Genomic DNA, 72089 nt, shown 5'->3' with positions numbered 1-72089 from the left:
CGTGCTGGAGGGATAGATTCCTGTCCCAGAGACTTCCCATGCCTTGGAACAAGATTCCAGTCTACATTAGGCAGAGCTCCTTGCTAACACTCTTCAAGAGAAACCTTGATGAGTGGATGGGAAACAGAAAGTTTAACCCGGGGATCACTTCAGTGGCTCTGCTGGACAGAGGCACAGGGAACTAATCTAAGGGGGCGGCAAAAGCCAACACATTCTGGCTAGGCTTATAAATGCCTTCGGGCAGATAGCATAGTACCTACCTATGAACCTATGTAGTACACCAGCAATTCTTCATTATAGTATTCATGAGTGTACCTGGGAGAGAAAAAGTAGAAAGAACAGTGTAGGATACATGAAACAGTGTCCAGAGTGAGAAAGGAGGATTACTGAAGGAACTGTTACGAAAAACTTCTAGATAAGGGGACATTCTATTTCAACTGTTTATAGACATTCACACCTTGACTGTCTGACAGGGACATTATATTTCAAAACAGCCCCATACCAACAACGCCCAAACTATAAAACCAAAAAAAAAAACACAAAAAACAAAACTCAGATAAAATCACAAGAGCTTTAATGGAAAATTGAGCACTTTTGTATCCCTCATGTTACGGAACTTTATCAGAACTCAGTAAAACTGCTTAAACAAAGAAAAACACGCTGTAATTACTGCAGAAGATCAACTTTATGTAGAATTTATAAAACAATAAAACTACTTTTAATAAAAAATATAACATGTCCACCTTTCTTAAGAGGAAATATTTTAAACTGTATTTATATGCCACCATTTTATATTTTCTCTGTGTTTGCAAACTGTCAACTATTAAGTGGAGAAAGCAACTATGAGCATAACAAAACTAAGAATAACTATCATGTTCAGTGTAATAATAATGCAAACTGAGCTGAACTGAATTCATTTACTGATTTCCTGAGTCACAGTTCAGTACCTTAACCAGTAAATTATACTGACACATAAAAGTTATCTGTGTCTTGCAGTGAACATTATAACACTTGCAGAAATGTTTAGTGTTTTTCAGAAGTTTAAAATATATACACACCAGACTGTAATACACTACAGCACATCCCAGAAATACAGACTATTGATGCAGTATGCTCCAGGTATACATAATCAAGTACTTTCATCTTAGTGTTGTACAAATCGGAAAGGTAACCTACTGGTGGGTGAAGCTTGAATTCTCAAGATTCAACTGCCCAAGGTTTGACTCACTGACAATAGGAATTCCTCCATAAGAAATCAGTGTTGTTGAGATGTGCCAGAAGTTATTCCCTTTTTGGAGGAATCTCCCTTTTTTAGAGTTGGTGCAACTATGGAGCTGGAATATATAAGGTCAAGGGGTGTGGAGGGCTTGCCTTTCACATCAGGGGGAGTGCAGGGCTTTCACCCCCCCCCCCCAGAAAAAGCACTTAAAGTGTTTTTTGGCAAGACATTTGCAGTGAATACAGTTCAGTGATTCCTATTCTCAGGGCATTTATTTTCATCTACTCATAGTGGAAGCAAATTGGTAACCTACCTTCCTATAAAAGCAGGTAATATCAACCCACTTATATCACACAAAGTGTGTTATACATTCAAATTGATGACTCTCTTAAAAAACAGAAAAACAAACTAGAGAGTCGCACCACCCTCCCTCTGGGTAACTAAATCTGTGACTGCTCAAAGCCATGACTGCATGAGTGAAAGATATAAACAAATAAGGTACACTTGGAGTCAATAAATCCCAAGGCATACACCTGAAGAAAGGAAATATAGACATATGCAAGAAACACAGCAATGCATTATGTAGGAAACATAACACTAAATAATTCAAATAATTTTCAGTCATGTTATTGACCAAAACCACAGGGGTATAATAGTGTTAAAGTGTTACAATTGTGGGTAGGATCAAATCAGCAACCATAGTTGTCACAGGCAGATTGTAGTAGCTGGTGTCAAACTGCCTCACTTTTATACATATATATATATATATATATATATATATATATATATATAGGTCCCCTTCAGTCGATCGAACGTTTACAAGTTCGAACCACACATGGCCGAGACCATATGTTCGAACTTGTAAATGTTTGATTGGACTGAATGGAGATCTCCGTACAGAGTGGAAAGGGAAGATTTCCCATTTCCGCAATGTTGTGCGATCTCGGAGTTGGTATATTTAAGTAAGGGGGTGCAGGGTGGCCATAGCCCCCCTGCTATAGACATTTAGTTTTGTGGTTTTTTGTTTTATGTGTTTTTATTTCAGTGTTCAAACTTTTACGAGTTCGAACATATGGTCACGGCCATATGTGGTTCGAACTTGTAAAAGTTTGATCTACTGAAGTAGATCCATATATATATATTTATATATATATATATATATATATATATATATATATATATATATATATCACCTGTAGTGCTGCTCACACATTAGGGTGCAGCTGTATGGCTTGCAGTCATTCTCTCAGTGTTGTTTCTGCATTATTTTACAGAGTTGTCAACACGGTTGTCTGACGTACTCTGCATAATGGAAAGAAGATCGAAGTTAAATGCTTCAAGTCTAAACTTAGGAAACCATAAGAACAATCACATTCAGAAAACATAGCTTTATTTTGCATGACTCTTTTTTTGCACAGCTCCATCTTACTCCGAGTTTTATTTGTTTGTCTGCTTGTTTATTAAGCAGGTGAACCCCACTACACAGAATCACCTTTTTCATGTGCAACCAGGAAGCAAAGTCTGGTTTAAGTGATTTGCCAGATTCTCACTGTTTACAAGTTTTAACTTAAGGAGTCAAATGCAGTACTGTGAGGTGAGGGTGGTTTGCTTAAAACTTCTTAGATAACCTGACAGAAATGTTCATTAGATAAATGAGAAATATAAAGACAGTGAGTACAAATCTTTAAATGGCATTTCATAATAGAAATAAAATTGTTTCTGTTTTTAATAGTACATCCGGAAAACAGCACTTTTTTGGAAAATACACATTATATTGTAACCCACTGAGAGTACAAATTTCAGTCTGCATGCCTTAATGGAGTCACTAGATGACAAAATGAAGGCATACTACTACATTTTACAGTTTATATCATTCACACTATTGGTTTTGAGTCTGGAACTTCTAAGCAATACTAGATACATGTTTTTCTTCAAAACACTGAGAAGTATTCTAAAACTCCCAGCTTGCTTTGTTGACTAGTTGTAAACAAGATTACTTACTGTGGGCAGTCTTAGAAGTATACATCACTGCAATTGGCTTGGTGTGTGTGTACGTGCACATGGGGTATGGGAAATGTGTGATTTTTGAGAAATAACTTAACCAAATAGAGCTTCTGGGTCTCCCCTGAAATGAGGCAGAGTTAGTCAGTTAAGAAATAAATAAAATAAAACAAAAATTAACATGGAGTAACTGTGTTAGTTATACCTTATGGTCAGGTAAAACCCATGCAAAATAGGTATATTTTGTAAAGTCAGTGTTTCTAAATCAGTGTACTTGGTTTACTTATCACACCTATTTTTGAATCCAGTCAATGGCACTTAGAAAGGCATTCATTTTATTTATTTATTTGTTAATGAGGTAGATGAATAGGTCCTTCAAAAACTGGGGTGCCCAGAAAACTTTCTACTTATGGTTGCACAGTAATGTGTTACCTTCTGCATGATTTACAAAGAAGTTGCATGGTGACACTGAAATGGTTACCGAACAACCATTTAACTTGTCTGCAAAAACTACTAAAAACAATACTTGGTTACTGCAGCACATTATGTAGCTTGGTTTTATGTGATCAGACCATTTTTGATCTACAATAAACGTGTGTACTTTACTCACTTGCAGACACAGTATACATCTGTAATGGTCATGTTTGATTAGTTCAAGGCCTGAGAGCATCGCCATCATTTGAGGGTAGCTGCATGTTGTAGTTGGGAGCCTTGTACATTCTGACACTCTTATGATGCCTCATGCAGCATCTAGCATAATGGTTTCACAACACACTGTGACCTAAAATGTTAACTAAGTGAAAGCGTTAGCAATTCCTGTAATTTTTCTAAAAGTGATTTTGCAAACCCAAATGACTCTCACATAAACAAAAATCCAAGAACGTTTTTACAGTAATAACAAAGTGTGCCGCTACTGCAACTACTACATATGCACCGCCGACCTCAGTGTAACAAACAAACATTATTTCCAGTGTTGTGGGCTTCTATTGACAAGTATATCACCCATTAAGTTAAGGAGTCAAATTATCTGATTGTTCTAGTGAAAGATATGTGGGCGAGGGACTGTGTTACATAAATCTGTAATCTTACAAATCTTCAGTTTAAGAATGCTTCTTCCTTTGTTTTAAAAATCATGTCTTCACTTCCACTTTCCCAATAAATTAAACCACATTATGCTGTCAGTTACAAGTATCTAACTTCCTGATATTATTTGTCGAGCCTTTAGAGAGATTTCCTGAAGAATGTGTTACTACTCAGACTTCTTTCTGACACTTTTCATGTTGTTTGAGTAATCCTCTCCAGGAAAACAAAAATATTCAAATATTCTGCCCTGCTGGAGAATAAGACAGCTCCTCAAATTATTATTATAATTTATTTTCAAAGCATGAACTCCCTGATCTGAAAAACTAAAGCATGTGACCATCGCATAGCTTGGAATCTAGTATTTTTTTTAATATGTTTCTTTGCCAGAATGTGTTTCCTGCAACTGGGCAGAGTTAAACAGAGAGTGACCTTCACCTTCCTCTGTATGGCTGAAAGCGTTGGCTGCCACGAGTCCTGCAGCCACGCCTTGGGCAAGCCATGGTCTCCTGCTGCCTGCACATTGCCAGGGTCAGGACCGTCTGTCAGCAGTTTCCTGAGAACTGCAGCCAACAAAGACCACACCTGAGGGAATCACTGTAGGAACAGACTGCTAGCAGTTTCATGAAAGCAGACTTTTTATTTTCCTTGCATGATGCTCATTTTTGTAAAGTGCATTAAAAAGATGTTGTGTTTTCTGCTTATATGTCCTTTTTAGTTTGCTATTAGCTTACAGAAACCTGCTTAATAGTTATAAACAGAAATTACTTGTTTGCTTGTTACATACTCGCATGATGATATGTACATTAAATATTTTCTGTTATTTGCAGCCAAGAAAATAAAAAAAAATCATCTTAGTTATTGAAATTTACTAAAGACTGCATTTTGCAGATAACACCATGAATTATTTGTCATCTGCAATTTTATAATTAAGTAAATATACCTTACAATAAGAAATACAACACAATGATTTACTAACTAAAATATTCTAAACTAATGATTACAATGTAAACAAATATTCTGAGCAGTAAGATAGGTGAAAACTCAAGGTACTGATAACTTAAAGTAACTGAACCCGCAACTTAATAGTGTATAAGCAGGTTTACAAGTAAATACAGATGGAATGAATGTTAAACTCATGAATATTGCTTCTGCAAAGTTATCATATCAGTCCCACAATTAATTTTTCTTCAAAGCTGCCATTTTTGATACTTATGGCTGGGTTTTTAAAGTGCAAATTTACAAATCTTACAGATGTGCCTTTGGCTCCAGGTTAGACTCTGATATTTTTCCCATTATAATTGCCATTATATTTTGCAGATATTTGTGCAGTGTGTTTGCTGCTGATCCATTAAATAATTGTTAAACCTCTTTGTATATAGAAATCACTAGATACAGATAACACACATCCATATCTTTATAGATATTTGTGTGTCTCCATATAAAATAATAAAATTATTAGAAGTTTCACTGCTCCTTATCCTTAAACATTAACACATTATAGTTTTTTACAACCATATTTTCTTGCCCAGCTTTGCACAGGATTGAGCATCCCCTATATTATCAGCAATGTTGCAGAGGAAGCATGTACCAACGAATGTGGTCCATACTGGGAGATTACTAGCGTTACCTGATTTTGTAGGCCAGAAGCACATGGTGGACTTGGACATCTTCATTGTGGTAGAAAATCACTTGGTTATGACAGCAGCCAAAGCCATGGTGCATTGCCTGCTAGGGTGTGTTACAGCCTTTTGCTCTGTGCCTGGCACAGTCACCTTACACTAGAACATAAAGGGCATCTCTAAACAGTGAAGCCCTCAGTATTCAGTATTTAGCTCACTTTGGAATTGCATTGGTGAAGATTATTTAATGCTGGTGCAAATTCTTTGTCATTCTCAATGCATTGTTATTTTCAGTACACATCTGCAAAGGTAGTAAAGTGCAGGTGTGACAAGTTATAAACAGGAAGTTTATAAACCATGTTTTACCGTGCATATGAAGCATGCCAGGAAGGGTTATACAGAGACTATTTCTGTGTGATAGGTGGCTAGTGATTGAGTGTGAACAGGGACAGTTAGCTGTCATGGACTTAAGAAAGCTACTTTTTAAACTTCTGACATATATAGCTTGTGATTGAGCACAGTAAGGTAATTAAATATACTGCCTAGCCAATGGGTCAGCCCTAGGAGGAAGTGCATAATGCCTAAAGCTTTCTGCCCAAGTGGAGGGTGTTAGTGCAGCCAGTAGTAGAGACTGTGTAGCACTAGCAGATGCATCACATTCATGAGCATAAGTGGCATTGTAACATATGGAAACATAGGAGCTAATGTCCATCATTCCTGTGTTTCCAGTAAGAAGCAGAGAACTTTAAAATCCCTGGCAGCTCCATGCATATAATGGACTCAGCTTCTGCTGTCTATGCCTTTCTATTTCTCCACATCATCCAGCAAAGGTCCCAACTGTTGAAATTTTAATGTTTGTATATATGGAGCATCTAGCCAGTAAGAAGTTATTCAATCTATCTTCTGGTAAGCGGAGAGATGAATGGTGAACATGATAGTATAACCTGAGGTTAGTGAGTTAGCCAAAAAAGCATTGCTACCACATTAGTCCCCAAAAAGGGTTGGAGAGTGGTATGCAATCAGTCAAATGGAAAACCCATTATTTCAGACAAATTACAAAAGAAGGATCAGATGCAAGCCTGAAGAATTCAACTGTATATTGGAAAAATGAGCAGCTTAGGGATGTTGCACTATAAGAAACAAAGTTAAGGAAAAAAGACAATGAACATTGCAGATGAAGATGTTATGCTCTGTAGGAAATAGCAACTCAGTCTGTGAACTTACATATTTTTATAAGGTATTTTTGTGTTTTAGACAATCTGCAAAGTACAAAAGAGTCACCAAACTGAGTAAATAATTGCAACTTATGATTGTGTACAATTTGAAGGTAGTGTGAGTACATGTGAGTGAATGTAAAAAAAATACATGGCAGCATTACATTTATGTCACCATATTAAGTAAATTAAAAAGAACTCAGAAATCATTGTGACTTCTCCAGGTATGAATGCAAGATGTGCCTAGAGTTTAATTACTACCTAGATAGTGGCTCACTTATATTATTTAAAGCAAGTGTGAACTCGCATTAGCAGTTATTTTTCTCCTGTCCTGAAACAGAAATAGAATTCTGACTCTTGAGGAAAATAGAAACCTGAACCAAAAGCCAGCATACTGCACTGATGCAAATGATATCAGAAATTTCATACAAGCTATTTATTATTCATTTATTTCTTTGCTTGTTTGTTTTCTTGCAGATAAGCAGCATTTTTCATATTATAGTGAGTATACAGTAACTGGAAAGCATTTGAATTTTTGATTTTCTGTCATACATGCTAAAAATTATGCATTCTATACAAAATATGGGGTGGTGTTTTAAGATTCTATGTATCAGAATGGGTCCCCATCAGATCATCGAAACCCCACATCACCAAAGACCACATTGTTAACATGAAAATAAAAACCCATTTCAGCAAAAGATACGAGTAATGAACATCTTTAAAGGGTAAGTAACCTGTTGGTCAACAAGATGAACTTTGCCCTGTTCCCAACTGTAGTGCGATCTCAGTGGTGGTATATTTAGTTAGGTAGTGTGGGGGGTGCAGCCCTCCACATTTGGGGGCTGTGGGGGTCAAAGCCCCCCACTGGGTGGGTTAGGGATGGTGTAGTTTAGATTTTGAGACTTTCTGAATGAGTGATTACTTACCCTGGGAAGATCCTCATTGTTCCGGTCTTTCACTGAAATGGATTTTTGTTATTTTCATCTGAACGATGTGGTCTTCGATGATCTAGGGTTTCGATGATCTGAAGTAGACCCATTAGAACAGATTGGATAATATTGCTTAGCATCTCAGCTGTCCTGGATCCCTGCTGTATATGATATTAATCTATCAATAAAATAAAAATAAAAATCCCTTTTTGAGCTAGTGTCAACCCACCATTTGGATGTATCTGGCCAGATTGCATTTTAGGTTGAGAAAAGATAAGCATGAAAACATTTTTTCTAAAGAAGAATAAATAGCACGTGCACAAGATTATGTACATAATTCAGCATCTATTATAATTTCACGTGGCAGCATGCATAGGTGACAGTAAGTATAAAATGCAAGCAACTCCAGCAGTGCTACTTTATTCACATTTACTGCCGCTATACTGCCTTTCTTCTTAGAAGTGTCACACATAGGTTAAGGCTTTATGAGCAGTCTGAGCAGATTCAGAGATGGGTTAATGATAGACAGAAATGATTATACTACGACTGTTGAATTAATAGTAATTTAATAATCATGTTCTTCCATGTGTGTTTTAATAATGGTGTGAATTCAGTGGCAAAATTAACAATGAATAAAGCTAGTGTGTAGAAAAACACATAGAAAACACTTACTCAAAGACTCATGAGCTACCATCCCAATTACATGTAGGTTTACACACACACTCCCACACACACACACACACACACACACACACTCTGCTGTTATGGGTAGTATATAAACATAGATCCGGGAAAAGGGCAGGTTATTTTTTAATACCAAATTGGGTAAATGGCTAGCCTTAAAATGGCCCACAGGTCAGATAGCCTAGAACTCACATATGAACTATGACACAACTGTACAGTAGGTTTGCAGAAGTGATATGCAAACTAGGTACAGAGGTACACTACCAGGAAAAAAAGTGTGCTTCAGTGAAAGCACAGCTATGAAGGTCATCAGCATACAATGATAACAAGACGAGCATAAACTTCCATTCTAATTACATGTAGACTTGGAAACATACACATACACATGCATATGTACTATATGAAACAAGCAAAAGTGCAGTCATATATTAAATTATTAATCAAAAGTACAGTCCATGATCAAGTCATGTTGACAGGAAAATATGGCAAGGTGTAACAAAATGTACAACTATATCGAAATGATGACACAGAACCATCCATATACAGAGTATAACCACCAAGAACAGATTATAGCTTGATGTCTAAACCACGTTTGGTGGATCTGTAAGTAACTAATATGTGGACTTCTCTGATATTTGAACTTACATCAATGTTCACTGTGATAGGCACTTTTACCTGAAACTGATTAGTCTGGGTACATATATATATATATATATATATATATATATCGTTCTGAAAAAAGTAAAGAGGCTAAGAGCACAGTAAACAATAAATTGAAGATGAGAATTACATGTATATGTGGACTACATGCTGCTATTAATCTGGAGCATATTCAAAGTGACAAAAAGGGTTAATAATTTAAGTTATCAATATAAATGATATGAGTCAGAAAAAGGAAAGAAAAAAATCTACACTCTGAACTAAACCAAATATTTAAGTGGAAGAATCCAAAGAGAATAATGATTGTAAAGCAGTAACTACAAAAAAGATGACATAAAATAGTATTATTTAAACTGTCTAAAGCTGCTATAGACTAAACTGCATTAAGGGACTTTGTTAAGCAATGTTAAATTATGTATATGTGTTTTATACCTAATACAGAGATAACTTTGGTAATGTAAACCACAGGATAGTTATGATTTTGTCAGAAAAATGACAAATAAAAAAACACAACACCAGTCAGCAGAGCACAGAATTAAAAAAAAAAAAACGTTTAAACATCCCTACCTACCAAGACTGCAAGAAACAGAAAAAGCAGATGTTATATGAGCATTGGTAGGTCCTTCCAATAATGTGACTGATAAGATCTAGGGCTTTATGAGATCTGTGGGGCAGGTGTCAAACTATGCAATGCTTGTTAGGAAGGCAGATTCTCAAAGAGTCTGGGTTGAACCCTATTACATGAACCTACAAAGAACATTTAATACCAACATCTTATATTTTAGTCATGTTTTTAAAATTACATTATAAAATATATATTAAATGAATTTTACTTAGACTAGGAAATATAATTTGACAATTAACGTACTGAAATCAGATTGGATTTATCCGAGGTAGTCAAGAATCTGAAATGACTTGCAGTATTTTAATTAATTATGGACCTCTCAAAAATGTCGACAGCTGTTGGCTCTCTTCAGTCTCATCATGCAAGAGCTATTAAATTACGTTAAATGGATTTATCACAGTATTGTGTTAAACTGGTTGTAGCATTATAGATAAACATATAGCTGTCATTCAGAAATGTTACACCACCTCAAGTTTTAAAATCAGTGTTAGCTCAAGTGCCATAAAAATGTGTGGTCATTTCTAAAGACTCAAGGAAAGACTGGCCACTTTCCAGTGGGTGCTTACCTTTTGCACTGGAACCCGTGTACAAATAATTAGAGCATCCAGTGAAATAAATTGGCAAAGATGTAACACTTTTCAAAGAAAAATGCTTTTAGTACTTTTGCAACTACAGGAATTCATTTCCTTCATTTGATCAGTTCTGTGGAAGACTCGTATAAATGTGGTTATACATTAAAATTTTTCAAAACAGAAGTTTCAGAATTAAATATTAAACAAAGGGAAACCTCATAAAATCATGCCATTTAAAATCAAATGTTAGTCCGAATACCTGAGAATAATAATACCATTTGGCATTATTGTCATAGAAAATGTTAGAGTAATTCACTTGCCATTGGAAACATGATACCAGAAGGAAGAGTGCTGACACAGTATAAGGAAAGTAATCTAGCACATGAAACAATAAATACTTTTAGTGTATTAATATTCAGTATAAATTCTAATTATCAAACAGACTTACATTAACACACAGGAGACAGCAGAATCAGTGAATTTTCCTTTTTATACAAAAAAAATAAATAAATAAGTTACTCCTCCTCCTCCTCCTCCATTACTCACATTACTCACATAGTTCAGCTGTACCCCAGGTAAAGTAAAACTTCAGTTGCTGTTTAGCAACTCATAAAACATTAAAAATATACTAAACTACATAAAACGTAAAAGTCACATAAGCTGACCCACAGTTTCACGCCATGCAGCATTTGGTTAACTGGAAAACTTAATCGCAAATATAGATTCAACCCTTACTTTAAATTTAAAAAATGAACTGTGCATTTTAAAATGAAACAAATAAGTAAAGCACCATTAATAAGCACTGCTGTCATTGTCACACGCTCATATACAAAATAGAAAATAAGAATAAATTACATAGTTTGATTTCAGCAGTTTCTTTAGATGCAGTTGGAGAACTTCCCCATAACTTTACTTTATCCTTAAAGACAGATATCTGGCATATAAAAGGAAATTAAATACATGCATTGTTATCCCAAAGGAAACCAGCACAATATATTTTCAAGCATTCCCCATAATAGCCAATCGGATGTTTGCTTCTATGACCTTAAATTAATAGAACCAATAAATAGTATTTCAATGGATGAGGAATGTGTTGGTGAAAGTTCATTCTGTGATTATCGACTGCATAAAAATTCAGTTTACTTCAATCTGGAGAAATTTCTCCCTGGATCTTTTCTATAAATGAGTTCTGCCCATTCAGAAATCCTGGTAAATTTAACATAAATATGATACAAATAAACATAAAAACATTCCGCAATTTAAGTACTCATATCAACATTAGCTGAGGAAAGGAAATCACCACATAAAACATTTTACAAGGGGTACAAACCTTACCCCAACCACTGTATTTTAACTAACTGAATTCACTGCATTTTGGGGAATTGGCAAATGTACAATATGGTTTGTGTGAACAGTGTGTGTTTGTGTGAGGTCTACTTCTAATGAACAAAAACTCACTTATCTGAATCTCTGAAGACCCAGATGACTTTGCTAAAACTTTATTTGAACAAACCCTTTGATAACAAGTGAAAACTCCAGGTAAGTAACCACTTGTACGCACCACAAAAAAAAAAAAAGCAACTTAAACCCACCCACACCTGAACCAACCATAGCGCTTTGCCAAGCTGGTGTTATCCAGTCCACTCCCCTCCCTCATCCTCTGACAGCAGTTCATGACCTGAAATGATTGTTGATTTTAGGATATTTTGGGCAGAGTCAGGGCTTTATCCCTGTGTGTCATGGAGGTGATCACCCAGTTGTCAGGTCTGATAATAAGAATGTGTACTCAGTGAGCCAACAAATTATTCAATCACTACAAGGACATGAAGCTAAAGAGCAGGAGATGGAATGAAGAACATCTCAGGAATGCACTTCCAAGCCACATTATGATGCCTATCAAGTTAGCTATATGACCATAGACATGTATGCTGTGAAGAAATCCAAGGCAAGGGGTGGACAGTGGATGTACACAGGAGCCACTTGGAGAGTTTCTTCTGCAAATTATCACCAGCCCCTGGCCATCTGGTGAGAAACAATCAGAAGATGAGAAAAGGAACTATCACAGACAAGATAGTGAGACCAGGGCTTTAAATAGCTCCCTTGAATCTGAGTCTGTCTTAAAGCAGTGATCACCATAGAAACAGAAACAAAAGAAAACAATGTTTAGGAACAATTGTAAGCACAGGAGCACAAGAAAGTCTCCTAACAACAACAATAAAAAGCATTGTGATACTACAACGTTGGCTGCACCTAGCACTCAATTGCATTTCACCAACTAGGGCAGGTATAATCCAGCACACAAAGGGGAGTTAAATAGAGAAAAGTGTAACTGTTGCATGCAAGGGGATGCATGAGATACTTAACATTCAGTGAAGCAAGCCTTCAAGGTCAGAGAGAGACAAACCTTGTAGAAAGCCAAAGGACAAACTGGTAGAAAGTCGAGAAAAGTGTCTCTTAGAGACGACAACAGGCAGAGTGTTAGCCCAAGAAAGATACAAAATAGAGTGTAGGATGAAGGACTATGGTGACTGCATAGCAGGCAGCCACAGAGTGTGTAAAATGGCTGGGACCACTACAGAGGAAGAATGAGGCCTGTGAGCCTAAATAACTAGTAGGGCCTGTAGTTGTAGGATGAAGGGCTACGGTGACTGCATAGCAGGCAGCCACAGAGTGTGTAAAATGGCTGGGACCACTACAGAGGAAGAATGAGGGCTGTGAGCCTAAATAACTAGTAGGAGTAGAGCGAGAGAGAGAGAGACAGATGAGGTAAGCAAGAACACAGAGATAGTAAAATGAAATTTGAAAGAGAAGACAGATGATTAAAGTGCAGGAAATAATAATCAGATTGGGAAAATGATTACAGACTCAGGCAGAAGGAGGACAAGGTTAGGAGAGAGGCTGAAAGCATAGGCAACACAAACAGAGTTAAGGAGATGGAGAGGTGAGGCAGAACTCTACAAGCTGGAAGACATGACGACGGAAAAATTAAAAGCAGTAGGACAGACCAAGGAAGACAGAAGAGGTAGGTAAGGATAGAGAAGGTTCAGCAGGATTGGCACACATTGTCAAGATCATTAGTTAAGAAGGGCATGAAAATTAACATAGTAACAGTAGAAAAGACAAACATGAGAAGTCAAGCAGACAGGAGCAGTCTAGAAACAGTAGGAAAGATGATCACAGGTACCACAGCACATTGTCAAGGGAAAAGGATTAGTCATTGGAAGGTGGGGGGTGATTCACATCTGAAACTCAGTTCTATGAGTAGTTAACTGAGGAGGCTAGATGGAGAAGAAAAGTCTAATGGTGGTGGAAACACCTCTAAGATTGACATTTTAAAGTACAAGCTGAATATTTTATCATGGTGGTTAGCAAAAGAGAATAAGTACCCACATCTGGAGGTCCATATGGGTACAGTAATTTGATTGAAGAATCCAATGTGCAGGCTATCAAGAGAACCAAAGTGGAAGTTGCGAGGGCTGAGGACACAGTACAGGCATTTCGGAAATTCTTCTGATACCCAAATCTACCAGATCAAGAAACAACAAGATAGGAGAGAGCAGTTTAACTGACTGCTGAGAAAACAGGGAAGGCAGCATTAACAAAGAATATTGTGATACTGGGATAGGGAGTGAGATGAGCCAGAGTTGTTTGGTAGAAATAATTTCCATGTTAGCCCAAAGGTGCAACAGTGCTAAAAGCTAGGATAGATGTGGTATAGTTATGTACTGGTTCTCTTGCTAATGTCCATTTGGTTGAGACAACCAACCCAAATGGGCATTGATAAAAAAAAAAAAATGCTTACATGTGGACAAATCATCCCATGACAAATACCTAATCCAGAAGGCAACATCTGTGCACTTCTCTGACTATTATAAATATGGTTGAAGTTGCCAAACCTCCAACATAAGTTATAAATCCTTTGAAAGATGAAAGTTTGATCTGCTGGTCTCAGCCATATCTGCATTAATGAGATATTTGTTAGTTAATCAGTTTGAATATCTGAAACTTATTTTACATTAAAATTATGTGGAAGAAGAGGTGGGCACAACAACAACAGCATTTTTAAGGAGAATGAGTTAAGCCGTATGGAAGAGAAACATGAGTGAAAGTTAAACCAAAGGAATATATAACTGAACAAGAAAGCAGAAAGTGTGTGGGAGGAGATAAACTGAGTGAACTGCAAGTACTGATAGCAACAGGGGAAGCAGAATTAAGACTAAAAGCAACTTGGACAAGCAAAAAGATGAAATGGAACATGGTCATCATAGTCTTTATGGTATGCAAGATATAGGAAAGGCAAGACTGAGACAGAAGCTGTGCATGTAAGGAACAGGAATAAATGTTAGCTGCTACAAGAAGTGGATGAAAAGGAACCATGCAAACAAGGTCAGGGCAAATAAGAGCCAATGCAAATTAGTGGCTTAGCCATCAGAGTAAAGGAGGAAGCTGATAATACTAGTGGCAATACATTGCCTACAGTTGACTAGATTCTTTCGGGAACAATGACTGGTGATGAGGTGGTGAATGATAGAATAAAGGCATAAGGATAAGAAAAGGTAATGCAGATGCAGTATTTCAATATCTCCTGAAATAGGGTGAATCCTTCTGGGACTCAGGGAAGGAGGATACAATAATTACAATGATGGATGAGAGGGTTTTCATACCTAGTACAGGAAATATCAGGAAACATAGATGACTTGACAAAGTGCTGTGCAAAGCAAATGAGGCATGAGGGATGTGGAGGAAAAACACCATTAGCTGACACTGATCATGCTATAGTGGGCTTCTCTTTCAGTATAAGAAAGAAAAGACCAGATGCCAAAAGACTTGTGTGTTAGTAAAGGTATGAAACTATAGAAAGATTAAGAAGAGAGTGGCTGATTTCATGAGAGACCACAAATCAACAAACAGAGAAAATAAACTTATTAAGAGTTGCCCATGAAAAGCAATAGAAAAAATATCAAGGCTGGGGAAAAAAAGCCAAATGAAGGAGAAAATCAATTGGCTGAAGAGAGATGTCAGGGAACAGCTGGAGAAGAAGACAGGGTTAGAATATGGCTACAGAGAAAATATGAAAAAGCTAGAAAGGGGACATCCAGGGAGGTTAGCACTTGGACGAGAATGGAAAGTAATAAGGATTTGATCAAATTAGTGAATGAAGGTGAAGAATTCAAGGAGAAAGGAGAGAGTTGTGGTTCTCAGTAGAGTCTTTGCTTCGGCCTTCTTTAATGAGAAGAGGGCAGAGTTTCTCCTTGGCAAGAGAGGATGGAGAAGAAGATGAGAGGTACATTGACTGGGTTGACTAACTAGATGACAGCTGAAAAAAGAGCTATTTTTAATCAGGGATACAAAGTCACACAGGCTGATAGAATACCTTCCAGGATATTTCTGAAGATAATCAGGCAACTGACAGAGCCTTTCACAAAACTGTTCAACAGATCCTTGGCCAGTGTATAAATCTATGATAAATAGAGGTGCATAAGCATACTGCCATGTCATATGGGAAGATGCCAAGACCAGGCCAGGAAGTTATCAACCTTTGAGTATGACCTTACTAGTAGAGATGATCACTGAAAATATAAAGAGGAAAACACAACACAGGTTCACTGCCAACATTTCCTGACAAGAAAACACAGTGCAGTTTTATGACTGGGTTACAGCTGATGCTGACATGAAACAAACACATTATGTGATATTAAAATACATATACTTCCATGAGTCCTTTGATTCTGTGCCAAAAAGAAAGCCAATAAGTAAGATGAAGTGGTTAAAAGTGGGAGATAAGTAGAAAAAAGTAGTGAGATGGTAGGGTGCTTTCAAAAAGAAGGGCGGTAGATACTGTATTACTGCAGATGCTTGGAATTGTACATTTTGGCTTTCTCTCCTTCTTCAATCATTGGTTGGTAAGCAATCACATGCTTAATCAAGTTAGATTGAACAGAGTAATTTCCTAGACCGCTATGCACTGTTTCAGGAAGTTTCATCCTTCCCCAATCTTGAGTCATCATGGAATTGGTGTGTATATATAATTTCAGCAGGAGTGCCCCAAGAATTAATGTCATTTCAGGGTTTTAATGAGTTTTAGAGAATGGGCAAACTGTACATCAGCACCTTGATTGGCGAACATATGTTCTCAGGGTATTAATGTACAAGTAATGTCTGCTGAAAAATGAGTCAGCCACTTCATGGCAGCATATCAAGCTGCCTTGGAGCTCAGACAGAAAGAAAATAATGGTTGCCATTATTTTATGCTCACTAAGCAGAGCTTCTGCTGTTTGACAAGTGTAAAGTAAAAAATAAAACAAACTTAAAATAACAAAGTGTGTGTGTGTGTGTGTGTGTGTGTGTGTGTGTGTGTGTGTGTGTGTGTGTGTGTGTGTGTGTGTGTGTGTGTGTGTGTGTGTGTGTGTGCGTGTGTGTGTGAGTGTATGCATGTGTAAAAGCAGAAGAGACTGCGTGCGTGAGAGAGAGAGAGAGGGTGAAGAGTGACAACGATCCCTGGAAGCAGCATACATTTCAACCTCTTAGAGCAAGAAATCTGGACATACCATGGTGGTAGCTAGTGCCTCAGACTTCCAAGCAAAGAAACACTTGCATTATTGTTTGCAGAAGTACTGTCAGAGGCAAATCGGGGAGCATGCGGCTTAGCAGAGCGGAGTGCCTCAATCCCACTTCTTACAACCACATTATTCGTCTTCTTCTGAAGGAGTTTATCAGATTATTGTGGCTCATTAACACCTTTGCAAAGGAAGAAAAAAGAGTGTTGCTGCTGTTTTAGGTTGTTAAAAAAAGACAAATACTGTGGGACTAACATGGACTGGATGTAAAACAGCTGCTTTTTTTATTTAAGGGTGAATAGAAAATAAAAGATATGGGCGGCCATGATGGTGCAGTGGATAGCGTTGTCACCTCACAGCAAGAGGTTCTCCGGTTCAATCCTCGGCTGGGGTGCCTTCTGTGTGGAGTCTGTATGTCCTCCCTGTGGTTGCGTGAGTTTTCTCCGGGTGCCCCGGTTTCCTCCCACATCCCAAAGACATGCTGTAGGTGGATTGGACACTCTAAATTGGCCCTAGGTGTGAGTGTATGCCTTCCATGGAAGGTTGGGCACCAGGCTGGCAACTCTACACTGTAAAAACTCTACTGCCAATCATGAGTGGACAGGGGATCCGCTGTGTGACCCCTAACTGGGAAAAGCCGAAAGAAGAAGAAAATAAAAGATATATAGATGTTTATATTTTTCTGCACCTGGGAAAAAAATCCAGGGTTTACACTTAACTCTTTATTTTACTGCTCTTCCCTATAGAAAAAAAGTTTACAAATGAAACAGGCAAATATATATTCATCCACCCCCCCTAAAAGTGAAGCATTTGCCAAGTGTTTGAGGACTCTGCATGGAAAGAAAAGATGAAGTTACCGCATTGCAACAGGGGAAGAAGTGAATAAATCAAACAGTCTATGGGTGATTTACTACTATTGTTGCATACTTTGCAAGAATGAAAAGAAAATCTGAAACTCAAATCTATGTCACTATTTAGAGACATCAATCTCTATTAAATGACAGCAAGCCAAACATTTTAAGAGAAAGGAACAACAACAAAACAAAATAAAGTAAATACCTGGATATTTTTAAAAGTTTTATATTTTGGATGTAAAATGCTTCCTCCAACACCACTGACATACTACATCAAGTTTGAAACATTAGGTGGAGGAACTATTTTACATCAAAAATATATAAAAAAAATAATATAGTACTTTAGAAAAAAGTAAATAAAACAATTTTACATAGAGCCCATTCTCTAAGTGCAATAATGCCCTCCAGGGTGTGTGTTAATGTGTAATTAATGCCCTTCCAGGGGTGTCATAACACCCCTGGGTGGGCGTTAATTACACATTAACATACACACTGTCAGCATTATTGCATGCGTGATCATCTAAGTGAAGTCATTGTGATCACGTTCCAGCCTTCCACAACATACATTTTACTGTTTTTGTGTCTGACATCATACAAGGTACAGAAAACATGATCAACCTCTTTGCTGATTACATAAAAATGGCATCAGAAGTAAAGTCAGAAGGGTACTTACTTAAGAGAGGTTTGAATGTGCTTTCCCTATGAAAGACAGATGCAAGCTCGATCAAAAATACAGTTTCAAAAGATCAAAAATGCTGTTCTCTGAAAGTCCAACCATAAATTTCCAAATCAGCATTTTGCAGGGGATTGTGCCCCCACACACACACACACACACACACACATATCCAAACTTACATATGATAACTCTACACTCACACAGTGATTGGGAAAGGAAAACTTCCCATTAAAGTGGGCAGCAGTCTCACACACAGCTCCCATTGTGCCAAAATCGCTATGCTTCAACCCATAGTGAAATGAGATTTTTAGCCAGTTGAGTTTGATTGATTAAAACTCACTTAACTAATTCTCTGTTACTTGCAGAGAAACTTTGAAAATAGTGAAAACTGAAGTTAAGGTTCAATGCTGAGATAAGCAAAACTCAATAACCCTAGAATGATATGTGCACAAGGTGAGTCATGAAACATAAAGACCTTAACCTGGAAAAAGACTTGGGGTATTACAGGTACAAAGGTATGTTACAAGAAACAGAAAAAAATGCAGCTAAGGCCAAAATATGTTGCTCCATCCTAAGTTCCAAAGCAGTACATGCCCAATATACCCTGAAACTATTGTCAGAATTGTGATTACACATAACAATTCATACTGCATTTCCAAATTAACAGCAAAGTCAGGCAGCCAGAAAAAGACAATTTGAATGATAAATCATCTTTTTATGGCTGTCCAAGCTCACTGTTACCATGGAAATGCCTATGAGAGTGTTTCTGAGGCATACCAATCAACTTCTTTCCTCAAGAATTTTGGGCAAAGCCAAAAATAACAGAGAAGTGAAGGCTCGAAACCTGGGACAATAAATATCTGAGTATAAGGGAGTGATTACCTCTTTAGACCATGGATGCATTCCTTTGGCATTAGATGGGCTAAATAAATGTATTTACCAGCAAAAGTTATCACATGGTGGTCAAAAGAATGGAAGCTATCAGCCCACATATCAAGGTCCTCTGACAAATTTTGAATTTTGTAGTTGTGTGTTGGCTGCACAGTAAGATAAGGCATGGTGTTGTCTACCAAAAGTGATGCTGCACTTTTTTAGCATTTAGTTTGAGCTCATTTTTAGTATACCAAGGATTTACTAGGGAGAATTAATTCAGGAAAGTATGTATGTCATACTGTGACTTAACAACAACCTCCACTTTGCAGTCAAGAGGTTTTGGCTCTCCACTTGGAGAGTGGAGGAGCAAATACCAAAAAGGAGATGCTCCAGCACTGAGCACCAAGGGCATGCCACTGATCACATTCATACTCACTGATGAGCCACCTGCAAATTGTGCTGTGTGGACTCTGTCTTTCAGTCACTTTGTTATCCATCTTACCACATATGGTGGCATTGTTTAAAGCAATTAGCTTTTGCATGATGCCAGCAAGGGTATGGTGTTGAAGTCCTTCACCAGGTCAAGATACACCACATGCACTGCATGGCCACCATCTATAACCTCTGTAACCCTTTTGAAGAAGTTTACCAGGTTAAATAGGCAAGATCTACTCTTCACAAAACCAAACTGTTGGGGTCAATTATAATACATCCCATAGTTTTGCAGATGATGCTTGTAAGGTGGATAGAACTTTAACTAGCTGGGTCACACATAAGGCTAAAGCTATGGAGGAGCATCACTATTGCAGTGCACCACTCATCAGGGGCAAAACCAATAACTAAGCTTAAGTTAAATAGTATAATGAGTGTATCTGCAAGGATATGTTTAACACTGTTATACAAGCAGCCCTATGATATGTAGTAATAAATGAAGATAGTGTCAAACGGATAGCTGTATACTATGAATTTGTTGAAACCAAGTATATTGCATGTTTTTTTCTCTTATCCAGATGTTGCAGTGTTATAAAATGTTTTATGGAGAGTAACAAAACTTACTGATAACCTGTGTGATGAAGTTAAATGTGGTAGTCCATGGCAGTGCTGAATAGATTGACTCTGCCCTTTGGTGGACTGAAATCCTAGTAAAAGGACCCCATGCCCCCTGCTGTCCACTGTCCCCCTTGCATGCTCCATTGTACACCCACTTTTCTCCCATCTTGGTCGTGCAAGACCATTTAGATTACTTTTTTTCCCCTTGTTTTACCATACTTTGTGAACTGTTCAGATTTTTCCTGAATTGTTTCAGTATATCCTAAATGCCTAAGATTGTACCCGTGAAGCCACTGGGTTCAAGATGCTCTGATACTGTGAGATGCATTGTAGAGCATCGTTTCAAACCTTCTGAGATAAAGATGGCCTGAACATAAATTGTGGATAAAGAAGGAAATTCATCCTTGGTCTTCATTTTCTTCCTGCGTCCTTTTACCACTCCCTTAATGGCCAAGACTGTAGTGCAATAACTGTGGAGGAAATAAAAGAATTCAGTTGATAGTCTGGAGGCTGCTTGGGCCTCAGAAGCCGTGGGATTCTAGACAATGTGAGGTACATTTTAGAGCTTCATCCTCAGCCTTTTCTTACAGTTATGGCCTGGACAAACATCATAACTAATTACAGAAATCCAGTCTTATTTTTTTATTCTTTCAAGGAAAAAATGAGTTGTGCTCAAGGTTTAATGATAAAAGTTGACAAAAAATAGAACTCAAACTGAAAAGATAAATGCTTGCAAAGATACGTGGATCAGATCTTAAAAGATTGTCTGTCACCCTATCAAAAAAAAAAAAGACGTCACCTAGTGTATATCCCTTTGTTATTAGACTGGGATGAAAGTGAATGAATAAGTGGCCTCATTTATATATTTTATGTTATTGGTGTCACACATCAGACCGCTTGCCTTTTCATCCCACCTCTAAAACACAGCCACCACCATATGTGCATCCATCTGACAACCAGACTACAGTAACATATTTTAACTTGATCACAGATGGAGATTTGCAATATGCCTCCTTATCCCTACTTTCCAAAGTTAGTCACCTGTATACAATTCTGATACGTGTTTGTGAGAAAGAGAAGAAAAATCATCACACTTGTGTATTCCAACCTGTTGCTTCTAGACAGTACACTGCCCCTACACAAGCTATAGTGATGTTATGTACATACCTGTGAGGCATGATTGTGTGAAAAGTTAAAGAAATAATGATTACGCTGTCAAAGCTCCACAAAAGTCACAGTGACCTCCTATGCGTACTACCTCTGATTTTTAATTGTGGGAAATAAATTAGAGAGATAATGACCACACTTTCCCCAGTCTCAAACAAGTTACAGTGTCTTTTCTGCACATGTTTGTAGTTTGATTGTGGAGAACATTTAATAAATAATATCACTGTTCCTAAGACACACACACAGATACACACACACACACACACACACACACACACACACACACACACACACACACACACACACACACACACACACACACACACACACACACACACACACACACACACACACACACACACACACACACACACACACACACACACTAGAAACCTTCTGTACATCTGTACATATGTCTGAGCAGGGCCAGTTGGGTCCAGGGCAGAAGGCCTCAATAAGCCTGTCTTGAAGGGCCAGTTGGGTCCAGGGCAGAAGGCCTCAATAAGCCTGTGCCAAATTCCACTTCTACAATGTGAGTTGTGGATGCTGCCAAATCTGGATGTTCTGTGATGCATTTTAGGTCTTATTTTTGAAAGATAATAACATGTAGTTTATGGATCGCTATAATTATGATCCGACTTTGGGAAAAAAAGCATGTTTGTTAAACACCTTTCTGAAATCAGAAAGTTGCTTAACAAGCAATCAGCAATCACAAATAAAGAGCCATGGGAAGCTGTTAAATTCTTCTTTTGGACTTTTTTCTAAAGTCTAAATGAAGTATTTAACAGTATGAATAAAGTGTTTAATGGCTTCCCACCCCTCTTCTGTGCTGGTTTCTCACTGTTGTGTGTGTTACAACACTACTGCACTTTTCTCTCTAACTTTGGAATATATGGCTCCTGGTGCAACATTAGTTTCATTTGTATGCATCTATAACATTTCTGTGCGGTAATTCCAAAAGCAACACATTCCTACACTATATAATTATTGTGTCACATGTATGATTCTGTTATGGCAGCAGACAGCTAAAAAATGGCCCTTTTAGATCACAAAGTGTCCCTTTGGCTTTCCACCCCTCTCCAGAGCCTCGAGCATCTTTAGGCAGCCCTGGGACGTTTACACTTAATTAACTTGAAGCAAACATCATATTTGAATTGGAACATGTTGTATGCTACATGTTTAAATTTGAATTCAGGGTGGTAATATTTAATGTATCCTGTACTCTTATTATTTTTTGAGTTTATATTATCAAATGTTATTTTATATTCACAAAAACTCCAGAAAACAATGACTAATTAAAACAGATAGACACTTGTTGAAAATTCATAATTATTTGCAATTTAATTTTATTGGTTTGTTATTTTTCCTATGTAGATAATTGGTTGTTGTATTAAATAAGGATGCTGTTTAAAAGGTTTGACTGCATTGTTCATATTCCCTTGAAGGTATTTTTGAGGTGCCAGAGTTTCATGCATGATTATTTTATTTGCTCATATGCCCAGCTTTTACTTTTTTTTCGGGGGAGGGGGGGCAAGAAGGAAGTTTTCTTGTTTTTTAGTTTATTGATAAGCTGAATATAAAATGATGCATCTAATACTAGAAACTCTGCAACAAGAAGAAACAAAGATGCAATAGAAGTCACTAAGGGAACAAGAATGGTAACATTAAAAGGATGGAAGAGAAACTGTACAAGGAAATGATATAGAAATTGTGTCTGTTCAACCTATAGAATAAAAGAGAGAGAAGCGATTTGCATCTGCAATATTATTACAGGGCAAAGGAACCGAAGTGAAAAGGAGGCATCCACAACACCTTCCTGAGCTGCAACTGTCTAAAGCTTAAATGGGCAATGATTTAACCTTATAAAAGAACTATAAAAAGACAGGCTGTCCTGTAGTGGTGGAAGGGGGGGGGGGGCTTCACTTCCACTGCCCTTAGTTACACTGGCTCCACAGAGGCAACCCATGAAGAAAAGATCATACAGCTTATCACTGCTTGTGCACAAACAGAAACTTCACAATAAGTGCTTGGAGAATGACTAAATACAAACTGCTGTGCACCAGCAGGGATTTTCCATGGTAAACACTGGTTGCCAAATAGAACATTGGTGAGTTAAATTGAACTAGTTAAACCATCATCTTTTTAAGTTTCACTGACTAGTAAAGTAATTAAAAAAGATGGAGGAAGAACCTGAGATGTTATGAGCTCCCACTTGAAAGTTCAGGCTTCAGTGGGGTCCTGAACTGTGTGGTTCAAAAAAAAAAAAAATGCTATGAAAAGACATGTGATAAATGAAAAATAAAAGCTGGGTGGGATAGTGTGGGAGAGGCAATTTTATCTGCATTTGTTAAATAATACGGGATGAATCTGATCCTTGAGAATATTTCTGGCTGGCATTTATCTGGTCTCACTAAAAGAGTCCTTTATCTGTAGACTATCTTAGAGCACATGAAGATAACTGACAAATGCATAAAACCAAGATCATGAAACTGTTCACAACATGGTAAAAGAAAAATGGAAAAGGCTTACTAGGGCACAATGTATGCAAGCATGAAAGTATATACACATGATGGTTCAAACTACCATTAGATGACAGATAAGTACAGAGATCCTGAAAAAAACATGAAAAAATACGTAATGATGAAAATGCAGAGGCCGTATCTCCCTTCCCATGTAAATTCCTGTGGACTTTACACATTAAATATTTCCAAGTATCACTAAATACTGTTTGGTCACACTAGATGACCACTATTGGAGAAATGTGAGAAACTAAATACATTGTTTGCATATTTTGGTAATCTTAATCCTTAGTAGCTGTTGACAGGCTGTGTATAACACTTTAATTCATAGTGAGATAATGCAAGCACTATACTCATATGAATAATTGCCAATAGTACAAAATTATATCAAAACTTGACACAGAAGGAAATAAAGGTAAAATAACAGAGATTTAACATGTAACATATAAGAATATAATGAGGTAGTAGTTAAAGAGAAATCCTTAATAGTTCAGAATAAAGGAAATGACCAGGATCTTCCACTCAGATGAAATAATACTTATGAGGTATTCAGAAACATCTCTGAAATTATTTCTGCTGAATAGCTGCATACTTGAGCTGTTTGGACAGCTATTACATATCTACATCAACTTACAAGCTGAGAGAAGCACAAACGTGCAGTGTTATAACATAGTACTGCATTTTATTTTTTTCTGTTTTATTGTTTCATTGAATATTGTGTTAAAATAGTACTGCATTTATCTGCTTATTTACTTGTTTCACTGAAAATTGTGAGTTCTCTCTCTGTCTGCAGTTAGTGGGGTTATTCTTCTCACTTCATTGCTATTCAGTGTTGAAGTCTTAGCCTAGAGGGTTTCTCTGTGCCTTTAAGTCTTAGTCCCTTATCTATAAAATTATTTATGCTGAATAGCTGCATACTTGAGCTGTTTAGTTAGCTGTTACATACCTACATCAAATTTATTGCAAACTGAGATAAGCACATACTTGCAGTGTTATAAGATAGTACTGTATTTTATTTTTTCTGTTTTGTTTCATTGAATATTGTGTTAAAAATAGTACTGCATGTATCTGCTTATTTGTTTCACTGAAAATTGAGAGCTCCCTCTCTCTGTTTGCAGTTAGTGGGTTTATTATTTTCACTTCCTTGATATTCAGTGTTAAAGTCTTAGCCTAGAGGGTTTCTCTGTACCTTTAAGTCTTAGTCCCTTATCTCTGAAATTATTTCTGCTGAATAGCTGCATACTTGAGCTGTTTGGTTAGCTGTTACATACCTACATCAACTTTATTACAAGCTGAGATAAGTACAAACTTGCTGTATTATAAGATAGTACTGCATTTTATTTTTTCTGTTTTATTGTTTCATTGAATATTGTGTTAAAAATAGTACTGTATTTATCTGCTTATTTATTTGTTTCACTGAAAATTGTGAGCTCTCTCTCTCTCTCTCTCTCTGTCTGCAGTTAGTGGGTTTATTCTTTTCACTTCATTGATATTTGGTGTTGAAGTCTTAGCCTAGAGGGTTTCTCTGTGCCTTTAAGTCTTAGTCCCTTATCTCTGAAATTATTTCTGCTGAATAGCTGCATACCTGAGCTGTTTGGTTAGCTGTTACATACCTACATCAACTTTATTACAAGCTGAGATAAGTACAAACTTGCAGTGTTATAAGATAGTACTGCATTTTATTTTTTCTGTTTTATTGTTTCATTGAATATTATGTTAAAAATAGTACTGCATTTATCTGCTTATTTACTTGTTTCACTGAAAATTGTGAGCTCTCTCTCTCTCTCTCTGTCTGCAGTTAGTGGGTTTATTCTTCTCACTTCATTGATATTCAGTGTTGAAGTCTTAGCCTAGAGGGTTTCTCTGTGCCTTTAAGTCTTAGTCCCTTATCTCTGAAATTATTTCTGCTGAATAGCTGCATACATGAGCTGTTTGGTTTGCTGTTACATACCTACATCAACTTTATTACAAGCTGAGATAAGTACAAACTTGCTGTATTATAAGATAGTACTGCATTTTATTTTTTCTGTTTTATTGTTTCATTGAATATTGTGTTAAAATAGTACTGCATTTATCTGTTTATTTGTTTCATTGAAAACTGTGAGTTCTCTCTCTGTCTGCAGTTAGTGGGTTTATTCTTCTCACTTCATTGATATTCGGTGTTGAAGTCTTAGCCTAGTGGGTTTCTCTGTGCCTTTAAGTCTTAGTCCCATATCTCTGAAATTATTTCTGCTGAATAGCTGCATACTTGAGCTGTTTGGTTAGCTGTTACATACCTGCATCAACTTTATTACAAGCTGAGATAAGTACAAACTTGCAGTGTTATAAAATAGTACTGCATTTTTTTTTCTGTTTTATTGTTTCATTGAATATTGTGTTAAAAATAGTACTGCATTTATCTGCGTATTTATTTCTTTTACTGAAAATTGTGAGCTCTATCTCTGTCTGCAGTTAGTGGGTTTATTCTTCTCACTTCATTGATATTCAATGTTGAAGTCTTAGCCCAGAAGGTTTCTCTGCGCCTTTAAGTCTTAGTCCCTTATCTCTGAAATTATTTCTGCTGAATAGCTGCATACTTGAACTGTTTGGTTAGCTGTTACATACCTACATCAACTTTATTACAAGCTGAGATAAGTACAAACTTGCAGTGTTATAAGACAGTACTGCATTTTATTTTTTTTGTTTTGCTTCATTGAATATTGTGTTGAAAATAGTACTACATTTATCTGCTTATTTATTTGTTTCACTGGAAAATTGTGAGCTCTCTCTCTGTTTGTAGTTAGTTTTCCCACACACCCTCCCTGATTTTTTGTGGTATTAATCTTGGTGGCTTTGGAAATGACCACCCCTCCTGTAAGTTTGTGTTTGAACATTCCTCCTGGGCCTATCTCATTTGCTCACTAAACCGAGTACATTGAGATCATATTTTGATTTCAGACACTCCTACCATTCCCATCTGTTCTGCTCTCTCCCAGCTCTATCCTAGTCTAGTATCATTAGCTCATCCTGCCTAATACAGAGAGAACATTTGAGTAGGCATACCCACTTAGGCCCTGAACTTGTCTGATTGAAGACTGCTGGAACATGGCTCAGTTCTGAGGTTTTTTACTGGTTAACTGGGTCATTTGTTTAAATCAGTTTGCTCGTTGTCTATTCTTATATACAAAATATTGCACTGTATTTACTTTTATTGTATTTGTGTTTCTTCCTACTTTATTACCTTATTTTGCTTTTGCCTCTTCTTAAAAGTACTCAATTGTGTTTATTCTGCTGCATTTATTACTTATTGGTAGTAGCCTGATTAAATTGTAACTGTTATTCTAAGTCTTTTGGTTAAAGCACTTGGACTTCAGACCAGTTGTTTTACATTAAGAAGGTTTGGGGTCTGCACTGTTGTAGCAGGACAGGTAGCTTACACCCTTCTAAGTTGGGAATTGCTGATTGAAGGCTCCGTGTCTGTTATTCTAAAAGTGCATTAGCTCTGGTTTAAGTACTTGGGCTTCAGGCCAGTTATTTTACATTAAGAAGGTTTGTTGTCTGCACTCTTGTGGGAGGAGAGGCTAGATTCTCCCCTTCTTAGATGGGAATTTCTGGTTAAAGGCTTATTGCGCCTGCTTATTTGAACTGTTTCTTTTTGAAATTTGTGCACCTTGTTTGCTGTAGCCCAAAAGTTAGTAGTTTATTGGCCATTTTGGGCCAATTTCTTTCTCTTTCATTTCCCTGCTATAAAAACGCATTTGGGCATTTTTTTTGCGCTTGTATTCAGCTCAGCAAGTGCCTGACAGGTGTCCTGCAGAATTCTACAGCAGCAGAGAGACAAAAGAGAGACTTTGGAGTGATTATCATTTTTCTGCATTTTCTTGCTGTGTTTAACTAATTCTGGCTAAAACGCCAATTGTTTAGAGTTTATGTGATTTAAAAAGCTTGTTTCTGCTATATATTGTACTTATTTGCTGCCTGCACTTGAACTAAGTTGTTTTTGTGTTTAAATAATCTGTTTAACTGTTGTAGGTGTCACACTAAAGTGTGATAGCCACTTCTGTACATTTGAAGTGTTTTTTTTTGTATCTGCTTTATTTTCTGGAAAAAAAAAATATATAATATATATATATATATATATATATATATATATATATATATATATATATATATATATATATATATATATATATATATATAATATTTGTTTCTCACCTTTCTGAACTAGTATAGTCCAGTTTTCAGGTGATTCCTGAATTCAGGGCTGTGTTGCAAGTTTCTGTGTTGCCCATACCTTACTTGGATAGAAGGAAGTTTCTCTGTTCACCTGTGAGAGAGGGGAGCTTTGTGCAGCCTATCTGTCCCTGGAGGAGTGGTTTCAGCCCAGAAGCTAGTAGTTTATTGGCCATTTTGGGCTAATTTCTATCTCTTTCATTTCCCCTGCTATAAAAACTGCATTTGCGTGCTGGGCAGCACCGGTTACCTAGGGTTAAACTATTCCCGGCTGCACAAAGTCTGCTCTTCAAATTTTCTCTTGGAACTAGACAAACTTTCAAATTAAGCACTCAAAGCATTCATTTCACAGCCCAGCACTTGCTCAAAACTCACTCACAGCAAGCACTAATTAACCCTAGCACTAGACCCCTCTATGCTGTCCAGAAGGACAAGGCTCTTTATTCATCCCTACCAGCCAATCAGTAAAACAGCTCACTTTACCTATTCAGGCATGTCCAAAGGGCAGTTTAAGGTGTACTTGCCAGTCCAACTGATGAATCTGGGCATTTTGAGGCAATGTTACAACTGCCTCATGTACAAAGACAACCCTCTCCTCCTACCACCAAACACTAATATATGCGAGAGATGCAATTATACAGCCAAACTGGAGGCAAAGCTCTCTCAACCCAAGACTGGAACTGACAGTCAAGAGGAGAAGGGAAATACTTGCAACACACCACCAGTCTCACATAGACCTATTAAACCAGCACTGGCAAATAACACACATAAATACATGAAAACATACTCGGAAGGCTCTAAATAAAAATCTGCAAAAGCAACAGGGACCTCCAAAGCAACCTCCACACCCCATCACAAACCATGAAACACATACTTCACATAATCAGTGTGCCACACAATCACAGCACTTAAGGCAAAATAACATACCCAACACACTAGTGATAGGTGACTCTATAGTCAGGCACACTGATGTCCCTCTAACTAGGTTGGACAAGGAGAAGGTTACAGTTAGCTGCCTGTCGGGTGCCAGGATCCGCCACATAACACAACCACTTAGGTCGCTCCAGAACAAGTTCAAATATGACTGTCATTGTCCATGTTGGTGTGAATGACCTGAGACGTACCTCCCTGGACTATATGAAAAGAGACATGGAAGAGCTCTCTGATCACATAGCCCAGGCCAGTATGACCCTGACCCTGAGTAGCATCCTGCCCTCACCAAGAATGATGCCACAGTATAAAGAAAAAATGATCAATTTCAACAACTGGCTAAGTTTCTGGTCTCATTCAAAGGGGATCCAGTATCTGTCTGCCTGGGATCATATGCTCGACAAGCCACATTGCTTCACAAGAGATGGCTTGCACCTGTCACCCTTAGGCTTTCGAATACTGGCCAAGGCTTTTGCCGCCCCCATAGTGCCTTTTTTAGGCAAGGCTCAAAAGACAAACCCACCATGGTAAATAGCACAAGTAACCAAAAACTGAGGGTAATGCTACACAATGCCAGAAGTCTAAACCTCAAAATGCATGCACTCGAGGCACTCCTCAGTATGGAGAACATCGATATCTGTGCAGTAACAGAAACCTGGTTTAAGGCTCCAGAGAGCACCCAAGCACTACCACTCTATAACTCATACCATACTTTTCGTCCACAGAACCCAGACCGAAACACAAAAGGCAGGGGTGTTTCCATATTCATCAAGGATACCCACACCTCCAGGTTAGTGGTGCAGCACGATGCCTCAGAGATCATCCATGTGCAGCTAACTACAGGCAAAACTGCAATTCAAATTTTAGCTTGCTACATAATACCCACCATGACCCAGGACCCCCATTCTGCATTTCTGGAAACACTGGAAAATATGAAAGTCCTATCAAACACCCTAAAATTGGGTGATTTCAATTACCCAAACATTAACTGGGAGAGCTACTCAAGTGCTAACTCCCTTGCCAAGCGCTTCCTAGAATTTATAAACTCGAACACCCTGGATCAACTGGTCAACACCCCCACCAGAGGTGACAACATATTGGAACTGGTCATTACCAACATGGGTGACCGGTTTTCCACACCGGAGGTCAACCCCTCACTAGTTAGATCAGACCATAGACTAATTACTCTGGATATCCACATTCCACCCCCACCCCCAAACAAGGAAACCACCGTGAAAAACTTTTCAAAAGCAAACTTCATGTTACTCAAGACAGAGGTGGAAAGGTTCACAGCCCCCATGCCAAAGGACAATGCTGTCCAAGCTGCTGAATCCCTTACAAAGGCACTCTATGAGCACCTGCAAGAATGCATGGATTGTGCTATCCCAAGCAAAACCAAGACTCAGTCCTCCAAGAAAAGGAAATCAGTCTGGTGGACCCCTGCCATAAACAAGTCATACAATAGAAGGAGGAAACTAATATAGAAAAGGGTAAAATCCCAAGAAGGAAAGACATCCTTGATCAGTATCAGCAAGAAACTACGATCCCTCATAAAATCATCCAAGGCTAGCTTCGAAAGAAAAATTGCCAAGGACTCCAAAGATATTCACAAAGCATTCTTCAGCTATGTCAAGAACCTAAATGGAAACTTTCAGATCTGCTCTGGGTTAGTGCAGAATGGCACAAAATACACTGAACCAACTGATATTGGCAACATTCTGGCGGACAGGTTTAGTGCAAACTTCACCTCCGTCTCACCCCCTAAAGGGCCCATAACCATACCAGAAGAATGTAGAGCCCCAACAGTCACTGACACACAGGTTAAAACAGCAATATCCAAAGCCAAAAACACAGCTTCAATGGGGTCGGATGGTGTCCCAGGTTGTGTCTTACACAAGCTCCAAAATTAACTAACCCCTCACCTAAACACACTGTTCAAACTCAGGCTCTCTCCGGGCTACATACCCATAGAGTGGCACACAGCAACAGTTATCCCGCTCCACAAACGTGGAGCCCCAATGGACCCCGGGAACTATTGCCCTATAAGCCTGACTAGCCTGGTCTGCAAGGCTATGGAGCGCATCATCATCATGGAACTCATTAACAGAGACATTGGGAACCTCCAAACATTCGACCCTACCCAGTTTGGCTTTGTTAAGGGCAGATCATGCCTCCTAAACCTGGTGGACTTCTTTGAGGCAGTTACCAAGGCTTTAGATGAGGGAAAGGAGGTCCACACAGCCTGCCTAGACCTCGCAATGGCTTTCAACACCATTCCCCTTTCTGGTATTGTAGACAAGCTCACCAGCCTGAACATAAGCCCCTATGTCATGAGATGGGTTGCCAGTTGGCTCATGGATAGAACCCACACGGTGAGAGTTGCAGGCTCTAGGTCCAACTCTAAACCGGTTACAAGTGGCGTCCCCCAGGGCTCAGTCCTGGGACCCCTCCTGTTCAGTATATACTTCTCAGAGGTACAGGCAAGCACAGTAGGACTATGGCTGACCAAGTTCACAGATGACTGCAAACCTGGGGCCATAACTGACTCTCTGGCTGATATAGACATCCTCCAGAAGGGTCTCACTGAGATGGATACCTGGTGTCAAAATCATGGCCTCAAGCTAAATGCCAAAAAGTCCATAGTCATCCCCTTTGGAAAAAACAAAGTACCCATGAACTACCACATAAGTGGTAGTCCCATAAATACAGAAAATGTAATAAGGGATCCGGGGACCCGAGTAGATAGTAATCTCTCCTTTGATAATCATATTGCCAGGGTGGTTAGAAAATCCTTCTATGTGACCCACCTAATCACAAAAGGGTTCGCATCTAGAACAAAAGAGGTTATTGTGCCCCTCTACTCATCACTCATCAGACCCATCATAGAGTACAACGCCCCATTTGGGATGTACCTTACAAGACACCTGCAACAGCTGGAAAGACCACAGAAGTATCTCACCAATAGGATTACTGGCCTCAAACAAATGCCCTATGCAGACCAACTGAAGAAACTCCAGCTGTATTCGGTTGCATACAGCTTACTCAGAGGTGATCTCTCCTTGACATATAAGGCCATGTCCAACCCAGACTTGATGGACATGCCCCACCTAAAAAAAAAAAACAAATCCCCGAGAGCCACACGCTCTGGGGATCTAAACCTCACCACAATGATAAATAGGATGTGCTAGAGGGATAGATTCAAGAGAAGCTTTGACGAGTGGATGAAAAACAGAAAATTTACTCCTGGGGATCACTGCAGTGGCTCTGTTGGACAGAGGCACAGGGAACTAATGGCTCTTCTGGACAGAGGCACAGGGAACTAATCTAAGGGGGCCGTGAAAGCCAACACATTCTGGCTAGGCTTATAGATGCCCTCGGGCAGATTGCCTAGTACTTACCTATGAACCTATTTAGTGCACAGTGTTCAGTCAATCAGCATGGTGAGTTGTGAAATACAAGGAGAAGGGGTGATTTAGGGAGACATGCAGCTCACATAGGGTGAAATAGAGCAGTATTCATGGTATGCTAATGAATACCATGATGCTAATGAAACTCACTACATATTCAAATAATAAAAACAAATGTGGTGGAACAACTTAGAAATGTGTTAATCCAGTGCTAAGAGCAATAGCACTAATCCTTTCTGAACATTGTGATTTCTCCATCTGCAGGAGCTTCATTTGTCCTAATATCCTAGAAATAGAGGTAGCCTTCGCAGAACCACAAGTGTCAGTGGCTGCTCCCAGAGCCATTGCAATATATTTTAGATGAGTCCATCGTAGGCTAAATATGCCAGCACTTGCATGACTATGCCATTCTTATCTGTTACTCTATGGACTGAAACACCATACGGAATTAGTAGCTATGTATCATTCATACATGGAACATGTGGACTGCTATCCCTGTGGGCATAAAGGTTTGTGTGTTATTAGCCATCCTTGTTACAATATCTTTCAGTGTCTGACAGTGGGAACATCAGGAATTTTACACCCATCAAGGATCCTACACCAGTCCCTTAATGTGATTCTGCAGGATGGGGAGGAGCATAGAAGGTTTTCATGAACAGAATAAGAGAGAACCAACACTACGTGGGTATTTTGCAACATAGTCTAGTTCCCTCAGGTCCTGGGGCCATCCACTGATTATAGCTCACATTGCCATCAAGACCTCCTCTGTTTCACATGGTATCAATCAGCATCTGGTACATCAGCTGGAAGGTCTCACTCCATCAGCTGCCAGATAGTGTAGTCCTCTAGATGACTGGACAGGGCTCTCCACATCCTGTCCTGTTCTTCCCCATCTTTATGTGTCATTCCTCATACCCTGTTTGTTGTCCAAAAACTCCTCATCACCAGTAGGCTTCCCTTTGTATGTCTGCAGCCCTCCACTGTTGTCTCTACCATTTGTACCTATACAGCCCCTATCTGTCTATGTCTGCATTTTATGTTTGTTTGTCTGCCCCTATTAGCTTCCCACACAAGGTCCTTGTTAACTTTCCCCTCTGTCATTCTTAAAAATGTAAATGGGTATCTGTCTCACAAAAAAGCTCCTCTTTCTTCCCAGCCTACTATTCATTAAGGTTACCTTTGTGTGAATTTCACCACTTGCTTGTCTCCATAATCTAACTTTACTGTCTCCCCCTTATTCCCCATTTAAATAATAAACTGAGTTGGCATTTTTCTTTGCTGGCCTTGTATGTCCTACTCCCAATGTCAATAGTTGCCACTATATTGTGCTTCATTGAGCTTGTGAGCAGATGTAGCAGTCATCATGCTGCCTTACTGTTCTTGTCATGTTGGCTATACAACTGCTCATAATGTGGTTATATCATTACTGTTCAGTAGCATACCTACTGCCAGTAACACAGCTGCTCTAATTTACTGCACAATACTTTTCTCGGTGTGTTAGAGCTATGCTGGTCCTACTACATAGCTAAGTGACAAAAGGTATTATTGCACTATAAAACCATTGATATTTAGTGTTGCACAGTGGTGTCATGAATTTTTCTTCTGAATAGCCCCCATTAGCAAACTTGTCAAAGAAAACTAGAAGCACTGTTTATATGCACAACCTAGGCTGAACTGTGTGTTATAGCAGCTTGTGTATTTGGTGGTTAATCCTAGCTGGTAATTTTTTTTCAGAGTACAGTGGTGGGCATGTAATCAGCATTCTAGTTCAAACTGCTTTGGAGCCTGGCATTATCATTGCTCTGTCTTCGGCACTTCCTGTGGGCATCTAGATTTAGGACTCTCGGTTATTAAGCTATACCTACTGCTTATGCTGCTGCTGCTGGACTCTTGCAGTTTAGATTACTTACTACTCCTATTCATTCATTTATAATTTTGGATTTTTTTTTATTCCAAGTTTTAATTCATTTATTTTGTTAAGAAGTTCATCAGGATTTAAAGAATTGTATAACTTGTGTTAAATTAGTGGGAGGGTGGCCTAATGATTAAGGTGTTTGCCTTACAAACACAAGGTGCAGGGTTTGAGCCTCATAAGGGATAATTGGCTAGGCTTAAAATGGCTCACAAGGGCAGTTAGCCTAGTACTAATCTATGAACCTATAATCTAAATAGGAGGAAATAATAGAAAAAAATTGGAATTCTAGACACACTGAAATTGAAAAAAAAGAAACATGTCTTAGGTATAACATTACAAAAGACTGGAACAGTTTTCCTTGTAAATTAAATTTAAGGCACAAAAAAGGCCACATATCTGTGATTTTGGAAATGACAACTACCCATTTAATGAAAAGACGCATGACTCCTGAAATCCCCAATGAAAAGGCATGTGTTCAACTGGTAAACTTATTATGAAATCATTGTAATACTAAACCTAATGGCATACTCACTAGAAAAGTAAATAAATCACTGGCAAATTACCTAAAAATTGCATTAATAGAGACGTATTACTACAAAGAATAAGAGAGAGGATCATAAGTGAAATTAAAAGCTTGATGCCAAAAAAGGCTATTATCTGAAAAAATAAGATATAAAATATTGTAACTTTTATTTTAGCAGTAGAAGCAAATAAAATATACTATTACTGCACTTTGAAATGTTGACAGTAACATGATACAGTGAAAGACTGTTTCTACAGCAAAATGCTCACACCCAAATGACTCAAGGGCTGCCAATTAGTGCCATCAAAGTCCTCTTATTATATTAACTACAACCTGCTTAACAAACTGTATTAAACTTATCTGGAAAATTACAGAAAACAAGATAGACAACAGCAATTTTAAGTACTATAATGTACAAAACCTTCATTTTGCTGTTGGGGTGGCTGCTTCCTTCACCCTACCCTATCTATGCTATGGTGCTAGAGGTTTATGTTTAAATCCCAAATGAAAACTAATATAATCTTTTCAGTTCTTGATTTGAGCTGTGCCCAATAAGAAGGCTTTCTCTGTGAATGTGTGTGCACGCGAGCATGCTTGTCCATCTGTATGTTTGTAGTGAGCTAGAAGACAGAAATTGTTTAGAATTTTCAGATTTGCCTGTTGACACACCTCCTAAAATGCCTATTCATGAAATGCAGACCTTTCGTTACTATATCAGTGGCAGAATCTTTTTTCCTGAAAAAGAAATGAGCTTTGGTAACAAACCAGTTTGTCCAGGGACATCTTCAGGTAGGGTCAAATAATATAATATTAGGAATTAAGAGGGTGGCGGGGGGATGAAATGGTTAATGGGAATGAGAGATGATTGAGAGGAAGTGAGGTAAAGGTAGGGAGGGGCTTAAGGGGTTTAGGCAAGTGGAACTTGGAAAAGAATCACATTTTGGTGTGAACTTGCGCATGAGGTGTGCGACTTTAATGATTGTGAAAAAGGGTATGGCAGGCATAATAATCAACAGTCGCAGGAAGCACTTTTCAGATTTTCACAGCACGTCTACCTTTTGTCACAGATATTTGGTCCATTTTCATGGAATGGTGGTTTTCTGCTAAATACTTGGCAACTCATTAGAGATTGATGTTAGTAAATGAGGATCGGGCATTTGAGTTCAGAATTCATGTCCCTCGTTAGTCTCATGCTATTGCAAAACCTTGTCAGTCTATCCACTTTTAAGTTGGTAAGAGCAATATTTAAATGTCCCTCTTTTGGGACTTTGGCCCTGCTTTTATTATGGCTTTGTCTGGATTTCTTGCTCTAAGAGGTGGGGAGGCATGAGTCATAGTCATTAAGGTCATACGTGAGAATTCAGGGAATAGGCAGGTAGTGCAAGTCTGTTGCAACATTGATAAGGTTAGTGTGGGGATGGCGATGGCTCTAACAGATTGATGTGGTGAATACTTCTTTAATTTTCATTGCCAGTTGCCAAACAGTAATTCTGTGGTATTTCTCAATTTGTTCTCCTGAGACCAGATGGGCATGTTAATTAGGTATTTGCAGCCATGTTCTCTGGGAGGCATATCCTAGTTGGGGGTCTCTTTTCAGATTTCGGCTTTTTATTTATGGCTTTGCAGGTTTCCTATTTTGAGTGGTATGCTGTGACTTTGGTTGTCAATCATCTGGCCTCAGATGTGTGGGTGTTCCTCAAAATGTTATGGTCTTCTGTTGAATCGCTGAGATGACCTGAGGATTGAAGTTGCTAGATAATGCAGTTCTGCAGAAACCATTTTCTAAATGGACTCTGTTGCACTAGTGGGGGGGGGGGGTTTACTCCTCATGTTTCTTACTCTATGACTTTTAGTACTACAAGAGAGAAGTTCTTTGGGCCAAGTGAGAATGGGCCTTGGTTGTGGTAAAGGAAGGTGGATTTCTTGAGAGCATTCAGAGGGGTGTAGTTTCTCTTTGAATGTTTTGGTATTTCAGATGATTTGCATTTTTCTTCTCTTTTGCAGATAGTGATGCTATGAGGTGTGTCGGCTGTAGGAGTGATAAGCAATGTGGTTGCAGACGGTGTCAGCCCAGAGCTTGTATCAGAGAGTGTTTGAAGGATGTGGTCTCATCAGGTGATAGAGGTTGCTGCAGAGGGGTTTCAGTTGCTGCAGCTGCATGGAGTGAGGTCACAGGTGGGGGAAGTGCAGAGTGGACATCATTTGGTGACCAGAAGGAAGTGGATTTGGATGGCGATGATGCCTGTTGCAGTGCATGTCCCAGTCACTAGAATGGTGCACAAGGGGCTGAGTGGAAGACTGTCAAATGCGACAGTTAGTGGCCTAAAGGACACAGATGTCAAAGGTAATTGATTCTGATGGGGTGGATGTTCCAGTTTCTGGAAATGTGCACAGAGAGGTCACAGGTAATCTTACTTTATTTGATGCTTATTAAGGCACATAGGATTTGGTATGGTTTGGGGTAGCATGTGGGCAAGTAGGGAAGAAGTATGTTAGGCCAGGGTAAAGCAGGATGGGGGATTTAGGAGGAGTCTGGGGGACTCCCACAGATGGGTTGGAGTCACAGCAATCATAGTATCATACAAAGTTACTAGGTTAATGGCTCTAGGGCCAGAACAGGCTAGCCAACGCAGCCTAGCCAAGTTCAATCCCTATTTTCACATGCCAACGCAGCCTAGCCAAGTTCAATCCCTATTTTCACATGCAGCACCTGTGCCCTTGTCCGAGAGAGAGTTGGATGAAACCACTGGAGTGAATTTATGGCTACGTGTCCAGTTGTTTGAATTGTGCTGAGAGCCAATGAGGTGTTCTGTTTGGTATTAAGTGAATTTGTCCTAAAGGAAGGGCATTTCTTTTGGGGGGGGCAGATCTGTATTCAAGCAGGTGCTACTAATGTCGCATTTCAGGTTATGATCTTTAGTATGAGCATCATGTGTACCAACTGTCTTGTACATTGGGATGACAGGAGGTGAGTCAGTATATGTATGACTAATAAGAGTAGGTAAGGGTTTGATGAAGCAGTCCAGGCTGCAGGTGTTTGGGGTATGTGAGAAACTGTGTGCCTTGTGGCTATACAGAAATTAGAAGGTTTAAGTAAGGCATTGTTTTAGGATTTCTTGCACGTGTGCCATGTTTTAATTTTCCCAGATGTAAAGATGACACATTGGAAGTAAACTTTGGGGGGAAAGTTAAGGGGAAGCAGTCGATTAGGGCTGTTTAGTTTCTTGGGCTACCAGAGTTGCATGTCGGCCAGTTTATTCGGGTCATTTTGGGGAAGGGTTTATAAGTTGGTGTACTGTTTTACCATTGTGGTGCCTTTTGGTCGATTTTGGGGGATGGCCTTTCAGTAGATGGTTAAGTTTGGTAATGGGGATTTGCACTTGTTTACAAAATGTGATAGAAGGTGTTAGGCTGGGGGGGATAATATAAGGGGTTGGTTTGTGGCTGGTTGGGTAGGGCATTGCTAGATTGATTACATTTGTGTTGCAGCTGCCTTTAGGAGAAATTTGATGGTGGGAAGGAGTTTGGTGGGAAAGATTTGGTGATTTCTCTGGCTTGGGAACAAGGTACAGCAGTTTAGTTGGTAAAGGGGGGTTAGCTGTGAGTAGTACGGTCATGTGGGTGACTATGGTAGGTGCACTCAATCCTGCTTCATGGTTCATTGGTTGAAGGGTTGGGGTAGGTTTGATAGGGTGAAGATTGACAGACAGTGGTTGTTCACAGGATAGTTTGTGTGGTGTGGACTGGCTTTGGTAAGAGAATTTTATTGTGTTACAGTTCAGGTGGCATTTTATTTATGGATGTCTGGAGGTAATTCGGAGGGTGGTTTTGTTGGTCAGCAACTGCTATGGTATTAAATGTTTGCTTGTTTATATCAGGTAGTTGGTGTAATGGGGGTTTGCTGTCATATTGATTTCTAAAGGAAATTTTATTTTGGGCATCATTATCTACACTGGACAGTTAAACACAGTTGCAGTTTTGGCGTGATGGTGGGCAATAGTTCTGGAGTGGTGGGGATGTTGAATATTTGGATTTTTCATGTTAAGCTGATGTAGGAGGCTCAGCTGGAGTTGTTGCCGATTAGGGTTCATTTTCATTTGTTTAATATGGAAGTTGTATGGCTTGTGGTGATTGGGCTGCTAAAATGCCACAATGGTTATATAAAATGTTTTATGCTTGTAATGGATAGTTAGTGTAATGACAGGATTGTTATTACACTGATTTTGAAGTGATCTCATTTGGTTATTATATTCATTGGGCAGTAAAATGGGGCTACAATGTGGTATGATGGCATCCAATTGCCTCTGAGTGGTGTTCAGTGGCAGTAGGCTTAGTGTTTGGTTGTCCAGTTGGCTGGTAATGCCCTTGGAAGTATTCCATTGGTAGTTAGGCAAGTGAGTATTTAGCTCATGTGCAGTGACTATACTAGGTTATCAGGTTGTGGTTTGTTACTTTAGCACTGGAGAGGGATCAGTGGTTTGCTTTCAGCTGTTAAGGCAACTGGCTATTTTCATTAGTTATGTAATAGGGTTTTGGGAGATGATGACTCGGATCCAGTTTGGTTAGAGAGGATGGGGTACACCAAATGATGTTTGGCTTAATGCCTTAATGGTAGTTAGGTTGCTGGAAGTTTGTTCGGAGAGTGGGGGAACAGCCTGGTCAGGCTGGTGGGTGGAGAAGAAGGGCAGGCTTGCCCTCGTCTATTCCCCCTCTGGTGTTGGATGTTCAATTCAATGAGTTGAGAAAGGAAAGGTGAGGGGTTGGATGCTGTTTGATAAGTAAAATAAGCAAGCAGAGGTAAGATGCTTATTTGGTGGATGTGTAATTCAGTAAATGGTAAATGAAGTGAGTCATGGTACGCTGCATTATAAGTAAAACAATGGAGGTATGGGCGCTGCTTACTGGGTCAGGATGAGCAGGTAATGCTGTCCTAGTTAACATTACATGGATGTTATGCTCAACTATAACATGTTGATTGTAATTAATAAATATTGTTTAACAAAATTATGTTTATGGAAGTTTAATAAAGGTCATCAATCATCATTCAGTGTGATATGTTTATTGAAGGGGACTGGGACAAATGAGGTTTGGTAACAAACAAATTTGTCCAGGGAAATCTTCAGGTAGGGTCAAATAATATGGTATCAGGAATTAAGAGGGTGGTGGGGGGATGAAAGGGTTAATGGGAATGAGTGATGATTGGGAGGAAGTGAGGTACAGGTAGGGAGGGGCTTAAAGCATTTAAGCAAGTGGAACTGGGGAAGGAATCACATTTTGGCATGAACTTGCTACCCGTCCTCCTTCCCCTTTTTTGTGGTGGAATAGTGGCGATTGTGGTTATTTTATTAGTCTGGGTAGGGTGGAGAAGAGGGGCAGGCTTGCCCTCTTCTGTTCCCCCTCTGGTGTTGAATATTCAATTCAATGAGTTGGGAAAGGAAAGGTGAGCGGTTGGATGCTGTTTGATAAGTAAAATAAGCAAGCAGAGGTAAGCTGCTTATTTGGTGAATGTGTCATTCAGTAAATGGTAAATGAAGTAAGTCGTGGTACACTGCTTCATAAGTAAGTGAGTGGAAGTATGGGCACTGCTTACTGGGTCAGGATGAGCAGGTAATGCTGTCCTAGTTAACATTACATGGATATTGTGCTCAACTATAACATGTGTCGATTGTAATTAATAAACACTGGTTAATAAAATTATGTTTATGGAAGTTTAATAAAGGTCGTCAAACGTCATTCAGTGTGATGTGTTTATTGAAGGGGACCGGGAAAAATAATGCTCTCTGGTTTCATTGAAGATCTTGCAGTCTGCCCAGGTGTTCTTGGTTAGAAAATGTTAATGAAAGCATGGGAAGGTAGACTAATGTTTCACTCCCTTTCAAAGTTTAAAATGTTCATACTGCATGATACCAACCCAAATATTTATGTTCTGTAAAACAACAGTTCATACATGCAGTTCTTAGAAAGTGTGATCAGTATCTTACATATTCAGTAGTTAGCTTTAGCTGATCCATTACATTTCAGACATATGTTAAGTGCATGTAAGTAATGTATCACTCCAAGCTGGTTCTGAGCCTGCCTCCATCACTTCAATTGCTCCGGGGCTCACAGTGCATCTGCAACTGTCTAAGCTATTGAGTTATGCACACTGATTTCCTATTGCCCCTGTTTTCTTGGAGTTTGAATTATTTATAAAACATCTTATATTATTCACATGATATACTACCCTGAAAGGAGTCAAACTGCAGTTAAGTTAAGTTTACTACTTTCTGGTGATAAGTTTAATATGCAAGTATAATAAGTCACAGGTTTAGTTTAAGAAGAGAAAGTGTTTGTTATGTACTTTCTGGTAAAGAAACTTTGACTAGCATGGAAAGTATAACAAGTTATTTGAGTTTTAATAGCAGCAGGATTTATTGCTTGGAATGGTAATAATCAGTAAATACCGATTGTCATAAATCATCATTAATTAAGTGAGTTAAAATATGGATTGTGTCCCATGTTGTGAAATATGTTCATTATCATATGGCCGAGCAATGTTTTAATCGCACAAAATTAAAATTAAATTAAAGTCCGTTCTGCCCCTTGGCTAACCCATTAAACTAAACAACGAATGAAAGCTAGGAAATAGAGCATGGAAACAGTGGCACATAAACAAAAAACAAACCAACCTGAAAACATGGTGTTGCCTAAGAAACTGTACCAACACACAGCTCCTTCTTGATAAAAGAAACTATTATTCAGCTAGCCAACACACACACACTCTAACAATACCAAACATTTCTGGCAAAACTTAAACAACCTTTTGAAACCAGTCAGAAAACCCACAACCAATCCTTTCTTATCAGACTCAAACATAAACACTTATTTCCACCACCTCCCTCAAACTCCCAGTAATAAATCCAGTTCAGCCCCAAACATTCTGTCCCTCTAATTGTACCAGTGACCTCATCCTAAAAACTGTCCCCACCAAAACCATTAGAACATGTCTTCAAAAATTAAAGCCCACATTTTATCCCCAAAGAACCTGCCATGCAAATATCTGACAATAATGGCCAACAGTATCAGTTACCCAATATCCATTCTCATAAATAGATCCATTGTAGAAAACTACATTTCAACTCTATGGAAATCCTCCTTCATAATTCTATTCCACAAAGGTGGCATATCCATTCAATTATCCATTTAATGACCAAATGCAATCTTGTTTCCCATATCTGAAGTTCTTGAAGGATGTATTCATCAACAGCTCCTAGTCTTTCTGCTTGAAAACCAGAATTCTTTTAGATCCCACCATACCACAAAACATTTGTGCTAAACTTTCTTTATACTGTTAACCGAAGTTGAAATTCTGTACATATCATCTCAACACTCTTCCTTGATCTGTCCAAAGCCTTTGCTACAATTTCTCTCCACCTTCACTTCCACCAGCTCCATGTCCTTGGCCTGGCTCCTCTATTTTCAGCTACTTTGCCAGCTATCTCAACAATGGCACCTAGGCAGTCAAATGGTAAGACTTCCACTCCAACTTCCTACCAGTCTTAATAGGTGTCCTCCAAGGTTCCATATTAGGAAGCATTATTTTCAACATTTTCAACAATGACATTCACAAAAAATCAAAACTTGCCTCCATCATATAATATACAGATGAATCTACCCTAGTCTTCCCCATATCTTGCCTAACTACATTACAAACCATCATTCACGGTGTTTTTACCGGCATTGAAAAATAGCTACATAAATCTCAGCTATTACTGAACCCCCCCAAAAAACTACACTTTTTTATTTCATCCCAAAATATAAAAATAATGTCCAATACCCTCAATATAGTCTCAACAAACAATGCAAAACTTGAGCAAGTCACTCATGCTAAATTGTTAGGTATCACAGATGCTTGGAAGCTGAAGCTTCTGTGACAAGTTAAAACCGAACAAAGCATCTGGATTCTGTTTTGCATTAATGGAAGTATAATTTTACTGCACCATTATTCTTACCATTTCATTTAGTTTTGTTGCCAACTACCATGGTCCTGTTGTGCTTTTAAACTTGCTGTTTTTTTATCTGCCCACACCTACTGGATATTTGGCTTTGGAAACTGCTCCCAATCTTAGCTCCTCTGCTCAATTTATTGGGCACTGGCAGGCTAGGAGTTATTGATGAATACATCCTTCAAGAACTTCAGATATGGGCGATAAGAAAGCAGCTGGTCATTAGTTGGATAGTTGAATGAATTTAACACCTTTGTGGAGTGGAATTACAAAAAAGGCTTTCCATGGGGTTGTACTGTATGATCCCCTTAGACTGTTAAAGCTTGAAACTACCTATATCACTGGAGATCCTGGGAACTGTTTTCAGGAAATGGCTTGGGATTAGTGCTTCTATTTTGCTCCTGGAGAGAGAAGGAGCAAAAGGACAACACTTCCTTATCTACCCAATAATTATCAATCACTGAGAAGCCTGAACATTGCTTCTTATGACCTGGCTTGGAATTAGTGCTACCATTTTGCTTCTAGTGAGAGAAGGAGTATAAGAGCACTGATTTCCTGCTGGTCCCTATTTGGGCAGTGGTCTGGTTGCAGTTTTGGTGAGAACCTTTTAAGGGTCTTTTTGTATCTTGGCTTTCTATTGCATTCAGCTGCTGTAAGGTCTTCCTAGGGTATCCACCAAGACAAGACAATAGCAAATATACTTAACCCATCAACACCTGGGTTAATACTGTTTCTCAGGAAGCAACTTGGGATTAGTGCTACTCTTTGCTTCTGGTGAGAGGAGGAGCAAAGAATCATTGCTTCCCAGTTGTGTGCAGCTCTGAGACCAGCACTATTTCCACCACCAGGGAGATAACACCTTTGATTATCAACTCTAAACCTCATAGTTGCTACTTCCCCCTGGAACTATGGAATTGCACTTTTCACCTATCAGTGTAGCCAACTTGGTTGAAATGGGCATCCTGAGACAGTGCAGCAATTGTTTTGTGTTTACTGACAACCACCAACTAATATATATATATATATATATATATATATATATATATATATATATATATATATATATACAGAGAGAGAGAGAGAGAGATGTATAGATATACATCTTCCTGGGTGGAGATGGTAGACAGTCCTAATTGATTTGCCAGAGATGGCCTGTACCTATCCCCACAAGGCCTTTGTATATTGGCTAAAGCCTTCTCCATTCCCATAGTGTCTTTTTTCTTAGGCAATGTCAGTCTTCAAAAGCTTCAGACTTAGATCCAAATCCAAATGACATAAAGGTGTTGCTGGTCAATGCTAGGAACCTCAACAACAAGTGTTCATGCCCTACAGGCACAGCTTAACCTTGAATGCATTGATACATCCAGCATCACAGAGACCTGGATCAAGACCATTCAGAGACTTCCATCAGTACATGGTTTCAGTATCTGCCACATGTTGAAGCCCACTGCACTAGATGAAGGCACTAAAGGCATCAATGTCTCTATATACATACAACAAAGTATCACCCCCAGGCTTATTAGACAGGATAATGAACTGGAACTCCTCCCCTTTGGTCCATACCTCCTACCTGACTTTTATGGAGTTCCCTAAGCATTATGGCAAAACACCATTCTTCTCAGTGACTTCAGCTACCCCTTCATTAACTGGGAGACTTATGCATTCCATAACGTATATGCCCAGATATTTCAGGATTTCATAAATACAAACTCTGTGGCCAACTATGGGAGAAAAAATCCTGGATTTGGTCATTGCCAATATTGGATAGGTCTGTTCCCAACCAATTGTAACTAAATCCCTTGTCAAATTGGACCATAAACCAGTCACATTCACCACAAAGTTGAAGCTGAAAGTATCTTCAAATACCTTGGTGTTCAGAGATTACGTTTAGGCTAATCTACAAAAATTGAGTGATAATTTGGTTGATTCAACATCCCCCTCCCAACCTGATAATCCTACAGCCAATGCTGAATCATTTACTCCCAAATTCCATGCACATTTGAATAGCTGCACAGATGCATCTGTCCCCCTCCAAAGTAAATACAATAGTAAAGTTAAAAATAAACCCCTATGGTGGAGCCTAAATATTAACAGGCTCTACAATAAAAGAAAAAAAAAACACTCACTGTGTGCAATAATATATGTCCCTAACAAGATGTGAAAAATGCTTTTGCTAAACATAACAAGCAACTCTGATCCCTAATCAAATCAACCAAAGCTAAATATGAGGTAAAATAGCCATCCAGGAAAAAGACAGTGATAAAGTCTTCTTTACCTATATTAGAAATTAAAGAAACAATGCCTGGCACTGCACAGAGGTAAGTGCAAATGATACCACATACTCAGACTCTGAAGGACATAGTCAGCTGATTAAAGGATAAAATTATCTCAAAGTTCACCCCTACTCTCTCCTCCTATATTCCCAGATCACATACCTGCAGCTACAACCTCCCCCCGCATGAATCACCCTAGAACACAGCTTATATGGGGCTGGATAGGATACCAGGCAGCTTACTGACCAGCCTCAAACATGGCCTGTCAAACCCATTATAGAGGCTCCTAAGTATCAGTGTCCAAACAGGCTTTGCCGTGTGATATCTCTCGTCTGGGCAAGTGATCAAGGAGTCTTGATCCTCACCATGTAAACCAAAAACGAACCAGCACAAGGGAGAAAAGTACCTAAATTTAATTTTATTGTGGCAATATCTGGAAATTGCATACTGCAAACCGGTTTCGGCTATATATCCAGCCTTCCTCAGTGCAATAAAAAATCTAAATAGCACATCCTGGTTATTCCTCATATATCCAAGACTATTAAAGGTGTATACACTTTGAAAACTACATATATATATATATATATATATATATATATATATATATATATATATATATATATATATATATATATATATATATATATATGTATGTATATATATACACACACACACACATTTCAAAAGTAAAAAGTATGAAATAAATATGTATGTATAACTTTTAACCTGAAAAAATCAATCCATTAATTTAAACAAAAATTCAAAAAATCCATAAAGTCATAAGCTGACACCAAATAGTTAAATTGTTTCATTTAAACCAGGTTTGAATAGAGCTCCTAACCTGGTAATTCATAAGGATTCCATATTGTTTAATCTGTCATGCCAGCCTAATTTAAGGTTTCTATGCATATCAATTTTATCAGTAATGGTGAATTTAAATTGTGCGGTTTGGTGAATCATGGTATGTTTATATAGGGCATTAGAGATTTTATGATTTCTAATGGTGCTGAGGTGTTCACTTATCTGATGTCTAAATGGTCTTGAAGTTTGGCCTACATAAAATGAAAAACATGTACACGTGGCCAAATAGATCACCCAATCAGTACTGCAGTTACCAAAAGTTTTTATCTGGTATACCCTAGAGGTATTACAACTAGTAAATTCTTTGGTCTAAAAGATATGTCTGCATGCACTGCAATGACCACAAGGAAAACAGCCTATCAATGGATCACCAAATAGGGTTATCTGAATAGGTGTGGATGGATTACACCTTTTGTAATGTGTGATATAGGAGTTGATAGTTCTACCCCTATGATAGGAAAAAGCACAGCTTTCAGGTAATATCTCATTCAAATGTTCATGAGCCCGCAAAATCTCCCAGTGATTATTAATAATGTCTCTAAATGGGGGGGTGTTACTACCAAGTGTAGTGAGAAACCTAATGGGTTGAGATGTTACTGTCTTGGATCTATCATGAGAATGTTTATATTGTAAAAGTTGTGATCTGGGCATCTCTTTAACTTGATTGATAGTTTATTCAAACACACCATATAGTTCAGTATATAAGCAAAAAACGATGATAGTACCCAAAGTAGCGACTTGTATGCGCAATCCAATACTGCATGTTACCTCTGAAAATTTTGCCTAAAATAAAGAGTGCCCAAAAAATCAACCATCCGTACCAGTAAGTCCTTCATAAATGTATTTTGGTAGCTCCTCACAGGAAAAAGTCAGCGATTGTACTGCTTCACATCCAAAGAATCCACAATGGCGTTCTCAGAAATAGGCCCGATGGTATTAGACTGTAGTATAAAATAAAGTGAACTCCAAGTGTACACCAATAATGTCCAAAAAATGAATATTCAGTAAAAACATACCACAAGAAACCCAAAAACCATTCCCAATGTAATGATTAGTAAACGAATAATCCAAGATGAGCGTTAGGCCACAGATTCTGCTGCCATTCCTCCCAGAAGTCCCCAGCATGTGAAAGAGTAGAGTCAGTCAGGAGCAAACCAAATACACGCAATGTGGAACAAGTGCACGGTTCAAACCAAGAACATCCAAGTAAACCAAAAACGATCCAGCACAAGGGAGAAAAGTACCTAAATTTAATTTTATTGTGGCAATATCTGGAAATTTCATACTGCAAACCGGTTTCGGCTATATATCCAGCCTTCCTCAGTGCAATAAAAAATCTAAATAGCACATCCTGGTTATTCCTTATATATCCAAGACACAGCTATGGGAGCATCTTTTGCTCCCATATATGCAGATTTGTTCATGGGATTTTTTGAAGAACAATTTATATATGATTCTCATAATAATATCTATATGGAGGAATTAGATATTTGGAGAAGATATCTAGATGATTGTTGGATGGTGTGGCGGGGCGATTCGAGCTTAGTACATGAGTTTGTAAAATATTTGAATAACAACACATGGGCTATTCAGTTCACTTTAACTATACAACATCAAGAAATAGTTTTTTTGGATGTATTAGTCTCTCGACAGGCTGATCATACTCTGGCAACCCGTGTACATAGGAAATTTCCACAATACAACACACTTTTGCATGCATCTAGTTATCATCCCTGCCACATCATCAATAACATCCCCAAATCTCAATTTTTACATATGAAACGTATCTGTTCTTCTCAAGAATCCCACTTAGAATGTGAACAAGATCTGACTGACAGATTGATAAGTAGAGGGTATCATAGACATTGCATTACCCAAACTATCAATCAAGTTAAAGAGATGCCCAGATCACAACGTTTACAATATAAACATTCACATGATAGACCCAAGACAGTAACATCTCAACCCATTAGGTTTGCCACTACATTTGGTAGTAACACACCCCCATTTAGCGACATTATTAATAATCATTGGGAGACTTTGCAGGCTCATGAACATTTGAATGAGCTATTACCTAAAAGATGTGCTTTTTCCTATCATAGGGGTAGAACTATCAACTCCTATTTCACACATTACAAAAGGTATAATCCATCCACACCTATTCAGACAACCCTATCTGGTGATCCATTGATAGGCTATTTTCCTTGTGGTCATTGCAGTGCATGCAGACATATCTTTAAGACCAAAGAATTTACTAGTTGTAATACCTCTAGGGTATACCAGATAAAAACTTTTGGTAACTGCAGTACTGATTGGGTGATCTATTTGGCCACGTGTACATGTTTTTCATTTTATGTAGGCCAGACTTCAAGACCACTTAGACATCGGATAAGTGAACACCTCAGCGCCATTAGAAATCATAAAATCTCTAATGCTCTATATAAACATACCATGATTCACCAAATCGCACAATTTAAATTCACCATTATTGATAAAATTGATATGCATAGAAACCTTAAAGCAGGCTGGCATGACAGATTAAACAATATGGAATCCTCATGGATTACCAGGTTAGGAGCTCTATTCAAACCTGGTTTAAATGAAACAATTTAACTATTTGGTGTCAGCTTATGATTTTATGGATTTTTTGAATTTTTGTTTAAATTAATGGATTGATTTTTTCAGGTTAAGAGTTATACATACATATTTATTTCATACTTTTTACTTTTGAAATGTGTGCGTATGTATATTGTTTTCAAAGTGTATACACTTTTAATAGTCTTGGATATATAAGGAATAACCAGGATGTGCTATTTAGACTTTTTATTGCACTGATGAAGGCTGGATATATAGCCGAAACCGGTTTGCAGTATGTAATTTCAAGATATTGCCACAATAAAATTAAATTTAGGTACTTTTCTCCCTTGTGCTGGTTCATTTTTGGTTTACTTGGATGTTATTGGTTTGAACCGTGCACTTGTTCCACCTTGCGTCTATTTGGTTTGCTCTTGATCCTCACCATGGACACTGGTGAGGGACATTCACTTGGAACAGAAATAGATATATACAGTATTTCCAGATGCAGCTCTCTGCACCAAGCACAATTTCCCTTAAGAGTACACAGGGAACGCACACAGTCTTGGGGGTCAGTTTCCCCTCTCTCTCTCCAGGCCGACTGGCACAGCTGAGTGTTCCAAACCAAGTCCTCCACCACCCTGTCTGTGAAACCAGCGGCTCCATGTCCCTGCTTCAAGTAGCTGACACACACTGTTTGAAATTTGATTTTCACACACACACATCTGGGAAAAGCTGGCGCAGACTTACCAACTATGCCCCCTCTGCCCAGACTATAAGGTAGATACTGTCACCAAAACACTCCAAAGTCAGCTACTCTAAGGCTCTTACAAAGATACCCAATTATACTGAGCAAAATTAATACTAATACAAATGGTAGTGTTTGACCAATGCAGCAAGGTTTTCAGGAACAGCCAGAGTGTCACCAAATAAATATAAGTACTCCCAAAATTTAAAATATTTTCCAAACGACCAGCCACGATGAAACATTTAAAAATATTTAATAATAAAATAACATGAAAATACCAAATATCTATTTACAATAAACAAATTTGCAATCACAGGAAATATTAAAAATAGCACCAATGTGATGATTCATACAGATACAGAAATACAATACTTAACTAATCTCACTATATTTTTCTGACTGATCTAAAGAATTACTGTCCCGTAGTTCACTTCCTAGAGCAAAGTAAGATGATGTAGCTGAGTGGTCCTTCTTTGTCAGGTTTCAAAAACAGACTGCCCTGAGATTTCTGTCTCATCTAGTATTAAAACATCATTTCAGTGCTAGATTACAGAATGACATCACATACATCTGGTCATCTGACTTCTGGTTCCTGCACTACTCCATTTACTAGAAACTAAACCAGTATCTAGCACATATGTGTCATTACACACACACACACACACACACACACACACACACACACACACACACACACATGAACACAAGGGTTGCCACTTTTTAATAAGGCCAAAGTTGGACATGGGGGGTGTGGCCAGTAGAACATGGGGGTGTGACCAATTTGACACTGGCCACACTCCCACCATGACATCACCAGTGGTATTAAAGGAGATGCAGTATTACAGTTATGGGTACAACACTGTGAAGTTATTACAGCATACTGAAAACTCACAAACCATTTAAATGAAGTGAAGCATTACTGCAAAAACACATTACTCAGTTGTAGCAGTAAGTAACCTTTAAAGGAAAAACACACTACTCATTAAACAGACACTTTTTTATTTAAAAAAGAGTAAAACAATCCTTCATAAACCAACCATGACTATTCTGAAAGAAAACTAAAAAAATCTACATACCACACACAAGCTAAATGTGTATAATTAAAGCTGTTTTTATTGCAAATTAAAGCTAAAGCAAAGAAAAACAAAACTACATACTGCATACTAATACACTAACTAAATCACTTTTTTTAAAAAGTGTATTTTGCATTTGATTTTATGGCTTGAAGAAGGGCCTGGTTTGATACAATATTTGAATAAAAGTCACTACATTGCATCCGGTAATTTATAGTCATCATTAGTTCGGCTTTTAACAAGTCCACAATACATTGGTTTTGCACATCTGTCCATTTATTTTTCACCAAAGAAAAAACTCTTTCTGCAAATACATTTGATGTTGATATAGATAATACCCTAGCAATTACCTGATGTAGTGCAGTCAGCTCAGGCCCTTCTCAGAAAAGCTTCAGCCACTTTTCTCCTGGGGTCAAGCTTGTGGTACATAACTGCTGGAGAAAGAGCCTAATTGCCAAGTAGTCCCTGAAAAGAGTCCTCATCTACATCCTGCAGACTCAGGGTAGTGGTCACACTGAGTATGTCTCTGAAAGCAAAGGGCTCAGTTAGAGATAATTTAGACAGTGTAAACAAGTAGTTGTTTTCAGTATAATCAAACCATTGTTGTAAATACTTTACTGCTGTCTCCAAGAACACAATGAAGTATCTTTTCAGTTTATTAGCAGAAGTGCTGCCTAATGTGCTCATAAGTGCCATAAGTTTCCTTCCAAAAAAAGCACCTTCAGCTCTTGCCTGTAGTTTTTGCTTCAGACAGACCATTACACAAAATGTTTCCATGGCAGTAAGTGCTGATTTTTCTAATGTACTTATATGTTCATTGAAATCCACAAGAACAGTACTGACAACACATTGCAAATAGTACTGGGGCAGCATAGGCAATGCATTCTTACCATGCTCATTAGCTGAAAAGTACTGCCATATCTGCCAGGGGGCCTCCTCTTCTCCCTGGGAGAGGAAATAGGACTGGAGCACTGGGAGATTTTTCACTATTCTTTCAATGGCTGGCAGCAGTTACAGCAACCTTGTTGGCAAATGTCTTAACAGACTCTCAAATTTCATGCCACAAAACTCAAAGAAGTCTTTCTCTGGTCCTTGTGGCAGAACCTGAAAAATGACTGAAAAGTTTCATTATAAATACTTCCACATCATACAGTAGTTGTGCTGCAGCTTTTTTGGCTGCATTGTGAATGATGTGGACAACACAGTTAGCCTTCTGGAGTGATGGGCACTTTTCTTTTAATCTGCTGTACACACCAGAGTTCTTCCCATATTTCACACTGACATTATCAGCCCCATATGCTGAAATGCTGTTCCAGGGAAAATAGTGATTTTCCATAATGTTCAAAATCTGCTGTGATATTGTCTGTGCAGAATCATCAGGGTTCGCAGAAGTCCAAAAGGCCATTCACCACCCCTTCTTCTTTAGAAAAATACCTCACAACAAGTGGACATAATTTTATGTTCCCTTGTTGGAAGCATTCAATGAAATTGCAAATGAAGTGCCTGGTTTTTGAAGGTCATTCAGAAGGCATTTCAATGAGTGCGGTCCCAAAACATTTTCACCAATGGCTTCAGCCTTGGTTCTTCCACAAGATTGTTTCTTTGCAATGTCTGAGTCGCTGTACAACTGGCTGGCCAACTGTACTGCACAGTCCAAACTGTTATAGGAAATACTGTGCTTAACAGCATGGAACACCACCGAGGCTTCTGCTGCAATGATCCCAAGTTCTGGTCCCTTAATGTTTGTGTTCCTTGCCCACTTTGTCATCAGGCGACTGGATTTTGCTTGAAGAATAGCAGTCTTATGTTGTTCAGTTGCCTCATGTTGTGCAACATTTCTTCCACCATGGGTCACTAGAAATTCTTTATTGCAGTACCTCTCAATCCAGTCAAATTCCATTTTTCCAACATCCTACCACTTGCACATTCTCTTGTTGCTGGTTGACGGTGATGAAGCTGCTGCTCTCTTCATTCTTGAATCTGTACCTCCCTGATATGCAACATATTTAGCAGAACTGTGTTAGTAGGTGCAGTGACATATTGGTGCACGAATGAACTGGGTAGAAACACTGGCAGGTGAAATCATTGGTTTGAAAAAGACTGGCACCTGATAATCATAAAAAGACTGGCATACGAAACATGAAGCAGTGTAACGTTCTTCATTGATATGGACTCACTGAAGACCTGAGAACAACCTGGTCTTGGCTCTAGAAGATTGCCACTGTTAAATGACATCCCGACGACCCCATGTGCAAAAATGGGAAAAAGGGATTTTAGATGGATGAATACAGACACTGGCACTTGAAAGAACTGGTTACAAACACTGACATGCAAAAGAACTGGCTACAAACATTGGCATATGAAAGAAATGGCTTGAAAAACATTGGCATATGAAAGAACTGGTTTAAAAAACATTGGCATATGAAAGAACTGGTTTAAAAAACATTGGCATATGAAAGACATGAGGAATGGAGCAGAAGAGAATTAACATTACAAACCATTTAAAAAAGATAAAATAGTATATGAGGTAATGTAGGGGGCATTTTTGCCATTGAAAACTTTGACATTAACACAGCTTGTAGAAAACAAAATGCATTATTTTTACCGCCGAACATGCCCTCCATCCCTCAAGAAAACAAAGTTAAACACATTTTCACTCTACCAAAAAGCCACACTAAAAAGAATGAGAATACACAGCGGACACCACAGACCCGATTTACCTTTTGACCACAGCAGGTAAAAAAGAAATAAACATACAGCACTAATTTACACAGCACAATGCTCTATTAATGAACAGGCCCAACAGCAGCACTGGGCGTAATCAGATTATAATGAAAGCAGTACATTGTAAATTTATAGAAGACATCACTAAAAACAAAATACAAACTTTGCTACTTATAAAAGCAAACTATCCTGAAATTATGACATATTTTAGCACAATCCCAAATGCACTGCATTAACTTCTGAATGTGCATCCACAAAAAAAAAAGAAAAAGAAAAAAGTATGTAAACATTTTACCTTTTAAAAATACTTCTTGCAAGAGCAGCTAAAATAAACTACAATGCACAGCAAACCCCATGGACCCTTTACCTCAAAACATTGCAATTAAGAGAAATAAAACTAAATCTTTAACAGTAATGCAGCTACAGTGGTGCAGCACTTAGCATTGTCGCCTCACAGCAAGAGGTTCTCCCTTTCGATTCTCGGCTGGAGCACCGTCTGTGTGGAGTCTGCATGTCCTCCCCATGGTTGAGTGACATTAAAGACATGCAGGTAGGTGCGAGCATGAATGAGCATGCCTTCTTTGAAGGTTGGGCGTCGAGCTGGCAACTCGGCACCGTAAAAATCTATTGCCAATCATGAGCAGACCGGAGTTCTGCTGTGGCGACCCCTAACCGGGAAAAGCCAAAAGTCTTTTAACAGTAATTTACCAAGCACAATGATGCAATAAATAGGCCCAAGTAAAAGCAGCACACCCATATTCACATTACAAGCAAAGCAGGACATTTTAACCTTATTAAAGACAGCATAAAAAATAAAATGCACACATTTACAACTATAAATGAAGACTATATTGAAACAGCTATGACAAGTTGACAACATGTACCTACTAGAATAATAAATGCACTACGTTACCTATTAACATTTCCCCTGAAAATGTAGACTTATACCACATGCACATTGACTTGCAAGAACTAACAAGAAAAATTACCCAAACAATATATCCTAATTTCTTGAAAACAGCATTAAATTGCACACATTTCCACATGAAAAAGTGCAAACTCTTCTCGAACATTTTCTATCTGTTATCAGAAAGTACCTTGAAAAAGCCATGACAATAGAAGTATATCACACTACATTTATCTTTGACTGCCCCCCACCAGAAATAAATAAAACTTCTATACACACGTTTCAGCCTTTAAAAGGTAATGCTTCCAAATCATACCCAAACAACCACAATAATTATAATTACATATACATACATACATACACACACACACACACACACACACACACACACACACACACACACACACACACACACACACACACACACACACACACACACACACAGTTTTTATACCTTTAAAAACTACTACTTGGAAATCACAAAATAACCACTGCACAGATTTAAATACTGCATACTGCACCCCTGTTTACCTCTAAAAATTTAAAAACTTAAATTTAAACAAAGCACAGTATTCCCATTTTAAACTATTAATGAACAGGCCCAACAGCAGCACTGGGCGTAATCAGATTATAATGAAAGCAGTACATTGTAAATTTATAGAAGACATCACTAAAAACAAAATACAAACTTTGCTACTTATAAAAGCAAACTATCCTGAAATGATGACATGTTTTAGCACAATCCCAAATGCACTGCATTAACTTCTGAACATGCATCCACAAAAAAAAAAAGAAAAAGAAAAAAAGTACGTAAACATTTTACCTTTTAAAAATACTTCTTGCAAGAGCAGCTAAAATAAACTACAATGCACAGCAGACCCCATGGACCCCTTTTACCTCAAAACATAGCAATTAAGAGAAATAAAACTAAATCTTTAACAGTAATGCAGCTACAGTGGTGCAGCGCTTAGCATTGTCGCCTCACAGCAAGAGGTTCTCCCTTTCGATTCTCGGCTGGAGCACCGTCTGTGTGGAGTCTGCATGTCCTCCCCATGGTTGAGTGACATTAAAGACATGCAGGTAGGTGCGAGCATGAATGAGCGTGCCTTCTTTGAAGGTTGGGCGTCGAGCTGGCAACTCGGCACCGTAAAAATCTATTGCCAATCATGAGCGGACCAGAGTTCTGCTGTGGCGACCCCTAACCGGGAAAAGCCGAAAGTCTTTTAACAGTAATTTACCAAGCACAATGATGCAATAAACAGGCCCAAGTAAAAGCAGCACACCCATATTCACATTACAAGCAAAGCAGGACATTTTAACCTTATTAAAGACAGCATAAAAAATAAAATGCACACATTTACAACTATAAATGAAGACTATCTTGAAACAGCTATGACAAGTTGACAACATGTACCTACTAGAATAATAAATGCACTACGTTACCTATTAACATTTCCCCTGAAAATGTAGACTTATACCACATGCACATTGACTTGCAAGAACTAACAAGAAAAATTGCCCAAACAATATATCCTAATTTCTTGAAAACAGCATTAAATTGCACACATTTCCACATGAAAAAGTGCAAACTCTTCTCGAACATTTTCTATCTGTTATCAGAAAGTACCTTGAAAAAGCCATGACAATAGAAGTATATCACACTACATTTATTTTTGACTGCCCCCCACCATAAATAAATAAAACTTCTATACACATGTTTCAGCCTTTAAAAGGTAATGCTTCCAAATCATACCCAAACAACCACAATAATTATAATTACATATACATACATACACACACACACACACACACACACACACACACACACACACACACACACACACACACACACACACACACACACACACAGTTTTTATACCTTTAAAAACTACTACTTGGAAATCACAAAATAACCGCTGCACAGATTTAAATACTGCATACTGCACCCCTGTTTACCTCTAAAAATTTAAAAACTTAAATTTAAACAAAGCACAATATTCCCATTTTAAACTACTACTTGAAAATCACAAAATAACCACTGTACAGATTTAAATATTGCATACTGCACCTCCATTTACCTCTAAACATTAAAAACTTTAATTTAAATCTTCTTCTTTCAGCTTTTCCTGGTTAGTGGTCGCCACAGTGGATCACCTGTCCGCTCATGGTTGGCAGTAGAGTTTCACAGTGTCAAGTTGCCAGATTGGTGCCCAGCCTTCCACAGAAGGCACACACACTCATGCCTAGGGCCAATTTAGAGTGTCCAGTACACCTACAGCATGTCTTTGGCATGTGGGAGGAAACCGGAACACCTGGAGGAAACCCATGCAACCACGTGGAGGACATGTAGACTCCGCACAGAAGGCACCCCAGCCGAGGATCGAACCGGAGAACCTCTTGCTGTGAGGCAACAATGCTAATCGCTGCACCACTGTGGTCACCCAAAAAAAAAAACTTAAATTTAAATAAAGCACAATATTCCCATTTTAAAGTACTACTTGGAAATCTCAAAAAAAAATTACCACTGCACAGATTTAAATACTGTGTACTGCACCCCCCATTTACCTTTAAACATTAAACATTAAAACTTAAATGTAAATCAAGCACAATAATCCTACTTTAAACTACTACTTGGAAATCTCAAAATTACCACTGCACAGATTTAAATACTGTGTACTGCACCCCTGTTTACCTCTAAACATTAAAAACTTACATTTAAATAAAGCACAATATTCCCATTTTAAATAACTAGAGCCACAAAATACTATTGACTGTTGTACTTACCACTATCACAGTCTTTGCTCAGCTAGCTGGCTTCCTTCCTACTGGAATGGCTGGCTGGATGACTGGCTCCCTGCCTGCTGGAGTGGCTGGCTGGCTAGCAGGCTCCCTACCTGCTGGACTGGCTGGCTAGCAGGCTCACTACCTGCTGGAGTGTTTGGCTGGCTAGCAGGCACCCTACCTGCTGGAGTGGCTGGCTGGCTGGCTAGCAGGCTCCCTGCCTGCTTCAGTAGCTGGTTGGCTTCGTAGATGTCTGGCTAGCAAGCTCTCTGCCTGATTCAGTGGTTGGCTGGGTGTCTGGTTGACTTCCTAGATGGCTGGCTAGCAGGCTCTCAGAGCTAGCTGACTAGGTGGCTTCTTAGATGGATGGCTGGCCGGCTTCCTCAATAGCTGGCAAATAATCTCAGTCCTTTCTAATCAAATGCCAGCTGTAGACACGCAAATAAAAAATGCTCTACAACTGCGACCTTTGTAGGGCTCTTCCTAGTGGAATCCTCACCCCCTTCAATCCTTAGAGCCAATTGCTGCATGATTTACACCACCCGGACCTAACAGGGAATATCTCTGCTTGCAGGTCCGAGTTGGTGACGTAACCACATTGCCGTGGAAAAAACTGAAGTATTTTTGGTTTTTCCACAGCAATTCAGCATGTATCGGAAAACAGGACTTTTAAAGTTCCACTGCTTGACAGTATGGGCAATGGGATGACAAGGCTCAACCTGTGAGTGTCCTGCTGACAACTGGATGGGTGGTAACCATAACAAACACACACACACACACACACACACACACACACACACACACACACACACACACTTTAACTTTCAAGCACGCAAGTACCCATACAGTCACACGCAGACAGGAGCATAGACTCATACACGCACACACACACATCTATTTTTTGTAATTATCCTTTTTGATTTAATTTTGCACTCACTGAACAGCAAAAGTGCTGCTTAGCAAGCGTAAAATAATGGTTTGATCCATCTCACTATCACTTTCACACAGTGGCCATTACCTGTACATTAACAGCTGTTGGAGAACATTCGTGCTGATGTACAGGTCACTCATTCTCTAAAGCTTTGTAATAGGTGTCTGTACCTTTAGTTAACATTTTTCAACATATTAAAACCTTTGATCTGGAAAAATAGCACAGAAGGCTAAGGTTATGAACCCCAAGGAAGCTCTACCCTATAGTATGGGGTTCATTTCACTGGTTTTCACTTGTACTTTGTGTGACTGTGTGCAACTCACTTAAGATAACTATTCTTAGTAATAAATATCTAATTGTGTGTATTAGATTTGTGGGTTTTTTTACTGATAAATTATGTATTTATTATTGTCAGTAAAATCTTATGTCACACCATGAATACACTCAAAACTGCATCTACTGCGCATTCTGTAAAAAAACACCAAATGAGCAAAAACACATTGCCCCCACACTAACCAACTTAATATAAACTACATCTGATATTGCCTAATAGCAGGACAAAGGGAAAATGTCCTTAATCCCACTGTCAGCCACTCTTACAATAAACACCCCAGTCCCATATAATATAAAAAAATCAAACCAAACAAGTCACTGTGTCAGAGTGAAACTGTGGTCTGATTTGACAGCTTAATAAAGTGATTTTACTATTTCTTAGTGCTGGAGGTTTTATTTGGTTTGAATTTGTGAGTTTTCTCCATGTACTAGTACCTCCATGCAATACCTTTGCTGCTATTAGACACACATATTTATGTATATGTATGTGAGCGAGGGGAGGGGATTTATGTCCTGGGTAATTTTCCTCCTCTCTCAGCCAACAATAGTTTTAACATGTCTATCAGTGGAGATAAAAACAGATTTGTATTCAGCTGCAAAGTTGTCAAAATGTCTGCAATTGTTCAATTTATGATTTAAGTTTAGTAGCTAATTACTGAAGGCATGAATTAAAGTCTTGTATATTATTAACATTTTACTTGACTACAACCCTGTCTGGTTGAAAAAAAATCCTTCTATTCATTATAAAAATGGTCACAGGAAGTAATGCCACTGGGAAATGGTTAGGTTTGGTTGTCTTCAACAGAATGTACCCATAAATATTGAAAATAAAAAGGTATAGGCATTCAGAAGCCCTGAAGCAGAAACATGGGTATAGACTTAAGGAATCATTTGCATATGTTTAAAGTATTACATAGTGAAGACTCTAGCTTGTCTTGAGTCTTTATTGCAGTTTTTACTGAATAGTTTGTCTGTGAAATCTTTTTAGCCTTTGATTAAATGTTGTTTGGGATATTTTGCAGGCACCTAATCTTTAAGTTCATCTGCTCTGTTTTAAGCTTGTGTTTCTAAATTATAGCCAGACAGTCCACTTATGCTGTACTGATGTTGTGTCTTTTGGCTTTTCCCAGTTAGGGGTCGCCACAGCGGAACTCCGGTCCGCTAATAATTGGCAGTAGGTGTTTACATGCCGAGTTGCCGGCCCTGACGCACAACCTTCAACGAAGGTACGCCCATTCACGCATGTCTCCACACAGAAGATGCCCTAGCTGAGAATCAAAAAGGACAACGTCTTACTGTGAGGCAACATCACTACCACAGCACCACCACCGCAGCTTATGCTGTACTGATAAGGTTATGAAAAGTCCAAAACATGCATGTCTGCAACTAGTGGGACTTGGCATTATTGGCCTTAATGCACATATAACTGTATAGAGGAGGTTGTGTAATTGCTAAGGACTTTACCTCATAAATACAAGATACAGGGCTTGGTTCTAACCTCTGGTTATTGGCTAGGCCGATAATAGACTGCAGAATGATAGAGCAGCATTCACCAATAAATCTATGAAACTTATAAATCCTAAGACCTTTGAGAACTATTTTCATAGCGGTGTACTGTTCCAGGTAAAGATTGTCATAACCTAAAAAGTTTTTTATCAAAGGATTTTAAAGTGTTTTTAAAATTAGACTTTCTCAGAGTAGTATTCAGTCCAGAAATAGGCTGGAAATTGCCAAAAGGATTACTTGGTTTAGCTAAAAATGAATCCAGCCTATACCTGTTATGCACAAGTCCAATGACAGTAGAAGGAAGAGGGTTTTACAAATGTCCATCAGGATTCTCTATAGTTTATTTATTTATTTATTTATTGCATTTGTTGACCGGGAAAGTCCACTGGGCCTAGGAAGAGCCCATTTTCAGTGGAGGCCCGGGGAGAAAAGTTCCACATTATTACATAAAAAAGTAAAAAACAATGCTGATACATACAAAAGTAAAAAAACAAAGTTGAAACATAGGACAATTTTGGCAGTAGTGTAATTTCATTAATTACATAGAAAGATCCTTAACTCCATGCAAGAGTAAAATATGTTAGTACATAGATAAAGTATTATGGGCAGTATTATCACATGAGAGGAAAACTAGTAGCAGAAATGGCAAATGGCAATAATGTATTACAGTCAGCTATAAATGTGAAAGTAGTGATGCCATGTAACCGAGTTAACACAAGAGTATATATATATATATATATATATATATATATATATATATATATATATATATATATATATATATAAATATTTATAGAGTTCTAAGCTGAGGAGAGTTGACTTCAGGGTAGAAAGCAGGTGAAAGGTAAGAGTCAGTCAAGGTGACAGAAAAAGAGTCAGAATGGTACAGCGAAGAAGAGGGGAATGTTTTTAAAAGATTGGTAGAGGTTGAGGTTCAAGATTGGGAAATCAGGTGTTGGAGTTATTTGGTGGGGTACAGGACCATAGCCAGTGAAAGGAAAAATGTAATTTGAGGGATTTTTTAAAGGAAGCAGGATTACTGATAGTCCTGAGTGAAGGAGGAAGAGTATTCCATAACTTGGAGACAGCATGAGAATACAGCATTTGGCCAGCTGAAAGTTTGGGTTTTTCTATAGACAATAACATTTTGTTTTCAAACTTGAGGTGGCGAGTAGGGTGGTACGTGATAAGTATGGATGAGAGGGAAGAGCAGCTTTCTGGTTGGAAGATTATCTTGTGGGCTGTAGTTAATTGTAGGTAAGTAAGACGGTGGGGAAATTCTATTCAGTTTAGTTGATGCAGAGAGGAGCAGTGGTGGTTAGAATATTTTGCGTTTGTTGCAAATTTAGTGACTTTGTTGTAGCAAGAGTCAAGCTTATTTTTTAAGGAGGATTGTAGGTTGGTGAGGATGGGTGCACCGTATAGAAGAGTTGGAAGTAGGAAGGATGAGGCCAAGGCCTTTTTAGCAGAGAGACTGAGAAAATAGTTGTACCTATATAGGGCACCCAGCTTTTAATGTTTTTTTTTTATGTTGCTGCGGATGTGTAGGTCAAAAGTTAATTTGTCATCATTGATGACACCTAGCAATTTGGTACTAGGGACAACTTCAATGACAGTGTTGTTGTGGGAACTAATAGTAAATAGAGACTTGTCAACAGAGCTAGATTTTGTGGGAGTAAATAAGAGTTTTGTTTTATTGGGGTTAAGGATGAGGTGATTCTGGGACATCCAGTGCTCGGTAGAGGTAAATGCTTCTTGGGTAACATGCTGTAATTCAGTGACAGATTTTGAGGAACAGATGATTGTTGAGTCATCTGCATATTGGATTACAGTAGTGTGAGTTACAGTATTATGAACATTATTGACAAATATGCTGAAAAGGAGAGGACCCAGAATTGAACCTTGGGGAACACTTGTGTTAGCAGTAATGAAAGAGGAGGAAGAGTGCTGCCATATGGTAGATTGCTGTCTATTGCTGAGATAGTTGGTAAGCCAGTGTATGGTGTGGGGAGATAGGCTAAGTTTAGAGAGTTTAGTAAGCAGTAGAGAGTGGGAAATGGTGTCAAATGCCTTGGATAAATCAAGAAAGAGTGCAGAAACTAAGGAGCCAACATCAGAAGCTCTATTTACTGCATCTAAGAAGGAAATGAGGGCAATGTTGGTGCTGTGTCCGAGCCTGAAGCCATGTTGAGTGGGGGAAAGCCATTGGTGTTTTACTAGATAACTTATGAGTTGTGTATGGATACACTTCTCTAATATTTTAGAGATGGGGGAAAGAATGGCAATGGGATGGAAGTTTGAGCTGTCAGAGTTATTGCTGCCTTTATGAAGAGGGATGACAAATGATTTCTTCCAGACATCTGGTATACAGGATTCTTGAATGAATCTGTTAAGGAGGATGCTGATAGGATATGCAATGGAGGGGGCTGCTAATTTGTAGGTATTGTGCATGTAGATTGTCTGGGGCGTTTGTACATGGTTTTAGTTTATAAAGAAGTTTTTGGATGGTGGATGTGGGAATGGGTGATAGTGAGAAGATGGGTAGGGGATTTGAAGGGTTATGTGCTGATAGTGTTCCTAGTGGGTCTGGGTTAATGGGTGGGAAGGTAGTAGTAAGTTTGACGATGGTGTCAATAAAATATGTATTGAAGACTGAGGCTAGTTCAGAGGGAGTTTTTTCTGAGTTTGGGCATGGGGTATTGTTAGTTCCTGAGTGGAGTATTGAGTTAATTGCTCCCCAGAATTTCTTGGGATTTTGTTTATGCTGGTCTTGAATAGCTTAGATGTATTATTTTTTCTTTTTGACAACTAAGTGTTTAGCCTGATTGCAAAGTTGTTTGTATTACACGAGATGGGAAGGTGTTTTGTTTTTTTGCCAGACTTTCCAAGCTTTGTCCATAGAGGGCATGACTTGCTTTGTGGTCTTTGCAAACCAGCAAGCATGTTTTGCTTTGACTCTCTTTAGTCTGAGAGGGGCAAGACTATTTAGAGTCCTGAGAAATGTGGAATTAAAGAATTCCACAGCTTCGTTAAGTGGAAGAAATGTCAGTGGGCCCCAGTTTGTTTTCTGCAGGACGTCGTTGAGAGTATTTTGGGAGAAGTGAGACAGATCTCTGCTATATCTAAATTGGTGATTGTTAGGTATAGATGTGGACTTATGGGTTATGAATTTTGGTGTGTGGTCACTAATACTGTCAGGGAGAGTGCCGGAGGAAGAGATTTTGTCAGGATCAGAAACCAAGATCCAGTCCAAGGTTGAGCCTTTCTTTCTGTTACTGTCAGATCTGGTAATATCAGAGATTAGTTGTGAATAAATGTGAAGGTTGATATTTGTAGAGGGGCTTTTACTGGAGATGTCTAGCTAGTTGATATTAACGTCACCTAGAATGACAGTTTCATTTTTTATGTTGCTGCTTGTCCAGGCTAGAATTTCTTCTAGAATAGGAGAATTGTTGCCTGGGGGGGATGTATATGACTATGATGCTTGCTTGCTTGCTTATTTATTTATATATTTACATATATATATTTATTTATTGGCATTTGTTTACTGGGAAAGTCACTGAGCCAAGTTGAGCCCATTATCATTAGAGGCTTGGGGAGAAAAGCTCTAGTTAGTGACAGAGCAAGTACAAAAAGATTTACAGAAATTATCATAAAAGTTCAAAGAGTTCAAAAAAAAGATTTAGTTCCAGACTGACAGAGCAAGTACAATAAAAATTAATAGAAATGAAGATAAAAGTTCAAAATGTTCAAAAGATGCACATAACATTTTCATGAAAGAATTTACATAGACTGAAATAAACATAACATTTTCTTGAAAAGTATTTACAGAATTTACATAGAATGAAACAAACCTGCTACAAACTTCTTGACATAAGGGAATGTGTACAGTAATAACGGGACACAGTGCAAAGCAAAACAATTATATCAAGATAGTTGTTAGTTTTATTCAATTGCATCTTTCCCAGAGATGGCCATCAAAGAATCCACCCAAAGTGGAGACAATTTAACCAATAAACTTACTATGTACCCAGTTCCTGAAAAGTGACTGCTCTATTTGGGCACATTACTGCTGCCTTATATGGCATTCAGACTTCAGTTGCAGTTATCTGAGGATTTGTTTGAAACAGAGTTCATGAATCTACCACCTTAGAAAATCCTACAGTGAGATTGTAGAGTTGCTAATGGAAATTTTTATTTCTCTTTTTTTTAGGCATTTCAGTTGAGAAGAAAGGAATATGTAAACAATTAACATATCTATATATTATTATTTTGTAATAGAGAGTACCACATTCACTATTCAGCTGTATGTTCATGGTATGGGTAGGTAGGTACTAGATAACAAAGCATTTCAGTGTTGCAGGTCAGAGATGTAAGAAATGCAAGGTTCATGAGGCTATAGACCCAGGCACTGACTTATAAGGGCACCATTGCTAACTAATCATTGTGTATTACATATAGTTTTAGGGGGAGGGACACAAAATAGGTATGTCATCTCAAGTGCCAGAATCCCTTTCTAGAGTTCTGCAATAAATATGTAAGAGAAATATAATTATTCATTGATACATCAGGAGTTAGTGAGGTGTGTATTAATGAAATCTCACCTGTGTGCTTATGTGAGTATGAGTTCCACTATGATGAATTTCCAGCCTTTATGGCAAATTAGGTGAAACTGAATGGAAGTAATTCATGTTTATTTTGTTACTGTTATTATTATTACTAGTAGTATTGTTTTGCTATGATTATTATTGTTATTATTATTACTACTACTTAATACTACTATTGCAGTTTAGTTTTATTGGAAGTTGTTTGTACTTTGGCTATTGCAGTTAAATTATAGTATATAAGGAAGGCTATGTATGTGGCAGTGACTGAATTAGTGATAGCAAGGTAAAAATAAATGGCTTTGTGAACTGAGTTCTAACCTGCCATACTGATATCAGTTCCAGTATTTACCAGCTATGCCAGGTCTAGTTATATTCTTTCTTAGAACTTCCTGAGCTAAATGCTTGCAATTTATTTACAAAGTTGCAAAGGTAACAGTTAAAAAGTGTCTCAGCCTGTTTCTAAACTTTAGCATATGCCCTAGTTAAACTGTGCATAAGAAAAATAACAAAGCACACTGAACTACACTACAGAAGAGCATACAGCTGTAAGGTGTTAATGCATTTATTAGGTGTAAGTCTGGATCTTTCATGAGTCTGTCATCAGTGCTGTTTAATTAATACTTTAGACTTGTATGGCTATACAGTGGTGTTCTCTGTTTTAATTACTGTAAGATCCTCACTTTTGTCATGGACTGCGTTTGCTGCTTCATTATCTGAGCCCATCGCATAGCCCAGACAAGCACTGAGCATTATTAGTAACTTGCTTTTTCTCTAGTTTTTTTTTTTTTTTAGTTTTTGTTTTTGTAAATAGTCAGATATGAGCCATTAGGAATAAAGCATACATTGCATTTAACTTACAATAATGAAAGGTACAAAAAATAAAATGGATTATGTTTAGATCAGAAATCTATTTTAGATTAAGCTAAATTAAGTTAGGCTAGATTAGAAAAGAAAGGCAGAAAGTAGAAGCTCCTGAAGCTGAAAATAAATTGTATAGTAGGACAGATTATTAAATGTTGCCAACACAAATAAATGTCCATTTCATATTTAAAGTGAATGCTAGACTTTTCCAAAATTCTAAGGATGCTTAAAAGTATTTTTATCAAACAGGAGATTAATTTTAACCTACATAAACTAATAACTAAATTGGTTTAAGCTTCTAACTTGTGCTTGAGGTCAAACTGTATAAAGATTTCATGCCATTAGAATCAAATAAATGACTAAGTTGATGTAAATAGGAGAGCTGTTACAAAGCTCACATTAGACCTGGGGCCTTAAAATACTGTGCCGTTAAAGTTTTGTGAAGTATCTTTAATCAGTGCCTGTCATTATGAAACAGATTGACTATTTTTGAAGTTGTTTGAATATATGAATGCATTCTAGTACAGATAAAGTCTTCTAAATTATTATATTATGTTGCCTGTTTGCACACCTATTTCTCTAATTATATCCACAATGTGTGCACATATATATATATATATATATATATATATATATCTCCCATATGAAAGAAGGTTTAGTATAATGTCATTAAAATAATAATGCTTACTAATTCATTTCTTAGCAATATTTGAAGCTGTGCATTCCTTAATTCCTCAAATGAGGTAAAGTCTGAGTTCATAGCTTAACAAATATTTAAATGTAATGTAAAATTATATTATGCAAATTGTCTTAACTTGACTGAAAGCCATTCTTTTACTATTTTATTAGATTTTACTGTTAGTCTCTTTTTGGTTATGTTTTTCATTATATAGCTTTCAAAATGTAAATGCTTATGCCAAATGTGCTAGTAAATAAAAACACAAAAATCTCAGTCATTTCTACTGAAATGCAATGCCATTGTGTGAAATGATGTACTCCTCTGTTTAAAGTTCTCACAGATGTGCATTAAACATGGACCACAATAACACTGTCACTGCCCATAGCTACCCAAATTCTTTACATTTAAACAGAGTCAATTGACTGAAACTCACATCTCGAGTGGCAAATCTACATGCATTTGCAACTCATACTTATAAAAAAAAAACGGGGCCAAGTTATTTTTACTCAGCCAAATTCGTGTTTCGGGTGTGGGTATAGCATTCCTTCTTCATTGTGATCTGTGTTGACAGATGTTTTTATTAATTCTGCTGTCACTGTTGACATTCATTCATTTATTGAGGGTTCCTGGGGGGTCAATGTAAACCTATTGAACTGTACTACATTTAAAGTCTGCTGACCAGAAACTTAGTTTTTCAGCAACAGTATTCCTATCAGAGACTACGCTACATTTTTTTCAGATGACTCAATACACTAGTGAGAATATCATTTTAATGTTAGACATGCTGTGTTTCATGTTCCATAAATTCTGGAGTGGGGGTTGAAAGAGAAAGGAAATTGTCTGCAACAATTAGAATGTATATTTTAAGCTAATGCAGATGCATTTAAATGACTCAAAAGCATGTTGTATGAGAAATTGTCAGAGGTCTGTGTTACTGTTGGTGGTCTAGCACTTGTACAGTAAGCATTGTTATGCAAAAGAAGGACGTAGAAAAGATTAGGAAGTTATCCATTTAAAAAATTCACCACGACTCCCTCTTCTGAACTAGAATGCACACTTACCCATATGTAAGAATGTGTTGCATACACAGGCACCCATCCAAGTGCACACACACACACACACACACACACACACACACACACACACACACACACACACACACACACACACACTCACACACAAACTGACAACAAACACTTAATAAAATTAACTCGCCTAAATACTGAAACAGTGCACCCTGGGAAGTAAAACCGAACTATCAGAATTTCTGAGATCAGAAATATTTTGCTAACAAAAATCTCCTCTGCATGTTAACATACTGCTGAAGGCTTATATGCACACAGAATAGGTAATAACACCTGTTTATGAAGAAGAGGGTAAAGAGAGCTTCACTTAGCATCCTCTCAAAACTTCTGCTGCTCTCTTACTTATTTGGCTGCATGCATGTAAGAGTCCTGTCAGACACAAGCAACATACAAAAGACTAGTTTTGGTATTCCACTAATGCAATGAGACAGACAGTTATACTATTGTGTTGATAAGGAAGAATATTTACAAAACTTCAGACTGATTTAAAGAAACGCATACAGAAAAACTGACCAAGTGAATTCCAGGCTAGTGATGGTCCTTGAAAAAAGATAAAGAAGCATAGCATAATAAACTCTATGTTATTCCAATTACATTTAAATATGGACATTGGTATTAAACAAAAATGCATAAAATAATCACCACCTTAATGCAAGTGCTTCATTTATGACAATAACAAGAGAGAGATAGAAAAGGGGAAGAAAATTAGTGAATAGACAGCGGATTTAGCAAAAGCCGTTACAGACTAGAATGTGCAAATTAACATCTAAGCCTTGTATTCAGTCCTACAAGACAAGCTATGTAGATCAAGCCTAAGAGATGGTATATTTAGGGGTGTATGAATGGCAAAGAGTCTTTGATATGAAGTGCTTCCTTAAAAAATGAAATGGAAGCTAGTTAAAACAATGTCTACATTCCTGATCAAATTTACTAAACGGCAGTATTTTTGTCTGAAGGGCCCATATGGTACATTTTTTTTTCATAAATGATGTCACCTTAAAAAGAACAAAGGTACATTTAGGAATAAGTACCAACAGTTAGACTGTAAGATGATATTCATCTACTTAAATCAAGTGTTAGAACATGAGCTACATGCTACCAATGCCCTAGAAAAATGGTAGCATTTATGACCATAACTTTAGCCTCTGTCATAATACATTTTTCTGTACTTGTATAAATCACCTATTCTGGAATCAAAGCAATAATAAAGAAGGCAATGAAAAGCAGATGATTTGATGGAAAGGGTTGCCACAAGGGCGCTAACCACAGAGCAAAATTCTAAAGAACAGTATAACTAAACATATCCCACAAAGACATACATGTATTGCGAGAAACAGATGTAGATTCCCGTGAAAGAAATTTAGACTGTTTCAGCTTTATGCTGAGATCCATTCTACCTGAGAGTCACTCAGTATAGTCAGCATTTGACAAATTATCAAGCAAACACACATGGTTCACCCACATTTTTGTAATCCTCTGTGTCCAGTGGCTGCACAATGATCCCGGTCTAAATTCTGAAAGTTCTTCATTTGATAGGATTTCAAATAAAAAATGTAAATGTGTCATTTTGAACTAGAAGTAATGGCTATAACTTTGGTGAAAAGTTCTTTGAAAAACATCCCAAAGGCAGGTAGTAATCTTTCCTTACCTCCTTCATTGCTGTCTCTTCTTTCTGTCTTATCTTTCCGTCTGTGTACTTCTTTCTTTCTTTCTGTCTCTTTTCCTTTTTCATCAAGCCATCTTATGCATTTAATTAGTTATGGACTGTCTTTAATGAAAGTATTTCTTTCTTATCAAGCTCACTTACACAGTGACTCGGTTACAGAGAGTGAGTTTTCAATGATAAGTATATGTTGTCTCTGTATATATGAGTTTCTGCACTATCACTAACCTAGCTCAGTAAAATAACTTTATATTTTTAAACAACTATTAGTTAAAAATGTAACAGGTTTGGGTAACAAATGATTATGTTGAAACTTGTTATAGTTTCAGTTTGATTTCTTTATTTATGTTCTGTCTTTCAGAATATTTATTTCTAAGTAAATTCACAGAGGGCAAACGCTCCATCGCTTACAGCTCTTCATTCTCTATATGCAATTATATAGTACTTTAAGACTTCACAACCAGTTGGTCTGAAAACAATAGTGACTTTACAAGCAAAGTATTACAGTAACCTTGTTGGGATAAAGTAGCAGGAAGTTAAAGAACTCTACAGAATGTTTATCCTGCCTTTTTGCTGTAATTTCAGTTATAAGGGATGCAAATCATACAGAGTTAATGAGAAACACAAGTTGTGCTGTGTCCAATTTTTTTCCAAAGCTTGCCCTAAGGCAACAGTGGTAGTAATATGAAAGGCCATGTGCCACACACATGTATTTCAATTTCTGGACAAGCTACACTATGCCAGTGCTTAGCAGTTGCATTACCTACCAACACTACCTGTCCGTACTGTCAGAGAAATCTTTTTCACAGCTGTGCTTTTCTGAAATCCAAGGTCATATTGTAAGCTGGCAACTGAGGCGCAGTTACTGAATTAGCATGTAATTTCTTCCTTTTACAGGAAAACTACAGCAATCTTTTTTTTTCCATAAGGTGTTGATTTGACATAACCAGCAAGCACTCCATTTATCTTTTGTACTTCACAGTTTATAAAAGCCTCATCGTGTTCCTACTAAACAGGCAGTGATGTCCTTAGGAAATGTTTCTCAGGAGCTTTGAACAGGAGATCACCCACGTTAGCCCATGTGGAAAACTATAAGGTAAAACAGAGAATTACAAGTAAGTAATTCTTTGATTGTCATTATAATATTTTAATGTAAGTGAACTCTTGCTACACACACACACACTTTGCAGTTATGATTTTTGCAATGTTTCTGTTCCTTCTGCAATGTGGTAGGAGACCATGACCAATAACAGTAATTTGCCCACCTTATTTGAAATCTTGACAGCTGCCCAGACCCAAATCTAACATCATATTTCTTAGCAATCTACTAGTTTGAATGGCATAACGTTATATTTCGTGTGGGCAAGGGAACATATTTGCTTGATATAAAGGTTTCAGTAACCTAAAACATTCTCAAATGTCACTTAAATAGTATAAAATTCAGAATTTGATCCTTCAGATGAAAACAAAATTATTTAAAAACTCATGTCACAGCAGACGTTCTGTACACAAATGTTATGTTCAAACTTTTCCTACAGTGCAAAGCATTAAGGATCAGTCTAAAATACAAGCTGTCAAGTCTTGTGAAATTAAAATTTAATTTTATACCGAAGATAATCTTATCTGTGATATTAAACATTATTTTTAGTGTGGTAAGAGATAAGTTCTTCAAATTTTTGGTACACCACACAGCTCAAGGTCACGTAAATAGTAAGTGGTTCACAAAGGAGTTGGTGGCCATCAGCAGCCACAGACTTGTGAACACACAGGATATCCTTTTTCCTTGTAAGATGAGATACACCCATGCATTAGTACATGGTTTACTAAAATGTATTATTATTTTGCATAATTAAATGAAAGAACAGACTGTGGTTTTCTGTGTTAACAATAACATATCCTGTATCATTTTTAACTGCACAAAATGTTGATCGACTTCTGTAAAGCTCTTTGCAATGTACTGAACAATGTATTTTTACTTGCTTGCCTCCTTGGCAGTCCCAATGAGATCAGTAGTAGAATGGTATTCTTGAGAAAGTCACAAGGACAAAAACACTATTAGAATCTCCCACATCATTCCACATCATTCCACTCCACATAGGTGGAAACTCTAATGAACTATCCAATTTTAGACCTATCGCCCTCCTATCACCTTTATCAAAAATAATGGAACGCTGTATTCACCACCAACACTAAACTATCTTCTCTAACAACTTTGCTGTTAGACTCCACTCAACATGGCTTCAGACCAGCACTACTACTGCTACTCCTCTTCTTTCTTCTCTGATATAATCTAAAATAATAAAAATAAATAATTCTCTCCTTCCCAGACCTCCTTCAGAGACCTCTCAAAGGCATTTGACATGGTTAACCATCAACTTCTCCTTGATAAAATCTCTCTCTTCTCTCTCTCTAGGTTCACAGTGGTTTTCTTCATTTCTTAAACTAGGAAAGTGTTTTGTCTGTCTGTAGGCCATCTTCCACTCCCGTCCTCCTGTGTCCTGTCTCCCACCTCCCATCCATCCTAGCCCCCCACTTTTCCAACTCAACATCAACATCAACACGCCCCTACTTACCTACATCATCATCCATGCAGATGATATACTCATCTGCTCTGCCCCCCATCTCCCACAAGACCTCCCCACAGAACTCACAGCTCACCATGCAAGTAATCTCTTTTGCTCGCAGAAACATTTTTTCAACATATCTGCCTCCTCCTGAATCCCAAAAACCAAACTATTACTTTTCCTATTCTCTCTAAATCCACATAACAACTGCACCAAATAATGGCAACCCACCATAGATAACCAGCTCAACTGTAACCAACATCCCAACACCACTAATAAAGCCACCATATAACTACATATTGCATTTTACAGACTAAAAATCAAGTTAAAAATCAAACCTTTAAACAAAAAGAACCCCTTCCAAAGCCCCTTCCTTCCTCACTCCCCTGCCTCCCCTCTTCTCAACTTCCTCCTCTCCTTATCCTTATCCTCACTCCCCCATCACTACTCAGTAAACTACCACGTAAAATTCAGTATCTGCCAAACCAACACACACCTACCACAGAGCAAACTGCCCTCACTGGCTCACTTTCCCCCCACCTACTACTCTACTTAAAAGAAACTCAACTGGTTTGAACTCCTAACCTTCCACTTTCTTCAACAACAACATCCCATATACCTCAAAATTCTCTAATAAACTTCCAA

Source organism: Protopterus annectens, chromosome 16.part0, assembly GCF_019279795.1.
Source record: "Protopterus annectens isolate FY-2018-M chromosome 16.part0, PAN1.0, whole genome shotgun sequence".
NCBI lineage: Eukaryota > Metazoa > Chordata > Ceratodontiformes > Protopteridae > Protopterus > Protopterus annectens.
Note: the sequence above shows the minus strand (reverse complement) of the source record.